The 71362-nt window shown below is 43.5% G+C and overlaps 4 protein-coding genes across 4 annotated transcripts in view; all 4 read left to right on the top strand.

The window, feature by feature from the left end:
- Window positions 1-4967: 4967 nt before the first annotated feature.
- On the top strand, window positions 4968-19836 carry LOC118080829 (serpin A12). Its single transcript, XM_035106691.3, has 5 exons — window positions 4968-5106; window positions 9330-10033; window positions 12170-12440; window positions 13771-13918; window positions 19574-19836. The coding sequence occupies exons 2-5, from the start codon at window positions 9337-9339 to the stop codon at window positions 19763-19765; spliced, it is 1308 nt and encodes a 435-aa protein (XP_034962582.1). The 5' UTR covers window positions 4968-5106; window positions 9330-9336; the 3' UTR covers window positions 19766-19836.
- Window positions 19837-28827: 8991 nt separating this feature from the next.
- On the top strand, window positions 28828-57249 carry LOC118079138 (alpha-1-antichymotrypsin-like). Its single transcript, XM_060282864.2, has 5 exons — window positions 28828-28963; window positions 52415-52998; window positions 53547-53817; window positions 54016-54166; window positions 56875-57249. Exons 2-5 carry the CDS (start codon window positions 52431-52433, stop codon window positions 57076-57078), a joined length of 1194 nt encoding a protein of 397 aa, XP_060138847.2. The 5' UTR covers window positions 28828-28963; window positions 52415-52430; the 3' UTR covers window positions 57079-57249.
- On the top strand, window positions 31515-35638 carry LOC148687725 (alpha-1-antiproteinase-like). Its single transcript, XM_088661059.1, has 3 exons — window positions 31515-31909; window positions 34120-34267; window positions 35447-35638. Exons 1-3 carry the CDS (start codon window positions 31515-31517, stop codon window positions 35636-35638), a joined length of 735 nt encoding a protein of 244 aa, XP_088517185.1.
- An 11023-nt stretch (window positions 57250-68272) lies between the features above and the next one.
- The window catches only part of LOC132593210 (plasma serine protease inhibitor-like), a 4306-nt gene continuing 1216 nt past the window's right edge, over window positions 68273-71362 (top strand). Inside the window, exons 1-3 of the mRNA XM_088669764.1 lie at window positions 68273-68969; window positions 69517-69787; window positions 69986-70136. Of these exons, the coding sequence (XP_088525890.1) occupies window positions 68318-68969; window positions 69517-69787; window positions 69986-70136 (1074 nt within the window). The 5' untranslated portion in view covers window positions 68273-68317. The remainder of the gene's footprint in view (window positions 68970-69516; window positions 69788-69985; window positions 70137-71362) is intronic.

The following is a 71362-nucleotide window of genomic DNA, read 5'->3' as shown; positions in this document are numbered from 1 at the left end:
GTGAGCTCCCGTTGCTCTGTCCCAGCTTCTGCCAACCCAGCAGTTCAAAAGCATGCCAGTGCAAGTAGACAAATAGGTACGGCTGCAGCAGGCAGGTAAACTGCATTTCTGTGTGCTCTGGCTTCCATCATGGTCTTCTGTTGCACCAGAATCAGTTTAGCCATGCTGGCCACATGAACTGGAAAAGCTGTCTGTGGACAAACACTGGGTTCCTCGGCCTGAAGCGAGGTGAGCGCCTCACCCCCATAGTTGCTTTTGACTGGACTTAACCATCCAGGGGTCCTTAACTTTTCTTTACCTGCATCTGGGGGTGATGGCAAACTGATGGAAATCACAGCTCCTCCTGTGACTGCAGAAATCAGGAACTTTTAAATGCTGCCTCCCACATTGTTTTTGCTGTGTTAGCAAACCTCTCGGGGCACAAACCAGGTCAATGTATATGGGCTGCCCAGACGACAAGAAGCTTTGTCTCGGCCTCATTGATGTGATCTAAAGAAAAGAAAAACAAACCGTTTGGCACCAGCTTGGCTGCAGGAGTTGCTGGAAAGAGGCATACAAGGCTCTATCCAACTGTCTTAGGGACTCCACTCCAGATTTGTGTAGGGTTTCCTCCTTAGCATTTTCTTCTCCCAAAGGTATTCTGCAAGGCAGCTGGTATTTTCCCTTGGGGTTTTCCCCAAAGTCTTTCTCATGATACAACTTTCTTTCTTTGGATACAACTATTAGTATTAAAAATAGAGAGCCAGTTTGGTATGGCGGTTAGAGTGTCATACTAGGGCAGTGTTTGCCAAACTTAGATCTCCGGCTGTTTTTGGATTACAACACCCACCATCCCTAGCTAGCAAGACCAATGGTCAGGGATGGTGGGAATAGTCCCAAAACAGCTGGGGATCCAAGTTTGGGAAATACTGTCCTAGGACCTGGAACAGCAGAGTTAAAATCCCCACTCAGCCATGAAGCAAACTGGGTGACCTTGGGCCAGTCATTGCCTTCTCCCAGCCTAAACCACCTCACTGGGTTGCTGTGGGAGATAAGTGAAGATGGGGAAGACAATGTACAGGTGAAACTCGGGAAATTAGAATATCGTCGAAAAGTGCATTAATTTCAGTAATGCAACTTAAAAGGTGAAACCAATATATGAGATAGATGCATGACATGCAAAGCAAGATATGTCAAGCCTTTATTTGTTGTACAGTAATTGTAATTATTTGTCTTTAGGCGGGTCAATTATAAATGGAATGGAATTAATGAAATGTAATAGCGATGTTTATTTTTGTATTATTGTAACTATTTGTTTTATTACTGTGGAATTTCCAAAAGAAAGCATTTGTAAAAATTAAAAGAAAAATAAAAAATAGTAAGTTGCAATACTGAAATAAATGCACTTTTCGACGATATTCTAATTTTCCAAGTTTCACCTGTATGCCACCTTGAGCTCCTCAGATAAGTGGGATGGAAATGCACTAAATAAATAAAGAATCCCATAGGTATTGAACATCAGATGCACTTCACTAAAAAAGAACAGCCATTTTATATTGAAAATAACACAGAGACCACTGAATGCCGTATGGGTACTGTACATCTTACATCAGACGACAAGCACTTTGCGGTGCTATCAATAGACTTGGCATCTCTTTTGGCCATCAAGCAAACACAGTTCCGGCTTAGTGCGATTCGGCTTGCCAGAGGGTGTTGCCTCCTACTTTAATTAGAGCTCTGAGGAGATGTTGTGGTTTCAGTGGGAAGGCATATGATGAGATTCCCTTTGCAAACATGTGCATACTTGGTCCATGCCTGGGTTTGGCATGCTTTAAGGAAGGGTTTCGTATTTCAGGAAACAAAACCCTATTTTCCAAGGTTCCTGCAGTTGTGTGTTGTGGTCCAGCACCACCTGTCATAGCATCTTGACTTCTGCCTTTGGCAACTTCATTTCTAGCCCTCTGTCATCTGGCAGTTTAAAACCTGCTGTTTAGAACACCATTGCTCATAGCTAACCACATTTTTTAAAAAACAAAACAAAAAAACCTTCTTTCCAAAGGCTTCTAAAACTGTGGACCCCCACCAGTTAGCAGGAATATAAGCCCCTAATGATTCCCATTGCAAAGTGTTGGCAAGGACCAACAGATATGAACTATGCGCTTAGCATCATTTGTCAAGCATATTGGGAAGCTCAGTGGTAGAGCATCTGCTTTGCATGCAAAAATTCCCAGGTTCAATCACTGGCATTTCCAGGTAGGGATGGGAAAGGCACCTTGGAGATCTGCTGCCAGTCAGTGTGGACATTACTGAGCTAGATGCACCAATGGTATAATCCATCTTCCCATGTTCCTATATTCAACCAGTCAGCATAAGTATTAAAACCCTTCAGTGCATTTTCTTCTTCTCATCCATATTATGGAGAGGGAGTCACAAACGTGCACGGTCAACTTTTCAAACGGCTTTGCTGTTTCTTGAACAACAGCCTGATCTGCAACAGTTATCAGGGAATAGCATTTCGGAAAGCACCACTTGATAGTTCCAGCAGATCAAGCTGGTATTAAAGGCACAAAGAACTCTAGAAGAGTCCTGTTGAATCAGACAAAGGCTGCCAATATAACTATGTCTACTCAGAAGTAAAGCCTATTGAATTTGATGGGATTACTCCAAAGTAAATGGGGTTAGGATTGCAGCCTAAAATATATCTAGTCCGGGGTCCTGTTTCCTGCAATGGCAAACCAGATATGAATGAGAAACCCATAAGCAGGCTATGGGATAGCTGAGTTGGTAGAGCATCTCGGGGTTGTGGGTTTGAGCCCCATGTTGGGCAAACGTTTCCTGCATTTCATAGGGTTGGACTAGATGACCCTTGTGGACCCTTCCAACTCTACAGTTCTATGATTCCATGAGAGCAATTGTGTTTCCCCAGGACCTTACTCATTCTAAAGGTAATATCAGTGGTGTAGCATGGCTTGCCAACTACCGGGGCCATGTGGAGGTTGAAAAATGGCACATTCAACAGCCTAACGGCATCTGTGTCACACAGGAGATTGCAGCCCTAGTCAGAGGTGGAAATTTTCATAGAATCAAAGAATTGTGGAATTGGAAGAGATCTTGAGGGTTGCCTTGTCCAACCCCCCTGCAACGCAGGAATCTTTTATACACTTCCATCTTGTTGCCTCTTACTCACCAAATGCTACAACATTCCCTCATAGGGAATCCCTCCTTTGGGATTTTTAGAGAAATGATGAGTAAGGAGGCAGATGGTAAGTTATGTTCATGGTGCAGAGAAAGTCAATAGAGAGAAGGATTTTTACACTAAGTACTAGAATTCAGGTGTATGTTGGGAGATTCAGGACAGACAACAGGAAGTTCTTCACCCAGCACATACTGTATGGAATTCTCTATCATGATGTACTGATGGCTTGGATGGCTCTATGACCTTCAGTATCAGAGGCAGCTTGCCTCTGAGTACCAGTTACTAAGGAACAGAAGCAGGAGAGTGCTCTAGTGTCTATGGAATCACAGAACTGTAGAGCTGGAAGGGACCATGGGGTTGTCTAATCCAACTACCTGCAATGATTCTTCTTCTTCTTCTTTGGCGATCACTTGTAGCTGAGTAAGATTGTCTTCCATAAACACGATTTTAACAATGGGTCTGTAAGTGACTGTGGAGGCCAATTCTGGATCCAAACGTCCTTCCACAGTGGGGGCATTGGTTTCAAGGCTGGAGTTGATCACGGTGTGGATTTGCCAAGCGTGCCTTCCTCTTAGCACGTTTCTCCCTTGCGTCCTGAGATTGAGTTTCTTCAAAGCCAATGACACCTTTGGTTAAGGCTGTTCTCCAACTGGAGCGCTCGCAGGCCAGTGTTTCCCAGTTGTCAAATGGAAAGCGTAATGCTGGTGGTCAACAAAAGAGGTTTAAAGACTGTCTCAAGGCAAACCTGCAATGCAGTAATGTTTTGCCCAATGTGGGGCTCAAATTCACAACTCTGGGATTAAGAGTCTCATGCTTTACCATGCCCTGCTTTGGATATGGTTGGCTACTGTGGGAACAGAATGCTACACTGCTTCCCATCCCCTTTTTAGTGGTAGTGCCCTCCTTCAAATTCAAATATGTTGGAATTCCTTGGTAATTGTCCACATACAGCAATTACATACTGCATGCCACAGTGGTGCCTGGGAGCCTCAGAAGTCATGTTGGAGGCCCCACAAGGTCTTGGGACGTGACTTTCAGGTCCTTGCAAAACACTGGAAGTTGCGTCAAAAGGCGCCATGAGACCTCTGAGGTGGCGTCCGAGGTCTCGAGGGTGCCTCCGATGTGACTTCCGGTGCTCCATGAGGCCCTGGAAGTCATGTCAGAGGCCCACCAACTTTTGTTGGTGCCAGTGACATACATATTTATTGATCTTGATAGCCCTGTGGTCACAGTTTCCAGTTTCTAGTTGGTTCAATAACATGTCTCTCACCAAGTGATGCAACTTTTTATAGCCCTGTTTACAATGCTGTGCTTTTCCTCTGTTCACACACTGAAGCTCATCCTTTTACATCAACCAAGCATGAACAGATAGTTTTGAAATCTTCATCACATGAATCGGTGTTGTGCATAGGAGTACGGTCCATTTCTCAAATGTTATACCCAAAATATTTGTTTTCCCACCAATTTTGAAGAATGTTATTCCCATTTCAAAGAATATCAAGAGCATCAAGTGCACAGGGATATAATCAGATATATGGGGCTGTTGCCTTCTAGATAGTGCTTTTCATTGCCAAATTAATCCACACTGCTTGGGCTTAATTGCCATTTTCAAAATTGTTCCTTTTGTTTATAATGAGTTGGAAGATCATGACAATTGAGGTGTGGATTTATTATTTATTTATGCATTCACAAAGGGATTCAGTTTGATGAAAACCAGTTCGCAAATATCAAGGAGACAGACAGTCCTGTATCATTATAAAGTCACATGTCAATTCGGCATCCAGTAAAACTAGTTCCCTTTGTGCCTATGAGTCAGATAAACTAGTTTGCCAGTGTCGAAGGATGCTTTGCTTTCTCCGGTGTCCAAAGGGATCAAAGAAGAAGGAGCGGTGAAGACACAGAGAGAGCGGCAGGACAATATTGATTGAACTGTAAGTAAAATTTTCTTAGTAAATTGGGATTTGTGATAAATATATTATTAGCCTCCCTGGAAAAGACCCTGATGTTGGGAAAGATGGAGGGCACAAGGAGAAGGGGACGACAGAGGATGAGATGGTTGGACAGTGTTCTCGAAGCTACGAACATGAGTCTGACCAAACTACGAGAGGCAGTGGAAGACAGGAGTGCCTGGCATGCTCTGGTCCATGGGGTCACAAAGAGTCGGACATGACTAAATGACTAAACAACAATAAATATTATTAGCCACGGTGTTGGATATCTGAAATTCATGAACCTACTTAATTGAAATGCGGGCTTGCTGGTAAATTCCATAAAGTTCTTACAAGCTAGTGTGGAAGAATATCCTTATGCGAGGATGATCCTATCATAAATTCTTTATTGGAAATATTGTGCAAGGTAAGTTACCAATAAATAATAAGAAAATAAAAAGAAAAGTGGAGAGATGAAGAATGAATTTGGTAGGCCTTCTGATACGTTGAAACAAAAAAAGAGTGATCAAACCCAGTGGTGTAGCGTGGGTTGCCAGCTCCTGGGGCCATGTGAAGGGTGCTATTAAAGGCACAAAGAAAACCAGAAAAGCCCTTTGAATCAGACAAAGGCTCCCAATCTGTATGTTTACTCAGAAGTAAAGCCTACTGAATTAGATGGAATTGTTGTTTAGTCATTTCATCCGCATATTGATGGACACCCAGCCCAAAGCCCCTGATGATCTTTCCCAGCGGTTTCATGTAGATGTTAAAAAGCATGGGGGGGGACAGAACCCTGAGGCACCCCACAAGTGAGAGCCCAGGGGTCTGAACACTCATCCCCCACCACCACTTTCTGAACACGGCCCAGGAGGAAGGAGCGGAACCACTGTATGACAGTGCCCCTAGCTCCCAAGCCCTCTAGACGGTCCAGAAGGATGTTATGGTCGATGGTGTCAAAAGCCGCTGAGAGATCCAGCAGGACTAGGAAACAGCTCTCACCTTTGTCCCTAACCCACCGAAGATCATCAACCAGCGCGACCAAGGTAGTTTCAGTCCCATGACGAGACCAGAATCCTGATTGGAAGGGATCCAAATGGTCTGCATCCTCCAGGCGTGCCTGGAGTTGTTCAGCAACCACCCACTCAGTCACCTTGCCCAAGAATGGAAGATTTGAGACTGGGCATATTGGTTGGGTCTAAAGATGCTTTTAAAAGAAGTGGTTTAATGACCGCCTCTTTCAGCGGGTCTGGGAACGCTTCCTCACAGAGGGAAGCATTCACCACCCTGCAGAGCCCACCGCCCAGCCCTTACCGGCTTGCTTTTATTAGCCAGGATGGGCAAGGATTAAGGAGACATGTGGTTGGTTTCACACGTCCAAGCAGCCTGTCCACATCCTCAGGGGTAACGGATTGAAACTGATTCCATGCAACTCGACCAGACAGAGCTCCAGCACTCTCCCGCCCCAGCCCTGCTCCCACGGTGGTGTCTACCTCCTTCTGAATCTGAGTGACTTTATCTGCAAAAAACTTATGGAGTGCGCATGCGCATTCAACTGCCTAACAGCACCCGTGTGACCCAGGAGATCAGAGATCGTAGCCACAGAGATAAGAAAAGAAGAGTCATTCCATTGTCTGGAGAGGTCACTTCCTGGTTCACATGGAGAAGACATTTTCAACAAAGCTCAGCGATGGATGTGCACAGCTGTATTGAAGCAGGACCGGGTACTGAAATTTTGCGTCCCCTAGCAATTTTGCACATGGGGTAACCACTCCTGTGGGCCCCCTCATGCTATGCCGCTGATCAAACCAACTACATCTTCACAAAACTTAAGTAAATTTAGTGGGGGTTTTTTCCTTCCATTTTTTGTAGATTCTCCCTTTCATCCAAGGAGCTCAAGATTTCCCCCTCTGCACCCATTTTATCTTCACAGTCCCCATATGAGGTAGGCTAGACTAGAAATAGCAACTGCTCAAAGATCACCCAGTGAGATTTAAACTTGGGCTTTGGCACTCCTAGTCTGGTATCCTAACTACTACACCAAACTGTCTTGGGTGGCTGCATAGAAGCAATTAACACTTCTGAAGTTTGAATGAGAGTTTAACTCTATGAGCCATTAAGCAATACAACAAGTCACCTAGTAAGCTTGTCAAAATATCTTTGTACTGGGGAGACTGCAGAATAAGGTGCACTTTATTCCACACGTGGGAACGTTTTCCAGTGAGAGCCCTTCAGCAGAAGTCCTTGTACAGACAGGACAACTTCATGGATGCCTTAGCTGAAATTCCTGCATTGCAAGGGGTTGGACCTTGGGGGTCCCTTCCAGCTCTACAATTCTATGATTTTCCTCCCCGAAACTGACCATACATATATGGTCCACTGGTCTCCTGTCACAACCCTTTCCAGTGGCTCAGCATGGCCAATACAAGCTTACCTCATTTGAGACTTACAAGAACTCATTGAGATAGTTTATGCTTAGACATAGTGGCATCCACTGGTTGCAGCTGGTATAGCATTATGATCAACAATTCTACTCTTCCCTTAGCAAGGAAAGTAGAGGTAACTACAGGGGTCAGCAACCTTTTCCAGCAGTGGGCCAGTCCTCCGTCCCTCAGACCATGTGGTGGGCCAGTATCTTTTTTGGGGGGGGGAATGAATGAATTTCTATGCCCCACAAATAGCCCAGAGATGCATTTTAAATGAAAGGACGTAACACAAACATCCTGTCTTTGTCACTTCCCACTGTGGAATGAAAAACATATACAGCCATGTGATAGACAACAATCCCATGACTGCAGACATTGGGAATGAATCTTCAACAATTCTACACATGTAAAAACACCAGGCTGGCCCCACAAATAACCCAGAGATGCATTTTAAATAAAAGGACACGTTCTACTCATGTAAAAACACGCTGATTCCTGGACCGTCCACAGGCCAGATTGAGAAGGCGATTGGGCTGCATCCGGCCCCTGGGCCTTAGGTTGCCTACCCCTGGGTAACAGCTTCTGTGAACATAGTCAGATAACTTACTCATCTATCTGAGTATTGGCTCCAGACTGTAGATATTTCCAGCAGTACCTAGAGATGCCAGGGGTGAAATCTGGAACCTTCTGCATGCCAAACAAATGCTGTACCACTGGGTTCTTATACTTTTATCTCTAACATGGAGCAAGAGCTTGATTCTTAATAATATATTATTTAATAATGTATTAAATAAAATGTTCAAAACAGGAGGAGCATCCAATTCCATTCCTTTGTTCCAGGGTTGTCTCTTTCTGAGTGTCACTCGTCCTGGATTCGGGTTTAACTAGAAAAATTTCTAAACTTAATTCCAAAACTGGAGCAAGGGCTACTTGCTGCAGCTTTCAGTTCCTTCAGTTAATTGACACCTGTCTCCCCAACCCCAGCCCCTCTCATTTATAGCTGTGCACATGAACGCTGATAATACACTGCAAAATAACAAAACAAAAACAAATGATAAATCTAAATGCCATTGCTTGCTGGTGTATACATGAGCTCCTTCACGATGCAGGTATTCGTAAAATCATACCACGGTTGATGTTTTCCAGTATTTTTATTAAGTGTAAGGGGGAAGGGGAATGCAAAGGAATTGGAAGCTCCGGCAAACTATGCACGCACAATGCTCTGTAAAAAAATGTTGCAATAATTAATAGACCATAGTAGAATTTGGTTGGCTGGAAACTGCAGCGGCAGGGAGAAGGCTCTTGTGCTTGGGTCCTGCTTGAGGATTCCCCACGGGCATCTGGTTGGCCACTGTGAGAACAGGATGCTGGACTAGATGGGTCACTGGACTGATCCAGCAGGCTCTTCTCATGCTCTAATGTTCCTGTAAGTGAACTTCAAAGTTCAATAGGAAAGAGCCTGCAAGTCTTCTATAATGGAACCCAATATTCCACTTGCTGAATTATAATTAAGGTGCGGGTGCTGCATTCATTGAAATGGGATGAGGAGGCAGCGGTGAAATTGGGGCAGCTCAGGGGAAGTTACCCTAACCTTGCCACCTCCTTTCTTCATCTCTAACCCAACAAGGGCAGTGCCACCAAAAGGATGCTACTACCTCTGCTCCTGCATGAATCAGGATAACCATGGTTTATAGCCAATGGTGCAAATAGCACACTAGGTTTTTGGGGGGCAGCTGAAAATAATGAGTTAATTGAACTAATGTATTTCTTTCTTTCTCCCTCCCCCCTCTCTTTTTTTAAAAGGGGGAAAATGGCAATTTCCCTCGTCTTCTTTTTAATTGCTGGAATCCTGGCTAACAATCTTAACCTACCAAATTCTGTGAATCCCAGCAGTTACATGAACAGGTGTGACAACTATGACAGCAACCCCCAAGATATGAACCGCCAAAACCAACCCAATGGAGGAAGAGCACAGACTCCAAACCAGGTCCTGGTCAACAGCAATTCAGACTTTGCATTCAAGTTCTTCAGGCAGGTTTCTTCTAATGGAGACAACCGGGGCAGTTCATTCAAGAAGAACATCGTCTTCTCTCCCATGTGTATCTCCACAGCTTTTGCAATGCTGGCTTTGGGCGCTAGGGCCAACACCTTAGACCAGATCCTTAGAGGACTTGGCTTCAAGCCATCAGAGATTCAGGAGAAGATGATACATGAAGGCTTCCATAACCTCATCTACTCGTTAAGCAATGGGGGTTCAGGCCTCCAAATGGAAATGGGGAATTGTCTGTTTGTGCAAAATGAGTTGCATCCACAACCTCAGTTCCTAAGGGAGCTCAGGAACATTTATGGAGGAGAGATCTATATGGAAAATTTTAAGAACACAGCAGTAACTGAGGAGCACATCAATCAATATGTCAAAATGAAAACCCATGGGAAGATTTCTAAGCTTGTCGATGGAGTCGACCCAATTACTGAAATACTACTGGTTAGCTATATATACATGAAAGGTAAGTCAAGTTAATGGGCCTGCCCTGTGATTTTATTTCCTCACCTTATGGCTAATCCTAGATTCTCATCACTTGTCACATAGTTCCAAACAGGGACGTCTTAAGCACCTTTGGCGCCCTGGCACGACTGATCCCTCCGCCGCCCCCCGCCGCTCCGTTTTCCAGCATGACGGGCGGGCGGCCGGCCGGGCTCAGCGCTCAGTGCAGTCGCCGAAGGCGCTGCTGCGCGACGGGAGGGCGGGCGCTCTTGCTGTACGGCGGAGCTGCCGGTGGGTGGGCAGGCGCGGCTGCATGGCGCCCCCCCCCCTGGTGGGCCGGCACCGTGGCGCCCTGCGCCACCCAGCCTGCCCATAGAGCCGGCCCTGGTTCCAAAGTAGAACTTCATCCTGTGTACTAATGTTTGCTTTTGTTTGTGAGGAAGAGAATTTTGGTCAAGCAACCATTTCCTGTTTCACAGCGATTCTATGTAATGGATCTCATCTGTTATTAGGTGACCTCAGTAATTACGACTGTGCAAGGCAGCCTCAATTCAGTTCAGAACCTAATTCAATGTTTTAACCCCTTTTTTCTTTCTTTCTTTCTTTCTTTCTTTCTTTCTTTCTTTCTTTCTTTCTTCTCTTGTTCTGTCTGTCTTTCTTATGTCCTGCACTTTCAAGGCCAGTAAAATGCCTGGGATTCCTTAGTGTATTCACTGAAGTTAGTAAAAGTATTTAAAGAACACTTAGTAAAAGTATTTAAATTAGGCACAATGACAGAAGGGGAAAATACAGCAACCTCTGATTTAGATGAAAAAGTGGAACAAATAATTAAATACGTTCCCATATATGAATTATTAGCCAAATACTGAAGTTGTATTCAACCATATACAACCATGAAAAGATATCAGGGTGTTACTCATTAGTGAGGTTTTAGAACTGTAAATTTAGGTTGGCCAAACAGCTAATCAATACAAAACCGAGGAGTTCAAACCATCATGACATTCATAGGGTATAATGAGTTGAAAGGTAATTTAAAGGTCATCGAGTCCAACCCCTGAGTAATACATGTGCTTTTACTATTTTTTTGTTGGGAGCCAGTGCAGGATACAACTATGTACAGTATCTCTGTCAGCTGCTTAACTCAGAGGTGTCTGTCTGTGTGCGTGTAGAGGAGCATTCATCCATAGAATGATACAGTTCCACTTGTCAACTTTGTATTTTGAGATAATGCAAGGAACAGAGGTCTCAACAGGCAGCTCAGTTTTTTAAAAATAAATAAATAACTGGGCACCATAATAATTTATTTGATAAATAGTGTTCTAAAAGGGTACACATTGGTGTTTACGTTTCCCCCCCGCCCCCGGAAGTTATGAACTGATTTTTTTTTTTCAAAAGTGAATTCAATATTCACACCTCAGTGATTAGCAGATGCCACTCACAACTATGTGGGCCCACGTGCAAACTTTTCGTTTCTTTTAACTATGTCAGCTAACATAGGAGAATCCAACTAAACATTGGGAAGAAGTTTCTGACAGTAAGAGCAGTTTGACAGTGGAATGGGCTCCCTTGGAAGGTTGTGGTCTTCACTTCCTTGGAGGTCTTTAAGCAGAGACTGGATGGCCAAGGATGCTTAAGATGAGATTCCTGCATTGCAGGGAATTGGACCACATGTCCCTTTGGTTTCCTTCCAAGTGTACAATTCTGTGATTCAATGATTCTATAATCTAGGTTGTGATGAATTACATCATGTACGATAACTATATTTCAGAGATGGTGAAAGAGAAAGTGAGAGAGGGAGAAAATCAGAAATATTTTTGAAAGCTGAAAGAAAAGCGAAAGGACAGCTCTAGAGTAAGGGTTGTAGCCAACGCCATTTTCCTTAGCCCCATTGAAATTAATGAACCAAACTAGTCATTTCTATTATTTTCAGGGACTCTACTCTGAGTAGGACTAACATTGAATACAACTTGGAGAAATGAAAGATAGAAGACAAAATCCCGTGGACTAAAGATATAGCCAAGGTCAAGAAATGTTGAGTGTCCTAAAGTACCCGCAGCTTCTTGCATGCAAACAGGTCTATGCTAGAGTAGAATTGTTCTAATGAGTAACAAGTAGCTATGCCACTTAAAAAAAATATCCCTTTCTTCTTTTCCGTAAGCCAAATGGCAGAAGCCCTTTGACCCAAAGTACACGACAGAGCAGAACTTCTACGTGGATCCTTACACGGTTGTGAAAGTGCCAATGATGTTCCAGATGGGCATGTTTGAAACCGGCTATGACAACGAGCGACTGTGCACCATTTTGAAGTTGCCTTACAAAGGACATGCCACTTCCTATTTTATCCTACCTGACAAGGGGCAGATGGAGAGGGTGGCTGCCAGCTTGTCTTGTGGAGCTTTGCGGACTTGGAAGAGAATACTCACACGGAGGTAACAGCTTTCAACTTTTGACATTGATGTCAGGCAGCTCAGATTCAGAGATATAAGAACAATTGTGGGGTGAGCTTTTGAAGGAAAGGCCTTTCTTCAGCAGTGGGGAACTTGTGGCCCTCTGGATGTTGCTGGACTCTAGATCCCATCAGTCCCAGTCATCCTGGCCAATAGCTAGGGATGAAGGGAGTTGTAGCTGAGCAACTTCTGGAGGTCTACAAGTTCCCCATCCTTGTTTTACTCCAGCAGATGCATGCAGGGGGTGGACATACAACACCCCACAAGTGTCCCAGAAAAGCTGGGACATCCTGTTTTATTGTATGAGACCATGGCAGATCTTGCCCTGGAAAAGTGTCTTTTGGGTTATGTGATCTCACACAGGTCACATGATTTTGTGCAGGTGCACCGCTAGTAAGATGTGCATCTTCCAGTGTTTTGGGAATCCAAGATGTTGGACACTCAGTATGACATACTGTATCTGATGAAATAGCTGTTGTCTAATAGCTGAATGGGAACTTGTGGTCCCATTCCTCCCCCTCCCCCAGCGTTGGACATAAAGCAAAACCAGGCAGCCTTTGGAACACTTCAGACTGAGGTGACCTTTGTGACAAAGTACAGATCAGGGTCCAAATTGGACCTTTGTTGCTGGTGCACACTCTTAGTTAAGCAGCCTTTCCTTATAGTTTGTTGCTGGCATTTGGTGTTCAGGTAGCCTGCCTATACACATGGAGATTAGGAAGCGGTCCTCTGGGAATATAGCAGAATATAGTGCAGATTTAGCACTCATTTTCATGTTACATGCTTCCAGAAGATATACATTTCCAAATACATCCAGAAATGAGCCCTAAACTTGAGCTAGATTTCTGAAAGTGGTGTTTTATATTGCATGAAAGCTGAAATCCAATGCAGACATTAACAGGCAGGGAAATGTTGGGAAAATGGAATAAACTGCCGTGTGAATGCAGCCTGGGTTTGCACATGAGAATAAGGTGGTAACGTGGATGGTTTCACTTTGGACTACAGGTGAGGGTACCACTTTTGAACACTCCCCCCCATGCAATTGCCCCTTCTTGAAAATAGAAAGCTAGCCTGGCAGGGAGAAAGTTTCTAGCTCAGTCCTTAGCCTGCTCTGCTGGATCTCTCTTTGCAAGGAATTTTACATGTAGTGGTACATGAGAGAGAGAGAGAGAGATCTACATTCTGAAGTAGGGGAAGCCCATTTTACCACTTCAGTCTGCTGTATAATATACACGGCCTAATATGCATGGTATTTTCTCATGTGATTAATAAATTCTTCTTTGTCTTCCTCCCTTGTTTCATTCTTGAATAGCTCTGTAAATGTGTATCTTCCAAGATGCTTGGCGAGTGGAGAGCTTAACCTGAAAGACATAATGTACACCATGGGTGTGGTTGATGTATTCACTGACAGAGCAGACCTGTCTGGAATTACAGGGCAGCCTCAGTACAGGCTCTCAGGAGTAAGTTGGGGCTTTTATTTTGTGTGTGTGTGTGTGTGTGTGTGTGTAGGAAAGAGAATGAATATGGTAGAAGCTGTGAATGCTTGAATTTCTGCATGTGCCATATCACCAGGCTAACTTGTTTCAGCATCATGGTGTCCTTCAAAAAAATCCAGGTGTTGTCATTTGGTGAGGGTGGTAAACATTTTCTGTTAGTTAGCCCCAGGCCAAAGAACTCAGGGCCTCTCAAAGAACTCAAAGTTTCTAGAGATTCTGAAAAGAAATGGAATGACCTTGAAATGGAATTGAGGGAATCCTGAGCAAGTTTGCAGATGACACCAAATTGGGAGGGGTGGCTAACACCCCAGAGGACAGGATCACACTTCAGAATGACCTTAACAGATTAGACAACTGGGCCAAAGCAAACAAGATGAATTTTAACAAGGAGGAATGTAAAGTACTACACTTGGGCAAAAAAAAAAAATGAAAGGCACAAATACAGGATGGGAGACACCTGGCTTGAGAGCAGTACATGTGAAAAGGATCTAGGAGTTTTGGTTGACCACAAACTTGACATGAGTCAGCAGTGTGATGCAGCAGCTAAAAAAGCCAATGCAATTCTGGGCTGCATCAATAGGAGTATAGCATCTAGATCAAGGGAAGTAATAGTACCACTGTATTCTGCTCTGGTCAGACCTCACCTGGAGTATTGTGTCCAGTTCTGGGCACCACAGTTCAAGAAGGATACTGATAAGCTGAAACGTGTCCAGAAGAGGGCAACCAAAATGGTCAAAGGCCTGGAAACGATGCCTTATGAGGAACGGCTTAGGGAGCTGGGTATGTTTAGCCTGGAGAAGAGAAGGTTAAGGGGTGATATGATAACCATGTTCAAATATATAAAAGGATGTCATATAAAGGAGGGAGAAAGGTTGTTTTCTGCTGCTCCAGAGAAGCGGACACGGAGCAATGGATTCAAACTACAAGAAAGAAAATTCCACCTAAACATTAGGAAGAACTTCCTGACAGAAAGAGCTGTTCGGCAGTGGAATTTGCTGCCAAGGAGTGTGGTGGAGTCTCCTTCTTTGGAGGTCTTTAAGCAGAGGGTTGACAGCCATCTGTCAGGAATGCTTTGATGGTGTTTCCTGCTTGGCAGGGGGTTGGACTGGATGGCCCTTGTGGTCTCTTCCAACTCTATGATTCTATGATTCTATGATTCTATGACCTGTTCCACCACTTTAAGACAACTATGGGATGTAGCTGGACAAAGTTCCAGCTACCTTGCGCAGTAAATTCCAATTCCTTGGATACCAAGGAATACTTGATATTGGTATAATAATTGGACATAATAGGCACCACTGAAACCTGGTGGGCTGAGTCTCATGATTGGAATGTAGTAATAGAGGGATACAATCTATTTCAGAGAAATAGACCAAACAGGAAAGGAGGAGGAGTAGCGTTATATGTCAGGGATGTGTATACTTGTGAAGAGATCCAGGATTTAAAACTTCAAAGCCAAATTGAGAGTATCTGGGTCAAAATTAAGGGACAGAAAAATAACAGTGATCTCAGTGTGGGAGTTTACTATAGATCCCAAGACAAACTGAGGACACAGATGATGCCTTCCTGGAACAGATGACCAAGCATTCAAAAGGAATTGAGATAGGAGTAATGGGGGATTTCAACTATCCTGATATTTGTTGGATGTCAAACTCAGCCAAGAGCATAAGGTCGAACAGATTCCTCACTGGCCTTGCAGACAATTTCATTGTCCAGAAAGTGGGAGAAGCAACAAGAGGATCAGCCATTTTAGATCTGGTCCTAACCAATAGTAATGACCTGGTTAGTGGGGTAGAAGTGGCAGGATCATTAGGTGGGAGTGATCATGCTCTTCTGGAGTTTATTATTCAGTGGAAAGGAGCAACCAAGCATACTAAGATTAAAATCCTAGACTTTAAGAAAGCCGACTTCAGAAAACTTAGGGAAATGCTGGGTGAGATCCCATGGACAGAAATACTAAAAGGGAAGGGAGTTCATGATGGTTGGGAGTTTGTTAAAAGGGAGATATTAAAAGCACAACTTCAGGCAATACCAATGAGACGGAAACATGGAAGGTGTCTAAAGAAGCCAGGGTGGCTATCTAAAGAACTTTTAACTGAGTTAAGATTTAAAAGGGATATGTACAAAAAATGGAAAAATCACCAGAGAGGAATTTAAACAAATAGCCAGCATGTGTAGAGACAAAGTCAGAAAAGCTAAAGCACATAATGAACTCAGGCATGCTAGAGAGGTTAAAAACAACAAAAAGGGCTTTTATGGGTATGTCCGTAGCAAAAGGAAGAACAAGGAAACAGTGGGGTCACTTAGAGGAGAAGATGGTGAAATGCGAACAGGGGATAGAGAAAGGGCAGAACTCCTCAATGCCTTCAGTCTTCTCCAAAAAAGAAAACAATGCCCGACCTGAAGAATATGGAGCAGATGATTCAGCAGGGAAACACAGCCCAGAATAAGTAAGGAGGTAGCACAAGAATACTTGGCTAGTTTAGATGTATTCAAGTCTCCAGGGCCAGATGAACTACATCCAAGAGTATTAAAAGAACTGGCAGAGGTGATTTCAGAACCACTGGCAATCATCTTTGATAATTCCTGGAGAACAGGCGAAGTTCCAGCAGACTGGAGGAGGGCAAATGTTGTCCCTATTTTCAAAAAGGAGGAAAGAGAGGACCCAAACAATTACCACCCAGTCAGCCTGACATCAATACCAGGAAAGATTCTAGAGCAGATCACTAAGCAAATGGTCTGTGAGCACCTAGAAAGAAATGTTGTGATCACTAAAAGTCAGCATGGGTTTCTGAAAAATAAGTCATGTCAGACTAATCTGATCTCATTTTTTGACAGAATTACAAGCCTGGTAGATGAAGGGAACGCTGTGGATGTAGCCTATCTTGATTTCAGCAAGGCCTTTGACAAGTTGCCCCATTATATTCTTGTAAAGAAGCTGGTAAAATGTTGGCTAGACAATGCTACCATTCAGTGGACTTGTAACTGGCTGACTGACCGAACCCAAAGGGTGCTCATCAATGGCTCCTCCTCATCCTGGAGAGTAGTGGCTAGTGGGGTACCACAGGGTTCTGTCTTGGGCCCAGTCTTATTCAACATCTTTATCAATGACTTGGATGATGGGCTTGAGGGCATCCTGAGCAAGTTTGCAGATGACACCAAATTGGGAGGGGTGGCTAATACCCCAGAGGGCAGGCTCACACTTCAAAATGACCTCAACAGATTAGACAACTGGGCCAAAGCAAACAAGATGAATTTTAACAAGGAGAAATGTAAAGTACTACATTTGGGCAGAAAAAAGGAAAGGCACAAATACAGGATGGGAGATACCTGGCTTGAGAGCAGCACATGTGAAAAGGATCTATGAGTCTTGGTAGACCACAAACTTGACACTGAGTCAGCAGTGTGATGCAGCAGCTAAAAAAGCCAATGCAATTCTGGGCTGCATCAATAGGAGTATAGCATCTAGATCAAGGGAAGTAATAGTACCACTGTATTCTGCTCTGGTCAGACCTCACCTGGAGTACTGTGTCCAGTTCTGGGCACCACAGTTCAAGAAGGATACTGATAAGCTGGAACGTGTCCAGAGGAGGGCAACCAAAATGGTCAAAGGCCTGGAAACGATGCCTTATGAGGAACGGCTTAGGGAGCTGGGTATGTTTAGCCTGGAGAAGAGACGGTTAAGAGGTGATATGATAACCATGTTCAAATATATAAAAGGATGTCATATAGAGGAGGGAGAAAGGTTGTTTTCTCCTGCTCCAGAGAAGCAGACACGGAGTAATTGATTCCAACTACGGTACAAGAAAGAAGATTCCACCTAAACATTAGGAAGAACTTCCTGACAGTAAGAGCTGTTTGGCAGTGGAATTTGCTACCAAGGAGTGTGGTAGAGTCTCCTTCTTTGGAGGTCTTTAAGCAGAGGCTTAACAGGCATATGTCAAGAATGCTTTGATGGTGTTTCCTGCTTGGCAGGGGGTTGGACTGGATGGCCCTTGTGGTCTCTTCCAACTCTATGATTCTATGATCTATGATTCTACCAAGGAATTTATATGTCCACCTGGCAGGACAATCTTATACATACTTAGCCCACTGTGGGCTTGATCTCTGCTAAGTCTGTTTAGGGACACAGTCTTCAGCTGGATCTACACTGGATCTACACTGACCTTTTTAACGTTATTAAAACAATATTAGATACAGTGGAACCTCGGTTTATGAACACCTCGGTTTATGAATTTTCGGTTTACGAATGCCGCAGACCCATCTGGAGCGGATTAATTCACTTTCCATTACTTTCAATGGGAAAGTTCGCTTCAGTTTATGAACGCATCAGTTTATGAACAGACTTCCGGAACCAATTACACCCATGCTTCGGGTTAAGTACGCTTCAGGTTGAGTACTCCGTGGACCCGTCTGGAACGGATTAATCCACTTTCCATTAATTTCAATGGGAAAGTTTGCTTCAGTTTATGAACTCTTCAGTTTAAGTACTCCGCGGACCGTCTGGAACAGATTAATCCACTTTCCATTACTTTCAGTGGGAAAGTTCGCTTCAGTTTATGAACGCTTCAGTTTATGAACAGACTTCCGGAACCAATTGTGTTCATAAACCGAGGTACCACTGTATATCGTTCTAAAATGTCACATGGCATACTGGTAGATTAAAAATGTTCATTACCTTGTTTTCTCCACCACAACACACTTTTCCTATTGCCAGTTCCTTGGTGCCCTCTGGTGTCACATTTTAATAACGTGACTTCCCTGGGGAGAAGTACTAAAATGCTGGTAAATTTTCACAGGAAATTGGAAAGGACTTGCATGGAGACAAGGAAACTAGTGAAAACTGGCCCATTTGCAAACAGAACCCTTTTGCAAACTCAGGATCCAACCCTGTGTCAGAAAGCATACAAAGTGCACCTGGTTTTTCTTGATAAGTTGCTTTGAGATTTGTTTTCTTTGGTCTAAAACAGCTAACAAATGTTATACAGTGGTACCTCTACTTACGAATGTAATGCGTTCCGAATGCACATTCGTAAGTAGAAAAAAATTGTAAGTCGAATCCCATAGGAATACATTGGGAGAAAAAAATTGTAAGTCGAAGCAACCCTATCTAAAAATTCGTAAGTAGAAAAAATCCTATCTAAACCGCATCCAAGATGGCAGATGGAGCTCCATTTGTAAGTAGAAACATTCGTAAGTAGAGTTATTTGTGAGTAGAGGTACCACTGTAAATAACAAAGACAACCCTAGTGCCACTCAAGTTGATTCTTTCCCCCTCCCAAAATCCCACCAATTTTGGTGGCAGTGGCAAAGAAGAAGAAAGAAAAGAAGTAGACTCATTCCTGGTGTGGACAACCTGATGGTGATGCAAATCATCCCCCCCCCCCCAAATCATCAGAAAAAATGGTGTTTGTGTGTGTCTTCTGTGTGTGCTCATAGGAGGGTGTGTGCTCGAGAGTTTGGGGCTTCTGGCTTTTGGAAGTTTGGGCATATGAGAATGCTTCCCTCAATCTCAAAAAGCTGTGAGCCACCCCTAGTCCAAGAAAATGCATTTTCATTTTATCCATCCATCAGCAGAATGACATTTTTTCTCCCCCCCCCCATTTTTCCTTTGAACAGGCCCTTCATAAGGCTATGATGATGATAGATGAGAGAGGAACAGAGGCCGCAGCAGCCTCTTCTATGGATATTGTCCCAATGGCTATGCCTATAACCATTGAATTCAAAAGCCCTTTCATAGCCATGATCGTTGATGAACGTTCTGACTCTATTCTCTTCATGTCGAAGATCTACAATCCTTCAGAGAAGTAGCTGTAGACCAAGATCATCTGACTGTTAATCAGCATGTACTCAATAAACTCATTGGTCTGATCAGCACTGAATTGACTTGGTTTTTGTTTCTCTAGTTGAGCTGCACTATTGAGTTATTTGGGGAGGAAAGGAAGGGCAAAAGGCCAACTGGTATCATCAAATCAGCATTACCTGCAAATTTGGGAACAGTACCTTGTGATGTGGTAGCTTCAGACCCATTCTATCATCCTATTCATATATATCGACTGCCCAGATAGATGAATCCCTAGTGCAGTGGAGGGGAGCATTTTTCAAACCAAGGTCAGCGTTCCCTTCTGGGCATCCTGAAGTGATGGGCAAGTGCTCGTGATGGGCAGGGCCAGAGGCAAAGATTCAGCAATGAATGCACAGCAGGCTAGCTTTTACATGCATACACCTTTCTGTTTGTTGGATCAATCCATCAATCTCTGATGGATGATTTAGAAGGATTGGGGCCAACATCACTTTCAGTGTGTGTGTGTGTGTGTGTGTGTGTGTGTGTGTGTGTGTGCGCACACACACACACGCACACGCATGCCAGTATCCATACTTCTAGTTACAGGTAGGTAGCCGTGTTGGTCTGAGTCGAAGCAAAATAAAAAGTATCCATACTTGACAGAGTTACAGCAGCTCCTTCCTTCAGCATTGAAGGTACACCAGTAGGAAATAAACACTCATGGACGCCATAAAGTTTCAGTCAAGTGTAGAGGTTTACTTGACAGGCATAAAAGCATATTGGTAGCAAATATATATAGACATTCACGACTGCCATGGTCAAGGCATGCTTAGAGTCCAACAAGAGTCCAAGACTCCATCTCTGCTTCTCTCACCACAAGCTGCAAGCAAGCAGTGTGGTGTAGTGGTTAAGAGTGGTGGCCTTGTAATCTGATGAACCGGATTCGCGTCTCCGCTCCTCCACATGCAGCTGCTGGGTGACCTTGGGCTAGTTACACTTCTTTGAAGTCTCTCAGCACCACCCACCTCACAGAGTGTTTGTTGTGGGGGAGGAAGGGAAAGGAGAATGTTAGCTACTTTGAGACTCCTTTGGGTAGTGATAAAGCGGGATATCAATTCCAAACTCCTCCTCTTCTACTACTACAAGTTACAAGTTACACAGAACCATTACCACTACTTCCTGTCACACTGCGCATGTCCAAAGAACAGTTCCCACAGAAAACATCCTTGCATAGACAAAACAGTCTCAGCTTTCTGCTGCTTCTTGAAACTTCTTCTCTGTTTCTGGAACAAATGATTCTCACACAGAGAGAATATCCAACACTGTTCTCCAATCAGGAAAGCAAGGGTCATTACCTGGGGAGAGTCCTAAAGTTAAGATTACCAGACGTCCCCGTTTCCCGGGGACACCCCCCAGATTTACAAATCAGTCTCTTGACAAAATCCCATCATTCCTACTGAAGTTGAAAAGTGTCCCTGGATTCACGGGGGGGGGGGGGAATCTGATAACCTTACCCAAAGCCCCTGCCCAAACTGGACTAGATGGGCCATTGGCCTGATTCAGCAGACTCTTCTTATGTTTTTATGAATTATGAGTTGACAAGGCCAAATTTTGATGCAATGCCCCACCCCCTTGCAGTGCTGGTAAGGAGGTGCAAGGCTCTGGCAGAGTCCTAGAGTCCCACCTCCTTCTCCAAACTGCAAGTGCTAGGTAAGCTTTGGGAAGGAGGCAGGAGAAACCTAGGACCCTGTCAGAGCCCTCACACCTCCTTCCCAAAGCCCAGCACTTACTAGGCTTTGGGAATGAGGTAGGTAGGTGCCCCCTTGGATCCCAGTGTGCTGTGCAGGAGAACTGGTTGCAAATAATGCACATGTACAATAAGTATGCATGTGTGTACAACAACTGCATGTAGGCTCAGGATTGCAACATCTCAGGACTACAATACTTTAAGGACCAGATTAACAGACCCTGCAATAATCCTCTGAAGTCCTTTCTTGTGTGTGTCCTCCACAATGGGTCCGGAGGGCGGCAACATGAGAACAGGTCTTTTCTGAAGTGGTTCCTTATTTGTGGAATGCTCTCCCCAGGGAGGCTCATTTAGCGCCTTCATTACATATCTGTAGGTGCCAGGTGAGATATTTATATGCCACCCATTCGACTGGGTCGCCCCAGCCACTCTAGGTGGCTCCCAACAAAAAGTATTATTTTATTATGTTCTCATTTTGTATTTTTCTCTTGTAAACCACCTTGTGATTTTGGGATGGAGGACAGTATACAAATAATTACCGCAGGTCTCAGGGTGGTTCTCAAGATAAGATCACAATATGATACACAAAATACATACTCAAAATAAAAACAAAAACAACCCAATAATACCCCTAATACTAGGTACATAAAATACTAGGTGCATAATTTAGTGCATTAAAATAAAAATCTTACTTTGCTCTTGCCAAACAAACAAAAACACTCTGTTTGGCTCCCAGCTAACTGTTATAGCACATTATCATTAGGTGGTGATGTTGCTTATTGTAAGCATCTCTGTTTAGAGACAAGTTTTCTTCCAGTTGAATAAGTGTGTGTAGCCTCTTCTCCATCCTCCATACACACAACCATTTAGGATGGGAAAGTGCAAGCAGTCCCATATCTCAGGTCATCAATACTGCATAGGATGGCCTGTTGAAAGCACCTTGGACAGACCTGCCCCTTGAAATACTTTTATTTTTGACCCTAAATATTAAGTTACAATAATTATTAATATCAATTGTTCAAATATTGAATTATATTATTTAGCTAAAGTGACCCCCAATTCATCAAGTGGATGAATTGATTATTTGCTTTATTTCTGCATTTCAAAATCTTATTAATTTCTATTACATTCCAGTCATAATAATAATCCCTTATACAACGATTGCAATTTTAATAACTTCTATTCGTGTTGGCACATTAAATGATTTATAAAGCTACAAGTAAGGAACTCAAACTATATACTTGTTCTGCCTATGTGTGTCAGTTATTCTGTCCATGGTGTTTCTTTCTGTCCTTGCAAGATCTTATGTCTTTCTTTCCCCCAATTGTTTCTGCTATCCGTCATACCTTGGGCAGAGCTGATATCCCAATGTATGTTCCAGAAATTTCTCCATTGCTCTGTCCCATGCTTTGTTGTTTTGCAACTTTAACGACAGCTGCAAAAGTCACTCTGTCCCAATAAATAACTTGTTTTTCACAATTTTTCCTCTCAGTCTGGGAAGAAGAGCAGTCTGACAGACCCCATATATCTATCTATATTAGACAGTGCATTCCTGTACAATGTTTGTGGAGTCCCTTATACTCTGAATATTAATTTTTGCAAAATCAACTTCATGTTCAGGGAAATATTCTGTACAGCTTGTAAACATTTTTCTGTTGTTTATGCTGTATACTATTCTCTAATTCCCTGTTCCAAATTTCTCTAACTATGTATTCAGTATTTATAAACAGTGGTTATGTTGGCATACACGCAGAAGACCTGGGCTCCAAGCCCCCCGGTAAGCATCTGCCGGGTGTCTACAAGAATGGCAAATGAAAATGATGGACTTTATGGAACTAGCAGAATTGACAGGAAGACTCCGAGACCAAGCGGATGAGAGAATGGAGGAAGATTGGAAAAAATTCAAAGTGTATTTAGGGAATTATTTCTGAATATTAAAAGACTGATCATCTAGGGGAATGCTGGAGTTAAGGCATTAGGGAAAAAAGAGAAGACTATAAAGTAGGAAAATGTTTTAAAAGTAAAAGACTGAGATAAAGATGGATTAAGAAAAAATATGACGATGAAAATTAAATGTAATGATCTAGAAACTGTTACAGATGAATTTAAAAGGAAAATCAGATAGAGGGGATCTGGGGAAGTATACGAGACAATGATTTAAAGGATGAAACAAGATGATATTTGTTTATTGTTTTTATTGTTTTGTGTTTTTTATGTTTTGTAATGTTATATTGTGAATTTGTTATGTTTTATTAGTGTTTGTATAAAAATTGAATAAATATATATATATATTTTAAAAAGCATCTGCCGGGTGTCTTCTCCCTCCGGTAGCCAACTGGAACACGATCCAGGCTCCTCAGAGTCTGGACACGTTATCTGCAGAGCTTCATCCCAGCATTAGCATGGTTTGCAGCAGCAGCAGCAACAAAGAGACTCAGAGAGAAGTCATTGCATATTTACAAGTGTTTATTCTAAAGCATCTTGGAAGACAGACCAAACGTGTCTTTCTTCATCAGCAAAGCAAAAGCAAGTGAAGACAATACAATAGCATAACAAACGGAAGTATACATCATGTGACACAGTCAACATCCTCTTCCAAGCCTGTTCCTGTTTAAGGTGGAACAGAATCTACTATGAAATCCTAACAGGTTATAGGTTGACTTTTCTGTAAGGATCCAGTAATTCTCTCCAGCAGTATAGGGGATGCTGAAGCACTCAAAGAAGATGGGCCATAAAAATATATCACTGACAGATGTTGTAATTGAAAATATTGTCATTCTGCATTCATGGTTAATTGATACCTTAGCTGCAGAATAGGAAGTGATTAAAATTGACTTCCGGTTGATTGCGGAGCCACCATCAGTCAAAGGTCGATTTGGCGGAGTGGACCTTGGCGCGTCAGGGATGGGGGAAACCGCTCCAGCTCAGTGGACCCCCTCAAGAACCCCAAATTGAGCTTTTGGGGGGCCTGGTCATCCGGCGGGTGCAAAAAGTGGGCTCCTCCCTCCTCGGTAAGGTTCTGTTTTGAGTCCCCGAGAGCGAGGGAGTCGGAGCCCCAGCGCATTGGATAAAGACGCTTCCCCTGACAGCACGAAGCTGCAAGACTGAGCAGAATCAGTGGTCAATTCTTCCAAAGCAATCTTTAAATTCAAGGATTACACCATGAGTAATCTATATTGGCTTTAAAAATTGAAGGAATTGGCTACGGTTGGAAATCTAAATACGGAAGTCGATCTCCCCCACTGAAAGAAGTGAGAAGCAGTTACCTTTCCCGAAGCCGGAAAGATTTTTAGGAAGTCTTAAATTTCCAAAGATTGGACTTAAATTCTTCTCTTGAGGCAGGGTAAAGGGGAGAAGAGCTGAACTTAAGTAAAATCCCTGTAAAGACTTATTTTGGACTGGGGAAAGTCCCCTTGTATGCTGGAGTCGGTACCCTGGAGGGATCAGCGACCCATCATTATGACATCACAAAAGAAAGGAATTTGTTTACCTCTTTTTTTCCAATTCAATTTTATTTACGGTCACAGACCAGCTCACATACAGAATCAAAAATCATAAAACTCAATGGCGTAGCATTAAAATTTACACAGCAGGGACGGTACACGTGTATATATTAGAGCATTTAGAATATGTAAATTAAAACTGGGTCACTAAGATATAACCTAAAATTGCCATTGGGGGCCTTGATCATTGTGGTGACACTGCTTGTTCCCTGAGTTTTATGGCAGTCGCACAGAATTTGGCTACTTTTATCGTAATTTCAGGGTCCTTATCTTCTACAAGGAATTTTAGGCATTGGGATTCGGATTCATTTGAGAAATTTTGTATAACAGGAGAAATGAAAACCCGGCGAATGTCATTGTAGAAATGACAGCGTAGTAAAACGTGGGAGGCAGTTTCTACCTCCGACATACCACAGGGGCAGACTCATTCCACATATGGTTTCCCTGCGAATCTTCCCTGCAGTAAAGCAGATGGCAGTACATTAAATCTAACAAGGGTAAATGCCCGTCTGTATTTAGGTATTTGTAATTTTGACAAATACTTTGCTGGGGAAAATCCTCTCCCATTATCTTTAATGGCTGGATGTTTATTCATCTCGCTCACATGGCATTGCAGTTCCTCATCCCAAACTCATTGGCGGATTATTGCTGTTTACCTCTTTGAGGCTGTGAACTGTCAGTAGTGAAGAGAACACAAATTACATGATAGTGAAGAAGAAGAAGAAGAAGAAGAAGAAGAAGAAGAAGAAGAAGAAGAAGAAGAAGAAGAGGAGGAGGAGGAGGAGGAGGAGGAGGAGGAGGAGGAGGAGGAGGAGGAGTTTGGATTTGATATCCCGCTTTATCACTACCTGAAGGAGTCTCAAAGCGGCTAACATTCTCCTTTCCCCTCTTCCCCCACAACAGACACCACAGCAGTGAACAATAAGACTGCTAAATGTTTTCTCCACAAATGGCTATAAGAGTACTAAGGTATAACAAAGAATAGAGAATGTTAATTTGCAACCAGTTTGGATATAACTTTTGTTTCTGAAGTTTGAAGATTCAAACTGCGCCATATCCTGTTTTGCAACCTTGGCTGTGCTCGTGAAATCTGAGACGTGCAAGATGCCAGTAGACAAAATAGCACCTGACTTTCCTGATTTCCAATAGGAACTTTAAAAATTGTTATGGGAAATTAGAAGCGGTGTACAACAGAATACAATACAGATTGAAAGGATAAACCAGAAATGTGTAGAAATCGAGGGGGGGGGTTGGACATATCAGAGTCCAGAGAAAGAAAAGAAAGTTGAACATTTAGTTGTGTTGGACAATACAATGCAAATGATCTTAAAGAAGAGATGGAAGGGAAAGATCAAACTGTTGGAAAAAATCATCAAGATTCAGCATGGAACATTGTTCTCTCAGTGAGGGGGGGGGGAGCAAGACCTATGCCTGGGTCAAAAGGTTTTTTTAAAAAGAATTGGGAAAAGTTCAAGTTGATGTAAAACAGCATCGAAAACAAGTATGCAACATTGTTCTCCCAGTGAGAGAGGGAGAACAGGATCCATACTGGGGTCAGAATCTAAGGGGAATAAATATTGTCAAAGCATTGAAAAATGGTAATTCTAGTGGTTGGCATCATGGTGCATTTAGAGAATTAGGGGGGCAGCAGGGGGAAAAGAAGGAAGTATGGCTGTTAAGTCATGATAGAGTGGGAGTGGGGTGAGAAGGAAAAATGGATATTATTTTCTGATTGGTAAAGATGGACCGAAACTGGATTGCTCTACGAAACTTGCTGAACCGTCTGGGAGACTCGGAGTCCAGGGGAGGGGGAGTAGAATTAGATGTAAGTGCTTAAATGTTATTAGGATAGAAGAAGTAACGTTTTAATTTATGGATATTTTGGGGAATTAGTTTTAGGCTAAGGGGTGAAATAGAAGATAGATGGTTGGGAAATCAATTATAGGTTAGAAATAATTGATGAAATGTTGAGGGATAATGAAGAGGAAAATGTTAATGAAACAGGGGAAGATGAAAATGTATAAGTTTTGGAAAATGATTTAAGACATAATATGAAAATGGCTAAAGATGGATTAAAAATGGACCCAGTGAGGGGGGAATTGAAGAAGTCCATATAACAATGTTAAGTAAGTTAGATAACAAGAAATATTGTTGTTATTGTTATTCTTTTTTTCTTTTTCGTATTTTGTATTTTTTCATTCTTATAAAATGAATAAATATTATTTGAAAAAAGGAAGAGATTAAAATTATCCATCTGAGCTTATCAACTGATCTAATGCATATATGCCACATTCCACCCATTTCTTCCAAAAAGAATGTCTCTTGGTCTTCCGATCTGGATTATCTCACAAGGTAAATTTAGCATGAGCATTTGGATCAGCTGGTAGCTGAAGAGCCAATATACATCATGTGAACTGGCTTATTTACATGAATGATGACCCCGAACCTCCCCAATTTGCTTTGTTATGCAAGGAGCTATCGTACATTAATGTATTTGCAGAGGATGTGAAACACTCCCAAAGGCAGAGGATGTGAAACACTCCCAAAACAACCCCTTTGGTTTGGTTTGTTAATCAGAAAATCAAACAACAGAAACCATTATTTAGATAATAAATAACTTGATGCCAACTTTGCTGCCATATACACCCGGACAACACCATCACTGGCCCCAACAACATCAAACATACCATCTCAGGACTATTTAATTACTCATCTTCTAACATTGTGTATGCCATCAAATGCCAACGGTGCCCTTCAGCTCTCTATATTGGACAAACAAGCCAAACCCTACGCCAAAGCATAAATGGACATAAATCTGACATCAGGAATCACAAGACGGAGAAACCAGTAGGAGAACACTTCAATCTCCCAGGACATTCTATACAAGATCTCAAAGTAGCTGTTTTATTACAGAAAAATTTCAGAAACAGACTGGAAAGTGAAGTTGCTGAATTGCAATTCATTACCAAGCTTAAAACCATGGAGAGACCTGGTCTGAATAAGGACACTGGATTCTTATCTCATTATACATGATAAAGCTTTCTTTAGCACCTCAGCCCTTGCTTTTTCCTACAAGACCAATTGCAGTCGTTAACAGTCGTTAACAGTCATCAACAGGTTTACCACTCCTATCAGCCAATCACCCATTCCCACCACCCTTCTGAGTAATACCCCTCCCCACCCTCTGACTTCACATAAGGGTCTGGTGACTTCTGTTTCAGTGTATCTGAAGAAGTGTGCATGCACACGAAAGCTCATACCTATGACAAACTTAGTTGGTCTCTAAGGTGCTACTGGAAGGATTTTTTAATTTTGTTTTGACTGCATCAGACCAACACAACTACCTACCTGTAACTTGAGGCAACCCTGTAAAAGCTGGAGAGGTGGGGAAACAGTCAAGTTCATCCTGCTGGCTCTAACTTCTCAGGATTGTCTCCCGTGTCTTTTCTGCTGATTAGAAAGAAGGCCTTCAATAACCTTCTGTGCTCAAAGCAGATGCTCTACCACTGAGCTGGAGTCCTTACCCAAAGGAAAACTGTCCAAACTGTTGCAATCTCATAAAGGTCATAGAGATGGGGAAATTGAGTTAGGCAAGCGGGCCAGACCAGTTCTAGCCTCTGATAGGCACCTCTCACATCCTACCTTTATTTAAGAAACTATTCGGAGGATGTCTGGCAATGCTGCTGCTGCTGCTGTAGCATGATGCTGCAGAATATGATTGGTTATTTGGGACACTTAAATGAGGGAGTGGCTTGTTGACCACTGGGGTTGCATTGGACTGCATTGAGGATTTTTCCTTATAAGTATCAAGTAGTCAGGGTTCAGAGCACATAGAAGCAGGAAGTCTGTGTGAGAAAAACCACCTTGCTCAAATCAACCTTGCATTCTCAATCACTGTCAAACTTCAGGCAGAACATTGAGTACTTTGCTGGAACTCCCACTGCAGGAAACGGATCATCATATGATCTATGAAGGTAACATACAATACTATGTTTTAAAATGTTTGTTTGTTTTAATCTGCGAGTTGCTTTTGCCATAACGTTTTCCTGCTTTTCTTGCAAACACCTATTGAATTTCTTAAATCTTAACCTGGTATGTGTGCTTCTGGGCCAGGGGGGTCCAAAAGCAGCCATGAATACTTTCATTAGCCCAGTGAATGTTAAGAAGTGTACTTGTGGGGTCTGAGCATACATTTGAGGTGATCCTATGCAAAGAACTAGGTAAAAAAAAAGGTTTAAAAAAAGGTAAAGGAGCCCTGGACGGTTATGTCCAGTCAAAGGTGACTATGGGGTTGTGGCACTCATCTCGCTTTGAGGCCAAGGTAGCCGGTATTTGTCCAAAGCAGCTTTCCGGGTCATGTGGCCAGCATGACGAAACCACTTCTGGTACAACAGAACACTGATGGAAGCCAGAGCACACGGAAACGCCGTGTACCTTCCCACTGCAATGGTACCTGTTTATCTACTTGCACATGTATTCCTTTGAAGTGCTGGGTTGGCAGGAGCTGGGACAGAGCAACATGAGCTCACCCTGTCTTGGGGATTCGAACTGTTGACCTTCTGATTGGCAAGCCCAAGTCTCAGTGGTTTAGACGACAGCGCCATTATACCCATTGCAACTGTGGTCATTCCTTTCAGTTATTAACCTGTTTCTCTTATGTACAAAGTGATTCAAATCAATGCTTCAAATTAGCCTTTTAATGGAACCCCACCTTGAGATTAAATTTGCCTGAATTTAAACCAATCCACTCTTGATTAAAACAATGTCCATAGACTGCCAGACCACAACTCCAATTTGTCACAGAAATATTATTTTAAATTGGGAAAGTCTGCACTATTTGCCATGTCAGCAAACCACATCACTTTCATAGGGTGAGATGAAGATAAACTTATTATTAGCATGGAATTCCGGGCTCTTGCTTGCCAGTCAGACATTTGAATCATGCAAATTGAACAAATAACTACTGACTGGTGAGCTTGGCATTGATACCAGGAAAGGTCCTAGAACAGATAATGAAACAGACTTAGAAAAGGATGCTGTGATTACTAAAACCCAACATGGGTTTCTCAAAAACAAGTCATGACAGATGGATCTCATTTCATTTAAAAATATATATATAAACTTACAAGCTTGGTGGATCAGGGGAATGCTGTGGATATAGTGTATCTTGATTTCAGTAAGGCATTCTGCATTATATTCTCCATATATACCCTGTTTCTCCTAAAATAAGACATACCCATAAAATAAGCCATAGCAGGATTTCCAAGCATTTGCGCAATATAAGCCATACCCCGAAAATAAGACATAGAGATAGGCGCAGTTCTGGAGGGCCCCAAGGAAGAGGCGAGGCTGGACGCGTAATAAAAAGTAAGACATCCCCTGAAAATAAGCCACTGTGGGGTTTTTTTTTTAAAGGAAAAATAAATATAAGATGGTGTCTTATTTTCAGGGAAACATGGTATATGCAGAGAAGCTGGTAACTTGTGGGCTGCATGAGATAACTGTTAGGTTTATTTGTAGCTGGTTGACTGACTGAACTCAAAGAGTGCTCATTAACAGCTCCTCACCATCCAGGGGAAAAGGGGGCAAGTGGGGTCTGCAGGGTTCTGTCCCCAGCTTGTTGTTGAGGGGATGCTCATTAAATTTGCAAATGACACCAAACCGGGAGGGGGAGCTAATGCTGCAGAATACAGAATCGGAATTCAAATTGACCTTAACAGGTTGAAGAACTGGGCTCAACCATAAGGAGAAACATAAGGTTCTACACTTAGATAGGAAGAACCAGCTGCACAAATATAAGATGGTGGACGCCTGTCTCATGTGTCTGTAGGTTGGCAATTGTATGGAGCCTGGGGTAGTGGCAAACAAAGCATGCTTAACCATGGCTGGGGAGTTCAGGCACAATGCCAAACAACAGTTAAAGCAAGTCCTGGTCTGTAAGGGAAGCACTCTGTGGTTTGCTGCCCAAAACAAACCATGGTTAGTCTGCACTAGGTTCAGACATTCAAACAAACCACATTCTGGCTCAACAAACCACAGATTGGCTTTATATGCAAACCAGGCAATGACTATATCGGGTCCCCAAACTACGGCCCCCGGGCCGGATGCGGCCCAATTGGCCTCCCAATCCGGCCTGCAACGACCCCCGCCGCCCACTGCCGCCGCCCGCTCTTACGACGCGCGGCGTGGCGACGATCTTTAAAATCGGCAAAAAATCGCCGAAAATCCTTTGTGTGCATGCGTATGGGCCTCTCCTGACCCAGAAGAGGTCATTTCCGATGCATTTCCGGGTCGGGGGAGGCCCATACGCATGCGCACAAGCGATTTTCGGTGATTTCCCCCCGACCGTGTGCGTGTGCGCATGCGCACGGGCGCGCACTCCCCCGCCCTCCGGCCCGCTGCGCGCGCACTCGCCTACCCTCCGGCCCGCTGCGCGGTAAGTCTGGGGACCCCTGGACTATATTATTGTCACTGGATTTAGTAATGGAAATATCATTCTTTACAGGTTACTTTCAGGGGAACACAATGCCTCATTTTAATCTGTATTTGATTTTTGCTGGACTCTTAGCTGTTGCTAACTGTCAGGCTGGTCATGCAGGCAATTTACCCTATGAGAAGATAGCTGCAGGGAATGCTGAGTTTGCCTTTAAATTCTACCGCCAGGTTGCTCCAGAGGCTCGTAAGAAGAACATTATATTTTCTCCTATAATTATTTCCATCCCCTTTGCTTTGCTGGTGCTGCCAGCCAAATCTACTACGCGGAGTCAGCTTTTGTCAGGACTTTGCTTTAACCAGACAGAGATCAGCGAGCAGGAAATTCATAGAGGTTTCCGTCATCTTATCCAGGAGCTAAAGAGTACTGAGGCCGAAATCCAGCGAAGCATTGGGAATACAATTTTCCCAAATAAGAAATTTAAGCTGTGGGAAAAGTTATTGAATGATGCCAAATATTTTTATCAGGCTGATAAAAATATCACAGAGAACAGGAAATGCAAGCTACTGGACAACACTTTCCTGTTCTTTTTTTTGGGGGGGGGGGAATACACCCAACCTTTTATTTCATAACACATTGTAACAAATTACAATAGATTTAATATTTAAAATATTAGATTTAGCAAGCATCAAAATTACTCTCGTGTGTGTGTGTGTGTGTGTGTGTGTGTGTGTGTGTGTACGTGTACTAACCTTAGCCTGGTTATATAAATATATATTCAATAGGCACAAAAGAGGTTCCAATGGAGTTTAATATTCAAAGTTCTCAGTGAGTACAGGTGTTACCATCTGCTAGTACTGCTTGAAAACAAACACAAATATGTCATGTACAGCGGACACAAATAGTGTGCATGCCTGGTGTATGTAGGAGGACACACTAGGCCCACAACTTTATTAACATTTAAGAGAGGAGACCTGCCATGAACACTGAATTACAATGGGGCGGGATGAGGCCACCTAGTGACCTCCTCCCTCCCTCTTGTGGCGGATCAGCTTAAGCTTCAGTTCAGAGACTGAACAGTAGGAACTTGGCCAATTATTAATCTTCCCAACCATGCTTAAAGTTCTCTGGTCCCCAAGTCTCATTCCCCCTGAAGTGTCTACAATAGTCCTTTTCACCTTCTTGGCACCTCTTCATTACCCAGACTGCCCCGTTAGCTGCGATCAGTTATTCATGGGAAGGACCATAGCTGAGTCATAGAACACATGCCTTGCATGGAGAAAGCCTCAGGCCACATCTCAAGGCCGGACTGGATTTCAAGGCCTTTGCCTGAAATCCATGTGAGCAGCAACCAGTCATGGTAGACCAGGGATGGCCCATCCTGCTTCACTGCCTGAGGCGAAATGGGAAGGTGCTTCCCCACAGCTGTCTTGACACCAAAGCCCACCCCCACCCCCTGCGAAACCTTCCTTATCTGGGTTCTAGTTAGCTCTCAAAAGATATTTGCGAAAGCTGCTGACACTGCTTCCATCACTTCTCCGTTGGTGGCAGGGTGGGTACAGCGCCCACAAGGGCACCACCTCTTGGGTTCCACTGCCCAATGAAGATGCTTCAGCCCATTGCATGGGCAGGCTGGCCCTGTTGTCAACAATACTAGGCTAGGAGGGTCAATGGTCTAAATCAAAAGAAGACTCCTATATTTTTATCCCTGATTTGTCCCTTAGAAAACACTGCAAAGTAAATAAATTCCCTCATGGATTGGCAGTAAAACCAAAATAAAACCTGACCTGAAAAAAACTCAGGGGAGTGGTATACATTTCTATGCAGCCTGTTTGTGATGATCTAAGTCTGTACAGTCATACCTCAGGTTAAGTACGCTTCAGGTTGAGTACTTTCAGGTTAAGTACTCCGCGAACCCGGAAGTGTTTACTTCCGGGTTCCGCCGCTGCGCATGCGCAGAAGTGTTCTGCGTGCTTCGCGCGTGCACAGAAACCAGTGTGGTGTAGTGGTTAAGAACGGTAGACTCATATTCTGGGGAACTGGGTTCGTGTCTCCGCTCCTCCACATGCAGCTGCTGGGTGGACCTTGGGCTAGTCACACTTCTTTGAAGTCTCTCAGCACCACCCACCTCACAGAGTGCTTGTTGTGGGGGAGGAAGGGAAAGGAGAATGTTAGCCGCTTTGAGACTCCTTCGGGTAGTGATAAAGCAGGATATCAAATCCAAACTCTTCTATCGGCACTTTGCGCGTGCGCGGAAGCGCCACTCAGGTTAAGTACTTTTTGGGGTGCGAATGGCACCCCGGAACCAATTAAGTACTTAACCCAAGGTACCACTGTACTGTAAATGTTAATTTTTTTCACCTAAAATACTGTTTGATTTATTTTATAATACAGAACATTGATTATTGCCTTCATTTTATGGATCAATGGTCTCGTTAGACAGTAAAATTAGTGTTAAATTGCTTTTTTAGGGGGTGTCTGGAATGGATTAATCCACTTTCCATTACTTACTTACTTTCTTTTTTTTAATAATTTTTATTGGATTTTATCAAGAGATTACAAAAAGAAAAAAGAAAAAATACAAAACCAATTTAACCAATCTTATTCTCCCCAAATTCTTCACATCTCAATAACAATTAAGGTAGATAAGAAAGAAGAAAGTGAAATCTTAACAACCTCTGATTCTACTTTCAATAGGAGAATAGTACTTCACTTTCCAAAGTTAATGATTTGTGGACACTATGATCTTAAAGAGACACTAAGTAGAATGGGTATGACTGAATTATTCACAGACCAAGCAGACCTCTCTGGAATTACTGGGAAGCCTGAGGTGAAGGTTTCTAAGGTAGGAGAATTGTAAGAATTGAACATAAGACTCCACATTGATATGTTGCTTTCTGGGTCAGATATATATATCTGAAGGTTCAAATAAAGTTGAGGTTTAGAGTACTTATATCTCTCTTTGAATGTGGCACCACAAATGAAGATTGTTCCCTTGTAAGCAAAATCCATGTGCACAGTGTCTTCTACATGAAAACAAATACAACTTAAAATAAACTTGTGTGATTTTTCACATGTGGAAGAGTGCACATTTCCTTCTATCCATAATTCATCTCAATAGATGAAAAAATCATGTATGAAGCAATTCTAAGATACGATCTCTAATGTGGCAAGGCTGCCCAGGCACCCTGCTCCTCAAGCTTCTATACCAGGCATCTCCAAACTTCGGCCCTCCAGATGTTTTGGACTACAATTCCCATCTTCCCCAACCACTGGATCTGTTAGCTAGGGATCATGGGAATTGTAGGCCAAAACATCTGGAGGGCCGAAGTTTGGGGATGCCTGCTCTATACAATACCCACAACTCTTTAAAATGCTACACTGACTCTGTGTTGGGAGCAGCATGGGGCTCATTGGTGTCATGGGACACAGAACATTGGAATCACGCATCATTAAGGGTCATTTTGGAGAGGAGAGATCATAAGGAAACCTTCCCAGTTTCTTCCTCCAGGCTAACTGGTGCAAGATGGCACTTTACACACACACATGATTGGTTGGGAGGGTGAGATCAAGAGATCATGAGTGTAAGAAGTGACAAGAGGATGAAGTCTACAAAGACTTTCAATGAATTCCTCTGAAGGAGCAGGAGTCTCTCATATACAGTCATAAGTACGCTTCGGTTTGAGTACTTTCAGTTTAAGTACTCCGCGGACTCATCTGGAACGGATTAATCCACTTTCCATTACTTTCAATGGGAAACTTCACTTCAGGTTAAGTACGCTTCAGGTTAAGTACAGACTTCCAGAACCAATTACACTCATACTTCGGGTTAAGTACGCTTCAGGTTGAGTACTCCGCGGACCCATCTGGAACGGATTAATCCACTTTCCATTACTTTCAATGGGAAAGTTAGCTTCAGGTTAAGAACAGACTTCCGGAACCAATTGCGTACTTAAAACGAGGTACCACTGTACTTAACTCTGGGTCACTGTCTGGTACTAATGGTTGCTTTCTTTCTTTACAGGCTATTCACCAAGCTTATTTAAATGTCCATGAGAATGGCACTGAAGCTGCAGCCGTCACTTTCATTGAAATTACACTTACGTCCATCCCGCCTGAAGTTAAACTAAATCACACTTTCATGTTCTTAATTATGGACATGCTTACTGAGGCCATCTTATTCTTGGAGAAAGTTGCAGACCCCACTAAGAACTAAGAAATCTTCCTGCAGCGCTGGCAGTCGAGTGCTGCTTAAATATATAGCTTGAGTGAAAAGATGCTTAGATTTCATTTACTATGCTTGGGCTGTCACTGTCACTCCTTCTAAAACAAATTAAATGCTGATGTGATACACGGAAATCTATTAAAGCACTTTGTGTTTCTTTCTGCAGCAGAAAACACATAGGTAATCCAAAAGACGCATGCCAACCAGTATGTTCCCCAAGATCACAATCTTGAAAAACATGTCATCAATTGGATGAAAGGATAGTATGATCTTGACAGCAGCATCTCAGTCACCGCATGACAAGTTTGTAGATCAGAGGAAGGACAGCAGTGCCATCAAATATTCCCTGTTCCTTTATGCCAGGGAAGATGAACCTTAGGCTATGGGGCTGAATGTAAGCCTCTGAGACCCTTTATATCTGGTTCTTGGGAGTCTCCCAAGGTCACACCCTCTCCCCAGGCACACCCCCTACCAGATCTCCTTTGTGCCCTCCTTTAATGGTTTGGGCTGGCTGGAATGTGCCCTTATATGTCTTATAGGGTCTCTTTTTTCCATTGATAGAGGATAAAGAGAGGACCGCTCACCTTTTCCAGTGGGTAGCATTGCGGCTGGGCATTCAGGAACCAATAGTGCTCCAGCGTGGGGGTGGAGATCAGCACTGCCTTTGCGTGTATCCGTGGCCGCGTTGTCAGAGTTGGGCGGGGCCATGCTCAGCTGGTCCTGTTGGGCAATCAGCGCTGGTGATGGGCAGGAGATTTAACTGGGGTGCATCTGGGGTGCAGGTGAAAGTGTGTGTACAAACTAGCCTACTGTACAAAGGCAAACGTTGCATTCATTGCTCCCACTTTCATCTCTGGTGCTGTGCCCTCCACCACTGAGAGAGCCCCAAAGGGGATTCATGTCTCTCCTCCGCAAACCTACATAACGTCATTTTAGCTCTGCATTGCATTCCTATTTCCAACACACACATCCCGTACCCATAGGGAAAAACAGTGATTGGGGAAGTACTGGGAGACCATCCTTTGAATGAGGATAGGGGATGTGTCTCCCTTTTCATCTGTGATTTGTTGGAGGCTGTGATGGTTTCCAGTAAAATACCTATTTTCCCTTCTGTGCAGGCTTCTCAGAAGGCTCTTCTCGGTATAAATGAAAGTGGCACCGAGGCAGCAGCTGCTGTCGTTATGAGCTCTGGGGTTGGAGCTGCTCCTGGCCCCTCTCCCATTCCTCTGGTCTTTAACAGGCCATACCTTTTTGTCTTAAGGGCATCAGATGGGCCCATACTTTTCATGGGGAGAATAGTAAACCCAGCTCATCCATGAACATAAGGGGACCATTCCGAGGCTTCCAATTGTCAGCTTTCTTAGTCACAAAAGAGGGCCCCCCACTTTGTTCTACAGATGCATTGCAATCAGCCCAATATCAAAACTAGCAGTTGATTTTAAGGATGACTATGCCACTGACTGCAAATTAAATGTAAAAGAAAGTTGATTGTAAAACACTGGTTATTGTAAGTATGTGAAATTCATGTGCCTCATTTCAAATGTGTAGCATGTTTCCTGCCCTGAAAAAGACCTTAGTAGAGTGCTAAATCCTATGCAAATGCCAACATATTAAAAATGAAGGCTTTTAGATGAAGAGGGGAGCCTCAGTTGCCACAGCAAACATATAAAGTCAAACCTCGGTTCCTGAATGGCTCTGCTTTGGAACATTTCGGGTCCTGATCACCAAAAACCTGGAAGTAAATGCTCTGGTTTTCAAATGTTTTTCAGAAGCTGCAGGTCTGGCATGGCTTCTGCTCTTGCAACCAATCCGAAGCCGTGCTTTGGTTGTTGAACGTTTCGGAAGCTGAATAGGCTTCCAGAACAGATTACATTTGACAACCAAGGTTTGACTGTAATGACATTCAAAGTACTGGCCGTGGTACTGACATAAAACATCTTGGCCAGCAGCTGGAAACTGTAACAAAAACTTTATTCCAGCTGTTCGCCTTTATACTCTTGAAATTTCTGCATACTGTAAAGACTTCACTGTGCCTGTTTTAACACTTCACTATCTCCCTTACTGGAAGGGAGACACTCAGAATCTTTTCTTAGAACCAACATGTCTGCTTTTGTCAATTGGGCATTGAAACAGTTGAGCCCATCCTATATAATAAAGTCCTTGTGTCTCTGCGTCCAGTTTTCCGTGTGTCCCTGGGTTACTGCGCATGTGCCCCAGGGACACAGGGATTGGAGGCAGAGACAACCACCAACCGCCGCTCCGCCAACCGCCGCACGGCGCTTCCTCGGCTAACGCAAGCAGGCAGACAGCCCGCCTGCTTGCCTTCCCCAAGGAAGCCGAAGCGGCAGCGGGTGCCTAGGGAAGGCGGCTTTGGCTTGGCGGCGGCGGGAAGAAGGGGAGGAATTCCTCCCCTTTTTCCCACCGCCGCCAAGCCAGTCCCCGAGCTGAAGTGCGGCGCGGCAGGGGCTTTTCGCCATTTGCCTTCCCCAAGCTAAGGGGGAGGCAAACGGCGAAAAGCCCCCGCCACGCCGCAATTCGGCTCCGGGACTGGCTTGGCGGTGGCGGGAAGAAGGGGAGGAATTCCTCCCCTTCTTCCCGCCACCGTCAAGCCAGTCCCCAAGCCGAAGTATGGCGCTGCAGGGGTTTTCGCTGTTTGCCTCCCCCTGGGGGGAAGGCAAATGGCGAAAAGCCCCCGCTGCGGAATGACTTGGCGGTGGCGGGAAGAAGGGGAGGAATTCCTCCCCTTCTTCCCGCCACCGCCAAGCCAGTCCCGGAGCCGAATTGCGGCATGGCGGGGGCTTTTCGCTGTTTGCCTCCCCCTTAGCTCGGGGAAGGCAAACAGCGAAAAGCCCCCCCCCGTGCCGCAATTCGGCTCCGTCCCCCGCGCGCTTTGGCTTGGGGAAGCAGGCAGGGAGACGGCAACAGCCAGGGAAGCTGTGGGCTGTTGCCGTCTCCCTGCCTGCTTCCCCGAGCCGTAGCGCATCGGAGTACAGAGCCGAAGATCGGCGGGCGCTGTTTGCCGGGGTTGACAAGCCCCGGGATGCAGCGCCCGCCGATCTTTGTGTGACAGGCGGTGGGGAATGCAGGCAGGCAAGAGAACAAGCGCCTGCCTGCCTGCCTTCCCCGCCGCCAGTCCCCCAGTGCTCCGTGCAGTGCTGCTGGATGCCAACATGGCAGGCCGCTTCCTTGATCTGGCGGCCTGCCGGATCGGCGCTGATCAGCGCTGCGTGGAGCACCGGATCGAGGAGCCGGTCTGCAGAGTCAGCGCCCAGCAACGCCGCACGGAGCATCGCCTCCTCAATCCAGCACGGCGTTGCTGGGCGCTGACTGTGCAGACCGGCTCCTCGATCCGGTGCTCTGCGCAGCGCTCACATGTGTTCTAGCGCCCGTTTATTTAACGGGCTGAAGACACTAGTAGTACTATACAGCTCATATTACAAACCTCAGGCATTACCTGTACATAGGCCAACATTCCCTGGAGATGTGGAGCCTGGATAACAGGGGTGGAGGCAGAGTTACACTCCTCCCAGTAGGTTCTCATGGGGTGCCACCTTTCATAGGGATCCCGTGAGATCCATCAAGGGCCTGGGCTTTAAAAGGTTCACCATGAGGGCTCAAATACCAGGAACAAAACTTTGAGGTCGTAGTGGATTGCTTCATGAAGATGTCAACCTATTGTGTGGCTGCTGTGGAAAAGGCAAATTCCATGCATGCTTTGGGATCCCTAAACAGCTTGTGACAGAAAATGCTTCTCAGTTTATAGCTGCAGATTTTGAGCAGTTCCAGAGTATGACTTTGAACACATTACTTCCACATTGCTTCCAGCCCACAATATCCACATTATCCTAAACTAGGGACTACAGGCTATAGTCCTGCACAACTCTGGATGAGCACACAACTTAGGACAACTGTTTCTGGCTTGAAATTAAATTCACATCAACATGGCCTAATATAAGGAAAGTTGCAGAGTGGGACACAAAGACTAAAGAATCCAACATATACTTTTACAATAATCACTATTCTGCTAGTGGACTATCTAACTTCAATCCAGGAGACCCTGTTCTGGCTAAATTGGACAATGAAAAAAGATGGAAGACTCCAACCAATGTGAAGAAGCACTTGTCACTCAGTTCCTATGCCATCAAGACCAATGGAGAATTCATTAGAAATCATGGCTATCTATAGTTAATGCCAAAGACTGCACAAATAGAAGAAGAGATCCCCTGTGAACCCTTAGACCAGGGTTTCCCATACTTAGGTCTCCAGCTGTTGTTCGACTACAACTCCCATCGTTCCTAGCTAGCAGGACCAGTGTTCAGAGATTATGGAAGTTGTAGTCCAACAACAGCTGGAGACACAAGTTTGGGAAACCCTGCATTAGGCTTAGCATCAGGAGATCTATCTGTTGAAATGCAGAGGGATAGATTAAAAAACTGTTCGGCACTAGACAAGGATGTTCATTATCACCATTATTGTTCATCACGGTTCTGGAGGTATTATTGAATAGATTAAGAGAAGTCTCAGCTATTAAAGGAGTGAAAGTAGGCGCAAAAGAATTTAAATTGAAGGCCTTTGCGGATGATTTAGTTTTAACTTTGGAAAACCCCAGTGAAAGTGTTGCAGAAGCTATAGAGGAAATCGAGAGATTTGGACAGTTGGCAGGATTCAAATTAAATAGACACAAAACAAAAATGGTGGTTAAGAATATGAAGATGGAAGAAAAAGAGAAATTACAACAGGAATATGGAATCGTAGTGGCGAAAAAAGTACAATATTTAGGAATATGGATGACAGCAAAAAATATCAATCTATTTATTTATTTTTATAATAATATTTATTGAATTTTCCAACAATACAAATCAGAATACCTTCAAATCAATTTTATATCTTCAACAAAGAAAAAAAACAACAAAAATGAGAAAAAGAAGAAAAAAAGAAAATACAAAAAAGAAAAAAAGAAGCACACTGAAAAAAAAAAGAATTAAACATTCAATATGTAAACCACTGTAATAAACTTAGACTTCCCCGTTCCGTCCTTCCCGAGTCTTGTTAATATCCCATTTTGGCAATTTTCCTGATTCTTTACATTTATCCACATATCTCAATTAAATCTTTATAATATCCACTTACATACAATCCCTTCAATTGCATTCCCCACACTTTAATTCTATAATAATTCCCTTCAGCCTCATGTTTTCCCTAAAAATCTCCTCAAATCTCTATTTTTAACAGTTTCTAACCAAAAAAAAAACATTATTTTACAAAAGATCACCCTCCTTCATCCGGGTGCCCTTCTCTGGATGACCCGACCAGCATCTTTAAACAGTCCGATTTTAAACCGTATTATCCGTCTCTTATTTGTAATGTCCTCTGGCAATCAACCTATTCCGTCTCTCATCCACTCCAACCCCCTCTCTTCTTCCCAGCAACCCTTCTGTCGCCCCCATTGTTCATGTCCTTCTTCCGGACCTACCCTACCCTCTCTCACTGAGGAGGTTCGAATCCGGGCCATCGCTTGCTTCTTTTTTCCTGGAGCCAACTCTCCTCCTCTCACTAGGAGAGACAGCTCCTGGATTTTTTTAGGCATTGGAGCTCCTTGGTAGCAATCTAGGTCCTGTGCAAGCTCTCTCACCGCTTGCACTTCGATCTCAAACTTTTCCTCTTCTTGTTCTGTCAACTTTGTATCAGTATTCTTATCATCCTCTAGTTCGTCCTCTTGTTTTTCTTCCTTGTCAATGGAGAGAAGTCGTTGCTGTGTCTCAAGACATGACTGTGTAATCCTTTTGTATTCTTTTACTCCTTTTTTTTAAAAAAAATATATTTTATTAATTTTCCAATTAAAACCAATTATATCACATTCATTATTTCAAATTATACACATATATATATCAATCAAACCGAATGTTATGCCAAATCATCTAAAGAATTTTTTATTTGGGTTCCCATGCTTCAAGAAATTGGGGATTCCTCGCAACCGTCCACTGCCGTCTTTTTTCTAAAGTTCAAATCGTCCTCCAAGTTCATAATAATCCAGATCTTCCCCTTACAGTCACATAGATGTTTTCCACTTTCAACCGATTGTTTCCCAGCTGCTGAGATAAATATCAAACGAGGTTTCACAAATGTTCTTTCTCCTGTGTGGGTTAATCAGTCCAGCCTCCCCATAAATCTTCTTAGTCTGGAGCTCCCTGTTGCGTCGAAGCAGCGCCATCTTAAAAAGCTCAAATCACTTTCGTTTTCTCTCATAGCCATGAAGATTAACGATCTTTATAAAATTTACAGCTTTTCCAGGCAGAAGACCCAAACATCAAACCATAAACTCTTGGTAAATTAATGGATCTCCTTGCCCTATAGCTGAACTTAGCTTCAGGTCGCTGCTCCAATTCAAAGTGCGTCACAGCTCATAAATCCTCCGAACGCGTCCAGGACTCCTTCCGTCCGACTAGGGGGGGGGGGCTTTTCTCATCGGCAACTCCACATCTTTAAAAAATATGCTCAGTAACAACAGTTTATAAAGTTCAACTCACACAGTCTTTTGCTTCTCTTTCACTCCAAACAAGCCAGGACATCGCGTCTGGGAAGGTACGAAGTAACTCATATGAAGAAAAATAAAACTCCATTCCCTTATCGCTCCGTCCCCATCAATCCTTCTTCCAGATGATATACAGCCTTTTACTCCTCTCCCTCAGCAGCATAGATTTCTCAGCAGTAAACAGCGCTTCTTCCCCTCCTTCTGAAGTATGTCCATAGATTTAAGCCTAATTATCTTCTTTAACCATGGAAATCCCCGCCATGCAGATTAGCGTCCGGGAGTCCTGGCCCTCGTAAGTGCTTTTCAGCCCAAGCTCCCCCCACTCCATAAACAGTCGGAGTGGGTCTGGGGGCATCGCGGGCCAGCGACCCCTCTCCGTAACCCCCGGAGAGGGTAGGGGGTTGCCATTTACTCCCCTAGCAACCGCCAAATTCCTTACGAAGGTCAGAGGGATGGAAAACAGGTCCGCCATTCCTGCCGGCGGAAACCGGAACCCCTTCTTTTACTCCTTCAAAGATTTCATAGATTTTTTCCCAGACTCTTTGTATCCCATTCTCTCCCATCTTGTGATGTTGTTTTGTCTAGGGATTTCCTTTGTCCTCTCCAATTTCAATATGGCGATCAGGCAGAAGTGTCGGAGACGTATCTTAAACTTCGCCAGCCGGGGCTCCAGATTCCTGCCCCCGGTTTCCAAAGGGGTCGTCAATTAGCAAAATAAACCCAATTTTGCAGAAATCCAGTCTTATATCCTAAAATCGTCTCCCCTTGGCTCTGCTAACCACAGGGGAGAGCTCCTGCTTGCTATTTTTAGGTAGATTCCAAGTCCTGTTCCAGCTTAGTAGCTGCAGGCTCTGTAATTGCATCTAGAGAATCTCAATGAAGGGGGGGAACGACCTCCGTCATCTTTAAATTCCTCCCCCAAGTCCGAATTATTTTCAATTTAAATGTAAAATCTTACTTGCACGTCCAATTTTGATTCTGGAGGCATCTGGTGCGCAGTTGGTGTCGGCTCGGAGCTTTGCGCCGCAGAGTGAGTGTATTGTCCCGAGGCTCCGTCGCGCGCCGCCTGCTGACTTCGCCCCCTAAAAAAGAGGGGTTACTCGCAGCGGCTGCGACTTCAAGGAGCTCTGCCGGGTGCCATGTCCCTGGACAGCCCAGTCCAGGGGTTCTCTGGGGGGCCACCTCGCTCGGATGACCTTCCCCCCCCCTCTGCAACACTCGGGGATCTCGGAGATTGAGAATCCCCCGCCGATCCCAATGGCTACCAGACCGGAAGTCAAAATATCAATCTATTTAATGACAATGATGAACTAGTGTGGAAGGAGATAAAGAAAGATCTAGAAACATGGAATAGAATGAAGTTGTCGTTCCTTGGAAGAATAGCAGCAATTAAGATGAATGTATTACCCAAGATGCTATTTCTATTTCAAACGGTACCTATAATTAAAGGAACAGGACAATTCAGAGAATGGCAAAAAGTTTTATCGAGATTTGTCTGGCCGGGGAAGAAACAAAGAATAAAATATAAAATTTTGGTGGACAGGAAAGAAAGAGGTGAATTCGCCATGCCAGACTTGAGGATATATTATGAGGCGTCCTGTCTCTGTTGGCTAAGAGAATGGATAACATTAGGAAACACAGATTTATTAGATTTGGAAGGTTACGACAACAGATTCAGATGGCATGCTTACCTTTGGTATGATAAAAAAAGAGTTCATAAAGTTTTACAAATCATGTGATAAGAAGGGCTTTATATGAGGTGTGGGAAAGAAACAAGTTGCTGTTAGAAACAAAGACCCCATGGTGGATTTCACCAGTGGAGGTGTTGACGGTTAAAAAAATAAATATGGAGGGGAGGAGGGCCACTTACGAGGAGATACTGATGAAATCAGAAAAGGGATGGAGGTTGAAACCTTATGAGGAAATTAAAGAAACGTTGACTGGATGGTTGCAATACCACCAAGTAAATGATGTTTTAACAAGTGATAAAAAATAGGCTTTGAGGATACTGTCACGGTCCGGTCGGCGGGCATCAGGACCAGAGGCAAGATGGTGGTGAAGAAGCAGGGTCGAAGGCAGAGGCGAAGGTCCACGGGGCACGAAGCAAGGCGAAGGCAAAGCGAGGGTCCAGGAACAAGAAGCAAGGCGAAGGTCCACGGGGCAAGAGCAAGGCGAAGGCGAAGCAAGGGTCCAAGGAGCAAGGAGCAAGGAGAAGGATCCAGGAACAAGAAGCAAGGCGAAGGTCCACGGGGCAGGAGCAAGGCGAAGGCGAGGCAGGGGTCCAAGAAGCACGGCAGCAACAAGGCAAGGGTCCAAGGAACAGGAGGCCAGATGCAACCAGGCAGGGATAGGGTTGCTGTGGCAAAGAGCTGAAGGGAAATGCTGGGCTTTTATCCCTCCCAGCTCCTGCCACCAGGTGCAGTGAGATCTCAAGTGGCCTCACCTGGGTGATTACTCCTTGCCTCTCCAGCACAAGCTGAGGACTTCACCTGTGTGGCCACGCCTTGCTTCTCCAGCACAAGTTGAGGCATGCCCCAGTCCTGCAAAGCACTACAGGCCCCAGAGCCTGACTCCTGCCCATACTCCTGACAGATACAAGGTCCAAATTTCAAATAGAATTGTTGGAAGGCAGAGTAAAATTGTTGTCAAAAATGTATGATTTGTTGTTAGAATGGTATACGAAAGATGAATTGACAAAAGATGTGATGATAAAATGGGCAAAAGACTTTGGGCATAATATTGAATATGACGCGTGGTTGAAATTGTGGAATCAAACATTGAAGTTTACTACATGTACTGCCCTGAAAGAGAATGTTTTGAAGATAATGTATAGATGGTATTTAACACCAGTGAAATTGGCTAAGATGTACAGAATGAGTAGTAAATTATGCTGGAAATGTAAGGATAAGGATGGTGAATTTTATCATATGTGGTGGACATGTGAAAAAGTTAAAAGATTTTGGGAAATGATATATAACGAACTGAAAAAGATTTTAAAATACACTTTCCCCAAAAAACCGGAGGCCTTTCTATTAGGTCTTATAGGAGAGGAGATTGCAAAAGGAGACCAAATATTATTCATGTATGCGACAACCGCGGCTAGGACTTTATTAGCCCAAAAAATGGAAAACTCAGGAGTTACCGAAGATTGAGGAGTGGCAGACAAAAATGATAGACTATGCGGAATTAGCAAGACTGACTTGCAGGATCCGAAACCAGGGAGAGTCAAGGTTCCAAAAGGATTGGAGTAAATTTGTGGACTATATGGAAAGGAACTGTAGAAGTTTAAAGACACTTGCAGGACTGAAATAAATCCTACGAATTGACTTTAAGTAGATGGGACAAAGGAACTGTGAGATAAGAGTGGGTACAAAAGCCGAATGAGGGGAAGGAGGGAAGTCAAAGCTCGGCAGAGCAAAGTGAAGTAAAATAGTTGAATACATGTTAAAAAAGAGGAAATTTTATGTTTATTGTGTGCTGTTGTATTTGTTTGTTTAATGTTTTGTTATTGTTTAATGTGGTTTATTTGAAATTTTAATAAATTGTCTTTTAAAAAAAGATTTAAAAACTGTTCAACAGCCAAATGTTTTACGCATTAATTCATTCTGAGGTCTATCAATAACCAGCCGTATGTTTTATTTCTAATGTAGAATTTATATAGCGCAGCCTGCAAGTAACTGGAGGGAGGAGATGTAATGTAGTATTAACTGTTATACTGCTAAATAAAAAAAATTCCTTCAGTAGCACCTTAAAGACCAACTAAGTTTATATTTTGGTATGAGCTTTCGTGTGCATGCACACTTCTTTCGTGTGCATGCACATGAAAGCTCATACCAAAATATAAACTTAGTTGGTCTTTAAGGTGCTACTGAAGGAATTTTTTTTATTTTGCTTCGACTCAGACCAACACGGCTACCTACCTGTTATACTGCTACTTCAACTACAGGTGGCACTGTGTGCAACTGAAGCAGTGAGTCATGCTACTGTTGTAGTTTGTTCTAGTGCAATAATGCTGTTTCTCTATTAAGTAAAAAAAATGGCAGAGCTGTGGAAGAAGCAAGAAGGGGCATTGGAAATTTAATATGTCTGTTTTTCACCTTTTGTATTGTACTCAAACAGCTCCCCTTTCCATTCCTCAGGTACTATGTGTAATCTTGGTGCTACAGGTATGTGTTGCATTCAACCTTAAGTGTCATGTTCTACGTAGTAAATTAAAACATATATTTCATATAAGAACTTCCATCATATATGTATGTAGATTGAGACCCTAGTATACATCAGTTTACATCTCTTTTCCTCTCGATGTAGCTCTTCATGTGACCCTCAGCTTCTGCACAATTCTCAATGTTACCAAGGAAAATGTCGGCTTGATAGAAGAGCTTCTTCATCTGTGAATAAGGCTCTCCTGGGTTTCAGGAGGAAATTATGGGAATCTTAATGTACTTCTTGCTTACTGATTTCAGTTTGGTTAAAGCCACGTCTTGACAAATGCTGGCTCAGAGTGGTGCTTTTATCCTCCAGTAAGCAGCACAGGAAAGATAAAAACAAAACTTTATTGCTGCCAGTCACTGAGAGAACCTGAAAGTAGAATGTTCTGCTCAAATCAATTCACTTTGTGTTATTTTCATGTAGGGCGACGGTTGTCATTACTTTTAGACAGAGAGTGGCCATTGTTAATGGCAGGAGTGGTATGTGTTCCTCTTACTCAATTTTTTCCCCTCTTCCATTCCCCAGGAGTCTCATATGAGAGAAAGAAAAGCTGTGGAACCCTAAAATATCATCATAGCACCTCCACACCATGTTTATCCACTTGTGGCCCCATGAGTTTCCACATGGAAGCTTTAGAAATCAAACTACTTTACAATTGGTTTTACACAATGGAGTGAAATCACACTTTAGTTCACAGTTTTTGCAATCTGCAAAGTGATGAAACGAAGCACTTTGTTGTTTAGTCATTTAGTCGTGTCCGACTCTTCGTGACCCCATGGACCATAGCACGCCAGGCACTCCTGTCTTGCACTGCCTCCCGCAGTTTGGTCAAACTCATGTTCATAGCTTCGAGAACACTGTCCAACCATCTTGTCCTCTGTCGTCCCCTTCTCCTAGTGCCCTCAATCTTTCCCAACATCAGGGTCTTTTCCAAGGATTCTTCTCTTCTCATGAGGTGGCCAAAGTATTGGAGCCTCAGCTTCACGATCTGTCCTTCCAGGGAGCACTCAGGGCTGATTTCCTTAAGAATGGATAGGTTTGATCTTCTTGCAGTCCATGGGACTCTCAAGAGTCTCCTCCAGCACCATAATTCAAAAGCATCAATTCTTCGGCGGTCAGCCTTCTTTATGGTCCAGCTCTCACTTCCATACATCACTACTGGGAAAACCATAGCTTTAACTATACGGACCTTTGTAGGCAAGGTGATGTCTCTGCTTTTTAAGATGCTGTCTAGGTTTGTCATTGCTTTTCTCCCAAGAAGCAGGCGTCTTTTAATTTCGTGACTGCTGTCACCATCTGCAGTGATCAAGGGGGCCCAAGAAAGTAAAATCTCTCACTGCCTCCATTTCTTCCCCTTCTATTTGCCAGGAGGTGATGGGACCAGTGGCCATGATCTTGGTTTTTTTGATGTTGAGCTTCAGACCATATTTTGTGCTCTCCTCTTTCACCCTCATTAAAAGGTTCTTTAATTCCTCCTCGCTCCTCGAAACGAAGCACATCCTCCCTTTAATCCCTACTCAATGACAATTCACTTTGAACTTCACTGGCAAAACTCCCCATACTCTGGGGGCTAGGTTTTCCTAAATCCCACTGTTTAACTACAGCTCACAGGAAGTGGATGCAGTTGAGTTGCTTAATGACCACATATTCTGGTTTTTCAAACCATGAAGTCATGATCTTATCAGCTGGCACAGCATCGGATAGAAACCAGATATGTGTCCTTACCCAGTTGGCTGCAGCAGCAGCAGGTAGAAGCAAGCAAGGGCCATAAATAGAAGGTAACCTAGGGAGAAGAGAGCTTACTCTACAAGCCAGAGGAAAGAGCAAACATCTCAGCCCAAAGGAACAAGTGTCAAAGTAAAAAAGCAGGACGTTTTGGGGAAAACCCAGGTATGTATACAAACGATCTGAGAAATGTTGGTTGATGCCGTGTTTCCCCCTTTTTAAGACACCGTCTTATTACTTTTTTTCTCAAAAAACCACAGGGTGACTTATTTTTGGTGGGATGTCTTACTGGTATTTTTATTACGAGTCTGAGGGAAGGGAGGTGTGTGCATCCCTGGCGCAGCCCTCTCTCCCCGGCCCTGGGATGTTCGTGAAGGGCTGCTCTCTCTCTCGCCTCCAAGGTGGGGACTCACTTAATAGCAATCTGCTACACTGAAGCTTCTTAAATCTAAACCAGCATAATGGAATCTATCTGTGTGATACAGTCCTAACAGTACCCTATACGTAAAGCAAGTACGTAAAGCCAGCTGCCCAAGACTTAAGTTCCAATAGTCTGAAGTTCCAACAATGTAGCACTTTGTAGTGCTATCACTGATAGCAAAGAAGCTACCTGCTGAGAACAAAGAAGCCAGCTAAGCAGCAATTAAGATTGCTGACTTGGTAAATGGTAGCAATTGAGAAGCAATTGAGCCAGCGAGGTGAGTTAAAATTTTGTAGGTAAAGGAAGCACGTGTTGTTAGGACCGGCAGTTTAACTTTTGTGTAGGGCAGCATTTAGCAGCTCCGTTTAGCAGCTCGCAAACAGCGAGAAGGCAAAGGTCCTTAATAAATAAATAAAAGTCCCCAAGGCAAGGACTGCGATCCAGACTACTTACAAATCCTTAAAGGGGAAGCTCCACAGACAACCAAGCAGCATAAGGTAGAAAGAAAACTGCAGCAGGCTTTTTAAAAGGCTGCTTTATGCCTTCGTTAAAAGCAAGGAGACAACAATCAGACACGGGAGATTCCTGTTAAGAGGAAATCAACGTGCAACTCATGTGTGGGCGCATTGAATGGAAGGGAATTTAGGGAAAGGTGGGGGGAAGCGAGAGATGGGCTGTGTGTGTGTGTGTGTGTGAGAGAGAGAGAGAGAGAGAGAGAGAGAGTGTGAGAGAGAGAGAGAGAGAAAGAGGGGGGGAGAGACAGACGCACGCACGGAGGTCTCTCCCTATAAGGGAAAACAGCCTTTGAATTCTTCAATCGCCCCTCTTTTCTTCCTCGTGCCTTCATCTCCTCCCCACCCCACTTTTCTCCTCTTCACCAAGTAGAGCTTACACAGCTTGCCTAAAAAAATATTTTTGAATCCTTTTATTTAAAAAAATGCTCTCAGAAACAGGGAAGGGAAATCACGAGGCTTCGGCAGCCAGCAGCTACGGCTGTTCGGTGCATTTTTACAAGCTTTTAAAGGAAATACGTGTCTGTGGAGCGAAAGCAAAATGGGGAGAGATTTTTAAGGGGGCGGAGTTGGCTGGCGGGAGGGGGGTTATTGCTAGTGGGTGAAGGGTCTATCAGTATGTCTTATTTTCGGGGTATGGCTTGTATCGCGCAATTGCTTAGAAATCCTGCTATGGCTTATATTATGCCTACGTCTTAAAAAGGGGGAAACAAAGGCTACTGTTCTAGGAGCACCAGGCCCTGGTGAGGCTGTATACCCTCTGCCTGAGTGGGTGAAGCAGCTCAGGACACTCCCCAAACTAAGAAACCTTTCAATAGTGCTGTGGAAGGGAGAATGCAAGGCAAGCCTGCTGAGGATGTTGGGCAGCATCACTGGCAAGGATGATGAGCGAAAGGAAGCCCCAGGCAGTCAAAGCAAGTTATGCAGATGTGTGAAGGGACAGTAAGGAATACCCATTTATTGAATCACTAGCTGACCCGGCCACGCGTTGCTGCGGTTCTTTCCTGTGATCCCCCACCCCACCCTGTCCCGATCCATGACGTATCCTGCCCCTCCTCCCTCCACCCCGGCTCATCCCTGTGTTTCGGTAGGATACCCTTCCCTCTGCTGTCCCTGGGGAGTGTTGACCCCTCCCCCTGTATCTCCATACCTTGGCCCCCACCCTTCAAAAAGGAAGTGTTAGGTTCTGGGTTCTATTTCCCAGCATGCACTTTTGTCTGAACCCTCTGTTGTCCCTGGGGAGTGTTGGCCCCTACCCCTGGTATCTTCCTACATTGGCCCCCAGCCTTGGAGAAGGAGCTGTCAGTTTCTGGGCTCCATTTCCCAGTATTTACTTTTGTCTGAGCCCTCTGTTGTCCCCTCCCCCTGTTTCTCCATACATTGGCCCCTGCGCATGCATCGTGAACATTTCTATCGGGGGTGATGATGTGCCCTGGGACCCAGAGAACCACTTAAATAATCCCCACCGGGGGGGGGGGTCAAATAGTGAAGCCCCAAAGCCCCGTAGTGACAGACAGGCCCAGACAGAAGGAGGGGGGTCATATGGGCCACTTGGCGCGGGCCTCCAAATCTAAAGGGGGCCTCGGTCAGTGTATTCACAAAGTAACAAAAGGGTTAAAAACAGGGCCACATTATCTACTTGGCCCGGACCCTGTAAGGGCCTGGCAACAGAAGGCGTGTTCTGAAGCACCCGAGTTGTTCAGTTCCATAAAAAAACCCAGGAAGTGGCAAGGGGAAGGTAGGGAATTGTAAATGGGGTGGGGGGTGGCCACTGCAAATATCTGTGGAGAGAAAGTGCATGGTTGTTGTTTTTTTTTAAAAAAAAGACACAGAGGCTTACAATCAGTTGTTTCTCCTAAAATAAGACATACCCATAAAATAAGCCATAGCAGGAATCTTAAGCATTTGCGCAATATAAGCCATACCCCGAAAATAAAACAGTGATAGGCGCAGTTCTGGAGGGCCCCAAGGAAGAGGCAAGGCTGGACGCGTAATAAAAAATAAGACATCCCCTGAAAATAAGCCAACGTGTCCCGATCCATGATCTATTCTGTTTGTCCTCCCCCTCTCCGTGACCGGCGTATCTCATGACGTTTTGAAGGATGGTATTTATTTTTGTTTTGTGGATTTTTTGGGGGGTAGTGGTGCTAAATTGTAAAGTAAAAACCCCTTGCCGTGCCCCGAAGTGTGTTGCTGTTGGCTATCTACCCCCCCACCCTACGTCAGCCCATGACCTATTTGGGCTCCTCCTCCCCCCACCTCCCACCCAGGGCTCCGTTCGGGATAGTATTTAAAGGGCTGTAGAGCTGAGGCCTAGTCTGTAAAATGGAGCGAATGGTGGAGGTGGGATTTGTGGGTGTGGTGCGTTGTTGTGGCTAATCCCTGTGACTGCCCCCACGTGTCCCAATCCAGGATCTATTCAGTTTGTCCCCCCCCCTCCATGACTGGCATATCTCATGACGTTTTGAGGGATGGTATTTATTTTGGTCTTGTGGATTTTTTTGGGGGGGGTAGTGGTGCTAAATTGAAAAGTAAAAACCCCTTGCCGTGCAGGGGCCTACATTAATCAAAGGCCGTGCTGCGGTCTGTGCCAACCCCCCCCCCCCCAGGCAGGCCCCGACCTCCACTTGGCAATGTTGGTTTTTTGGTGGGTTTTTTTGGTGGGGTAGTGGTGCTAAATGGTGAAGTAAAAACCCCTTGCCATACCCCCAAGTGCGTTGCTGTGGGTTACTCCCCCCTGGCCTGTCAGGGGCCTACATAAAACAGAGACCGTGCTGCGTCCTGTGATAATGGCCGACATGGTGGTTTTAGTTGCTTGGTTAATGATGTCATTTGGTTTGTGGGTGTGGCATAGATTTCACAGGAAGGGAGGGGGTGGAGGAGGGTATAACGCCATTTGAGGGCACTGTTTGACATGGTGGAAATCCAGGTCTGTACCTGCCCAGGTGTGTGATTTGAGGGATTTTTGCCCCCAACAACACTCGGGGAGTGGCCTGGATAGTTGTGTCAAAATTTCAGGACGATCGGTCAAGAGGTTACGGAGAAAAGTAGAACGCAGTTTATATATATATAGATTTGATCAAAGTAATTCTGACCAATAAGGGCACACTAAGCTCCCCATGTCGCTGGGATCCAAATCCTGGCAGAACGTACAACTCAGGAGATTAATTCCTAGAGTAGGAAGCCTATGGAAAAGAGCTAGTGTTGTGTAAAACTAGGACACCGTCAACAAATGAGAATGGCACATTCCAAATAAATGTTACTCTAGAACAAAAATAATTCTTTTGAGTAGGTTTCCATAGAAGAGTGCTAATATATGCTGTTGTTTGTTTGTTTGTTTGGTTGTGTGTTTGTGTGTGTGTGTTTAGGAAATCTCAAAGTGCAATGAAACCCGCCATCCTGTTCTCCTTGTTACTAATTGTACTTCAAGTCCACAATGGCCATGGAGATAAAGATCCACTTCAAGAAAAGCTAGCTTCCAGCATTGCTGACTTTGCATTTAAATTCTCCAGGCAAGTAGCTTCACTCCAGAGTGGCAAAAATATCTTCTTCTCTCCTCTGAGTATCTCCATGGCGTTTTCAATGATTGGCATGGGTGCTAAATCCAACACCCAAAATCAAATTTACAAAGGACTTGGATTGACTTCAATTGACACAAGCAAGATCCATAAAGAATTTAAACAGCTCATTCAGATGCTGAAGAGTCCTGGAGCTAAGATGGACATAGGAAACGCCTTGTGGATAAAAAAGTCACACAGAATTCTTCCTAAGTTTTCAAAGGGTGTCAAAAGTTTGTACGAAGCAGAGAGCTTTAACTTTGAACAACCCTCCGTGGCTGAAAAGAAGATAAATGATTATGTGAAAAAGAAAACCCATGGAAAAATTACGGAAGCAGTTGCAGGCTTAGATTCAACAGCCATCATGGTTCTTGTGAACTATATCTACTTCAAAGGTATGTTAAAGAAAGATAAGTTACAAATATTTAATGCTTTCTATTGTTCAATCGGCTAAAACTGGCAGGAATAACTTATACCTTCAAAACAAAAGTGATTCTACATTGGAACCAACAATTTGGTTGAAAGTTCTAAAAGATGTAGCATTTAATGCAGAATTAGAGAAAGAGGGGGTTGAGGCTGAAGGAGCTAACCTGAAGGCTTCCAGATGTTCTTGGGCTGCATCTCCCACCATCCCTGACGATTGGCCATGCTGGCTGATACTGATGGTGGTGACGTTCAGCAACATCAAGATCCCTGCCCCTGGATGCTTATAAACCACACAGGAAGCAGTTCCACTTGACTCAGTCCACGTTTTGACTGGTGGGACCCCACTATCCCCATTTCTTCTCTCCCTTGCTATCTTCTGAAACATCAACAGCATGTTGACTTTCCCTTGGCAATCTTTCTCCTTTGTCTGCACTCTCCTGATACAACATACTGCTTTCATACACATGGCTGAAGGTTAATTTTCCAGTAGGCAGTTGACATTCCTTTTTCTTCCTAGATGACTGGGAATATCCCTTTGACCCTAAATTGACCCATAAAGAAGATTTTTTTATTGATGAAGGAAAAACTGTGAAAGTTGACATGATGAGAAATACTAAGCATTACAGATATTTCCACGATAAAGCTCTGTCCTGCTGGGTAGTTGAACTTCCTCACAAAGGAGGTGCTGTTGCCTGGTTAATTCTGCCTGATAAAGGCAAACTGAAGGAAGTGGAGGATGCTATGGGGGAGGAAACTTTGTCCAAATGGAGAAAATCTTTAAAAAAGGGGTAAGGCTTTTCTCTGCTGTTTCTAAATGCCTCTGTAGTAGTTAGTATTTATTAGAGTATGGAATGATGGCATCTGTTTTAATACTGTAAAATGCCTCTCTTTAAGTGTATGAAGATCTGACCCTGAAAATGCAGGATATTGCTGAGTGTTATAAATCTCTTCATTGCTGATGATTTAATGTTCTGATTCTCGTTTAGGAAAGAAATTAGTCTGTTCCTTCCAAAATTCTCGATGTCTGCATCCTATAATCTCAACAATGTGCTTTCTGGGCTGGGCATTACTGATGTGTTTAGCAGCAATGCTGATCTATCTGGAATTACTGGAAGTAGCGGCCTGAAGATTAACAAAGTACGTGTGTAGATATCATGCCTTGGTTATTTTATGGTATGAGATCAGGCTTTTAAAAGCGTTAAGTTACTGACAAATTTACTTCTAAGCATTGAGAATCAGCCCCTGGACATTTCCACACTCCATAGGGTTGTATGCAGTGTTAGTCCCACTCAGAGCTGACACGTTGACATTAATAAAATGTATTTGTGTGTGTGTGTGTGTGTGTGTGTGTATATATATATATATATATATATATATATATATATATATATATATATATTACCCACCTATTATTGTAAGGTTCCAGGGTGTGTTACAACACTGAAACAGAACATTAAAAATAGTTTGAAAAATACATGCAATCACAAAAAGGAGGGTCATAGAATTGTAGAGCTGGAAGGGATGCCCAAGGGTCATCTAATCCAACCCCCTGCAATGCAGGAATCTCAGCTAAATCATCAATGACTGATGGCCATCCAATCTCTCTTTAAAAGTCTCCAAGGAAGGAGAGTCCACCACGTTCCTTGATCTGGAAATAAATAATGATGATAATAATAATCGTAATCATAATTTATTATTGGCACCCCGCTCTAGGTGGCTTCCCACAAAAGATTAAAAATAAATTCAAATTATAATTAAAAATTATACTGGAATGGACTTCCTTGGGAGGTTGTGGACTAGCCTTTTACAGAATTTCATATGATTGGGAGTAATTGGTTGGACTGCAGTGGTATTTTATTTCATTTAATTGTCTTAGTCTGGTCAGGAAAGAAAACTCAAGAGACGGTGGGGTAGATAACCTAGGCAGTACTGGGTGAAGGGAACTCTTGGTCCACCTTATGCCATCTTTCATTGAGTCATTGTATGTGCACTTGAGGATTGGCATGCATGTGAGGTGAGCACCAAACCCACCGGGCCACTGTGTGCTTCTCAAATCCCATGCCCAAGGTTCTCAGAACAAGGAGGAATAATTCCTTCCAAACATTTGTTCTGAGGCCACAAGAATTGCCTGTAAATATGCACAGGAGAAAGGGACGCAGGTGGCACTGTGGGCTGCTCTGGTTCGCCAGAAGCGGCTTAGTCATGCTGGCCACATGACCTGGAAGCTGCACACAGGCTCCCTTGGCCTATAAAGTGAGATGAGTGCTGCAACCCAAGAGTCGCCTGCGACTGGACCTAATGGTCAGGGGTCCCTTTAACTTTATGCACAGGAGAATGGAGTGACTTGGTTCTGCCTGTCTTAAAGAACTTCCAGTCTGGACTATCTTTTGATTGGCTGCTTTGCTTTGCTTTTCTCCACAACACTGGATCCTGAGTCGCCTTTCAGATGTGTTGGAACTTAGTGCCACATTTGCCTAACCAAAGCAAAATTCTCAAAGGCAATGCAATTGGGTTTGTGTGCAAGCAGTTGCCCCACCAGTAAAGCTCCCAGAATAATTCATAGACTCATAGATTGGTAGAGTTGGAAGGGACACAAAGGGTCCTCCAGCCCAACCCCCTGCAATGCAGGAATCGTGGCTCATCCCTACCAACCCCCCAAATTAGCCCCCCCTCTCTTTTGCCATTACACACATACAGTATGGGCAAATGCATGCATTTGTGTGAGAGCAAACCAGGTGACGAGGGTGTCTCTAATTAGGGGGCTTGTCTTGCTGCAAAACTGTGAGCAGAAAAGGAAGTGGCATGGAATGCTTTGAGAGCATTCTCTGGGCAAGGTGTCCTGGGACAGCCTAAAGGAAGTGGTAGCTTTTTTAAATGCACCTGCTGCCTTTATTCCATGGAGCTATCTATGTCAGTTATGCCACTATGCCACAAACCTACATGAGATCATTTTGCCTGTGTTGTGTTGCCATACACAACACCCCCACACCACTCATGGGGAAGAGAAGATCGGTAGCTGTTATTTATGAAATTAGATTTGTATACTGCCTTTCATCCAAAGATCTCAAACAAAATATATAACACAAAATACTCAAAATAAATAGGAAAAAATACATGAATGAAAACAAACCCATATACATATATATTATTTGTCAACTGTTTTAACGTTTACAATCAAGTGGTGTATAATTTTTTTTATAAAATAAATAAAAATAAATATGTATGAGACTTCTGCACTTGTAATGGATACTGCCTGCATATTCGTCCTGGGGCAGTTCGAATCTTATATTTTGAAATGCAGACCTACTTAAACGCAATTATTTAGAAACAGCAAACAAAAAAAGATGATCCATCAACAGCAACATTGACTGCAGGGAGTTTGGAGTTAGTCGTGTGGCACAGTTGCAAGCTTAGCAAAACAAATGAACATAATATCCAATTTTAGAAAAACTGCAATAAACATACAACAGTGGCTCACTCATTCATTAGTTTAATAAAGTACTGCCCTTCGTCTGAGGATCATGGGGTGGCTTACAACACGAAAGTACGTAACATAACACAACACAACGGCGGCTGACTGGAAGCCATTTAACCCTTAGACCCAATGGATATGTGTTTGTGTGCATTTTTGTTTGTGGGTTTTTTTCCTTGTGTGTGTGTTTTTGTGAGCTTGTGTAGCTGTGGTTTTTTCTTTGTGTGTGTTTGTGATGGTGGGGGAAGCATTGAGAAATGATTCTTGGAATGAGGATAGGGGGATTATAAATGTGTTTCCCTTTTCAGCTGTGATATGTTGGAGGCTGTCATGGTTTCAAAAAATGACTATATCTTCCTTCCTTCCTGTGCAGGCTATCCATCAGGCTGTCCTGGATATACATGAAGAAGGTAGTGAGGCAGCTGCAGTGACCACTTTTGAGTTTCGAACCCTATCTGTTAATGCCTCTCCTCCTGTTGTACTCAAATTTAACAGGCCATTCTTTCTCAACATATTGGCACCAAATGATGGACCCGTGCTTTTCATGGGGAAAGTAATGAATCCTGTTCAAAAATGAACATCAGGGGGACCATTCAGAAGCTTCCAATTGCTTCTGAATCTTAGTGATGAAAGAGGACGTCCCCCCTTTGTTCTACAGAAGAAAGCGCCATAACCAGTAGTTGTTTTTAAGGATGACTGTGACACCAACAGCAAACTGCATGTACAATAAAAATAATTTTAAAATGTGTCTCTATTTCATTTTTTATGAAACTTTTATGAAATTTTCTGTTTTACAATGTATAATATTCATTTAAACAACCTTAAAATATCAATGACTTCCCTTCTTCTCTTTCCATGGTTCTTTCTCTTTCCATGGTTCTCCCTGCATATTTTACATCTTATCATAATGCTGCCAATGTTTTCAAGTGTACACAATTGCCCCCATATATTCAACAAACATTTTCCAAACTTCTTTAAACATATGTTCTTGTTCTCTTATCAAACATGTCTCTATTTCCAATCTGTACTTCCTTTTACCGAACACTGTGAATTACCGAACAATCACTTAGTTAACTCTCCAGCTTAATCTCTTGACTGCAAAATAAATCTAATCAGATAGTAGATTACTTTTAGTTTAACAGACGAAAGGGCATAAGAGCAGCATTACTCTGTCCATCTGCGATTCCCAGCCTCTGGTATTCATCCACCTTAGAGAAGGAGGTTTTACAGCACAACAAAAAGTCTCTCTCAAAAATGTACAAGCTGTTACAGGATGCTCAAATAGAAAAAGAGGGAACGGGAAAGGCCATAATAAGATAGGAGGAGGACTTAGGTTATGTAATTGAATATAAAGAGTTGGGGGAAACTGAACAAAAATATAAATTTTACAGCATTTTATTTAATAAGAGAAAACTACCTCAAAATGCACCATAGGCGGTATTTAACACAGGAGAGATTGGCTAAAATGAACAAATCGCTTAGTAATAAGTGTTGGAAATGCACAAAGCAGATTGGAACCTTCTACCATATCTGGTGGACATGTCCAGAGATCAGAATGTTCTGGGACATGATCCATGAAGAAATAAAAAAGTTACTAAGAACTTCACACAGCAAAAGACCAGAAACATATCTTTTGGGAATATTGAATAGTGATATTCCTAGAGAAAACACTAAAATCTTTCTGTACGCGACATCCCCGGCGAGAATCCTGGTGGCTAAGTACTGGAATGGTAACCAGGTACCAACCAAAGAAGAATGGTTATGTAGATTATGTGAATATTTGGAACTGGCCAAATTGACGGATATAATAAGACTAAAGCCAATGAATACAGTCAAGAAGGAATGGAAGTGCTTGAATGATCATTTAGAAAGACAAGGTTCTAATGTAAAAATTTGGCTGTGTCTAGAATGACCTTGCGAATGGAAAAGGGGAAACATACATATATATACATACATACATATACAGTCTCAAATCTCCCATTCCTGGGCAAGGTGATTGAGCGGGTGGTTGCTGAACAACTCCAGGCACGCCTGGAAGAAGCGGACCATTTGGATCCCTTCCAGTCAGGATTCAGGCCTCATCATGGAACTGAAACTGCCTTGGTCGCACTGGTCGATGATCTCCGGCGAGCTAGGGACAAAGGTAAGAGCTGTTTCCTAGTTCTGCTGGATCTCTCAGCAGCATTTGACACGATCGACCATAACATCCTTCTGGACCGTCTAGAAGGGTTGGGAGCTGGCGGCACTGTCATATAGTGGTTCCGCTCCTTCCTCCTGGGTCGTGTCCAGAAAGTGGTGGGGGATCAGTGTTCAGACCCCTGTGCTCTCACTTGTGGGGTGCCTCAGGATTCTGTCCTCTCCCCCATGCTTTTTAACACCTACATGCAGCCGCTGGGAGAGATCATCAGGGGATTAGGGCTGGGTGTTCATCAGTATGCGGATGATACCCAGCTCTACCTCTCTTTCAAATCATAACCAGTGAAGGTGGTGACGGTCCTCTGTGAGTGCCTGGAGGCGGTTGGAGGATGGATGGCGGTTATCGGATTGAGGTTGAATCCTGACAAGACAGAAGTACTGTTTGTGGGGGACAGGAGGCGGGCAGGTGTGGAGGACTCCCTGGTCCTGAATGGGGTAACTGTGCCACTGAAGGACCAGGTGCGCAGCCTGGGAGTCATCTTGGACTCACAGCTGTCCATGGAGGCGCAGGTCAATTCTGTGTCCAGGGCAGCTGTCTATCAGCTCCATCTGGTTCGCAGGCTGAGACCGTACCTGCCAGTCGCACTGCCTCACCAGAGTGGTGCATGCTCTGGTTATCTCCCGCTTGGATTACTGCAATGCATTATACGTGGGGCTACCTTTGAAGGTGACTCAGAAACTGCAACTAATCCAGAATGCGGCAGCTAGACTGGTGACTGGGAGTGGCCACCAGGACCACATAACAACAGTCCTGAGAGATCTACACTGGCTCCCAGTACGTTTCCGAGCACAATTCAAAGTGTTGATGTTGACCTTTAAAGCCCTAAACGGCCTCGGTCCTGTACACCTGAAAGAGTGTTTCCACCCCCACCATTCAGCCCGTACACTGAGATCCAACGCCGAGGGCCTTCGGGCGGTTCCCTCGCTACGAGAAGCCAAGTTACAGGGGACCAGGCAGAGGGCCTTCTCGGTAGTGGCACCCACCCTGTGGAATGCCCTCCCACCAGAGGTCAAAGAGAACAACAATTACCAGACCTTTAGTGTTAGCATAAATCCTCTACATGGCACAGATGCTGCATGTGGCTGATTGTTTACATTATAAGACTGCTGTAACTTTCCCAGACACAGGAGACAGTGTAACTTGATCTCCTGTCATGTGATGTTTCTTTGTTCTGTTTCTACTTTCACTTCTGACTGGAGAGTGATGTCGAATACACTTAAACCACACTCTCTTAATAAACGTAGATTAACACCTACGATTGTTTGCTGTCTTCTTAATTGAAGCCAGTGGCAGTAGTAAGAATATTGGGATTTACACCCCGATATTCTAACAGTGGTAGCAGAGTTCTGGCTGATGATCCATCGACTTCTGAAAAGCGTGAACAGGCACCTGACGGAGGCCTCAATCTGCAGCAGCTGATCCAGAGGGAATTTCGCCTGCTTGGGAGTCACCGGGTTCCTGCGTTCCAGGGGAGGAAGAGCACGGAAGTCTGCGTTCCTTATCACCGGAGCAGTGAGTAACCGGGACTGATTTATAGCAGCAATAAAACCTCAAAAGTGCCAGCGTAATTGCAGGTGCCTGCTGAAAGCCTACTTTGCAGCTTCTTTGTACTTTGAAGTCAGAAGCTAGCGGCACGCTTAAAGAAGCAAGATGGCTAAGGCCGGGGATTCAGAACAAATTTCCAGGAGTTTGTGTCCTCTGGTAAATGACACAAATTACGCAACGTGGAGTGTAAAAATGGAATGTGTTCTTATCTGGCAAGGACTTGTTGAGTTGATTCAGAACGCACCGCCCGTTTTGCCAGGCCAGAGGCAAACCGCAACGCACAGGCAAGGGCAACAATAGTTCTGCATTTGGACCCATCACAGCTGGTTCATATTTGGAATCTTGATTATGCTTATGATGTCTGGAATCATCTTAGAGATGAGCATTTGAGATTAAGAGCCGGATCAACAACATTGTACTTTCAGAGATTAATTAATTTGCGTCTGAAAGAGGGAGGAGACTTTAGAGCCCATTTGCATCAGATGCGTCAGCTACGCCAGGAGCTAGTTGACAGAAACGTCAATTTGGATGACGACATTTATTGCTTTACAGTGCTAAATAGCCTTCCCAAGTCCTATAATGCTATTGCAGCCCAGCTGGGGGCACAAGACCCCCAGCAAATGACTGCAGCAGGAATTTATGCTTCATTGCTTAATGAGGAGAACAGGACCCGTGCACAGGCGGAGGCCAATGGGAAGCGCGAATCACCATTACCTGGTGCATCTGCAGAGACTGCACAAGCCCTTGAAACTGTAGTCAGATGCCAGTTATGCAATATTCTTGGGCACACAGCCAAGACATGCAGACGACCCCAGAAGGACTCAGGAAGTCAACAACAGGCTTCTGGGCCTAAGGGGAGAGGCAGAGGCAGCAGCGGCAGCAGCGGTGGAAGCAGCACCAGCACCAGCACCAAGGGTCCTACAGCACGCAAAATGCTTGTAATGCTTACTCAGCTTGATGACCAAGACGACGACGGGTCTTATCTGATCATCGATTCTGGGTCATCCCACTATCTTGTGAACGACAAGAGACTGTTCCAGACTTTTGAGAAGCTGGACTCCATCGTGTCACAGGCAGATGGCAATTCTTTGAAATCTGTTGGAAAAGGAACTATTTTTCTGAAATCTCTAAATTTGAGTATCAGTAATGTGTATCTTGTTCCAGAGCTGCAGCAAAACCTTCTCAGTGTTTCTCAAATTGATGAGAAGGGGTTTGAGCTGTGTTTTTACAGGGGCACCTGTGTGATTTCTAAAAATGGAGAAGTTCTTTTAGAGGGACACAGAGACAAAGATAACCTTTTCAGATTATCTTATGATAAAAGTGATGCATGTTTTAACGTTGTTGATAATTGTTTAACAGGTCCAGAGGAGCCTAAGGACGCGACCAAGCAAGCAAGGTCTAACACGTTGTTTTCATATTTTTTCTGCTCATGTGTTTGGTCCTATGCCAAAGTCCCTTGGCAAGGCCAAATATTATCTTTTGATAACTGACCACTTATCTAAATATACGTAGTTTTATCCCCTGCAAAAGCCTCAGCAGGCTCTTGTGAAATTTTCTGAATTTTCTGCTAGGGTTGAACTGAAACATGGTTGTAAAATTGAATGTTTGTTAACCAATGACATTCCTCTTTTTACTTCACAGGAGTTTCAAGCTTTCTTTAATGACAAAGGCATTCACCACAAGTTTGCCAAGACCCAGGCAGCTTGGGACAAAAACTTGTGTGTTAAGGTTAACACTGAGTTAAAAGCAGGCATGCAAGCGTAACTGCTGAGTTCAGGATTGTCTGAACAACTGTGGGCTGAAAGCATCTCAGCTTTTCTTTTTAAGTGGGTCAGACAGGTTCCTAAAGGACAGAAGCGTTCTCCTTTTGAGATTCTGTTCAAACAAAAGCCTGATGTGAGCAACCTTAAGGTTTTTGGAACCAAAATGTGGGTGGCTTCGCTTGAGGGCAAGCCAGTCCAAGGCATTCTGTTGGGTTTTGAGGAAGGTCAATACAGAGTTATGTTGCCTTCTTCCACTGAGGTGATTCTTACTCAAGAGGTAGAACACACTCCTACGCCACAAGAAACATATGTTCTTGATAGCTTTCCCATAGGTGCCAATGATTTTGATGCTTCCTACACTGACACAAGTGGTAGTGAAGATGATTCCTTTGCTGATGGCTCCACCCCGAGTAGCTCTGACACAGGGGAGACAGTCATACAAAAAGGAACTCATGCTGTTTTTAACAGACCATCATCGGATGATGAAAAAGTGCTAGAAGCACTTGAACCACTGTTTACCATTGGTAAGAGTTCTCCCAAAAGTCCTGAAGGGGAGAATCTCAGTAAACAGGATTTGCACCTCTTACGAAGATCTGAAAGGATCACTAGAGGACCCAAAAGGTATTCTCCGGAGTTTGCCAACACAGCAATTGCAAATTTAGCTGTGCTTAAAACTCCAAAACAGGCAGCAGTCACACAGGCTAAGCCACAACAACAGGTTGTCAAACGCAACACTGTTTCTGTCAACAGAGCAACTGCTCTGGTCCCCTGGAAGCCAAAACTGGTAAATCCAGTCTCAGAGAGTTCCACAGCAGGAAAGTCCTACTTTGTTTATGACAACTGTTTGTTCACTTCTCTTAATGATGCTCTCATATTTGCATCTTTTTCCATTTCAGGATTCAGGGGAGATGTTAGCATAAATCCTCTACATGGCACAGATGCTGCATGTGGCTGATAGTTTACATTATAAGACTGCTGTAACTTTCCCACACACAGGAGACAGTGTAACTTGATCTCCTGTCATGTGATGTTTCTTTGTTCTGTTTCTACTTTCACTTCTGACTGGAGAGTGATGGCGAATACACTTAAACCCCACTCTCTTAATAAACTTAGATTAACACCTACGATTGTTTGCTGTCTTCTTAATTGAAGCCAGTGGCAGTAGTAAGAATATTGGGATTTACACCCCGATATTCTAACATTTAGAAGGCATCTCAAGGCAGCCCTGTTTAGGGAAGCTTTTAATGTTTGATGGATTTCTGTATTTTAGTATTTTGTTGGAAGCCGCCCAGAGTGGCTGGAGGAACCCGGCCAGATGGGCGGGATATAAATAATAAATTATTATCTATTATTATTATTATTATTATTATTATTATTATTATTATTATATATTAAGATGAAAATAATACTGAAATACAGATAAAATATGAAATGTGAAAGGAAGTGTTGTAAGAGTGATAGAAGTCTATTATTGCTATTATTTTGTAAAATAGTGTTTATTATATTGAAATATTATACTTTTCTTTATTCTTTTACTGGTAGTGTGCCCTCACTCACTGAGAGAGACCCAAAGGGGATTCATGTCTCTCCTCTGCAAACCTACATACGGTCATTTTAGCTCTGCATTGTATTCCTATCTCCAACACACACACATCCCGTACCCATGGGGAAGAACAGTGATTGGGGAAGTACTGGGAGACCATCCTTTGAATGAGGATAGGGCGTGTGTCTCCCTTTTCATCTGTGATTTGTTGGAGGCTGTGATGGTTTCCAGTAAAATACCTATTTTCCCTTCTGTGCAGGCTTCTCCCAAGGCTCTTCTCGGTATAAATGAAAATGGCACCAAGGCAGCAGCTGCTGTTGTTATGAGCTCTGGGGTTGGAGCTGCTCCTGGCCCCTCTCCCACTCCTCTGGTCTTTGACAGGCCATACCTTTTTGTCTTAAGGGCATCAGATGATGGGCCCATACTTTTCATGGGGAGAATAGTAAACCCAGCCCATCCATGAACATAAGGGGACCATTCCGAGGCTTCCAATTGTCAGCTTTCTTAGTCATGAAAGAGCCCCCCCCCCATTCTACAGATGCGTTGGAATCAGCCCAATATCAAAACTAGCAGTTGATTTTAAGGATGATTTTAATGTAAAATAAAGTTGACTGTAAAACACTGGTTATTGTAAGTATGTGAAATTCATGTGCCTCATTTCAAATGTGTAACATGTTTCCTGCCCTCAAAGAGAACTTAGTAGAGTGCTAAATTCTACGCCAGGGGTCAGGAAACTTTTTCAGCAGGAGGCCGGTCCACTGTCCCTCAGACATTGTAGGGGGCAGGACTATATTTTGTAAAAAAATATATGAACGAATTCCTATGCCCCACAAATAACCCAGAGATGTATTTTAAATAAAAGGACACATTCTACTCATGTAAAAACATGCTGATTCCCGGATTGTCCGTGGGCTGGATTTAGAAGGCGATTGGGCCGCATCTGGCCCCCGGGCCTTAGTTTGGGGGCTGCTGTCCTATGCAACTGTCAACATGTTAAAAATGAAGCCTTTTCGATAAAGAGGGGAGCCCCAGTTGCCACAGCAAACATGTACAGTCAAACCTCAGTTCCCGAATGGCTCTGCTTTGGAACGTTTCGGCTCCCAAACACCGAAAATCTAGAAGTAAATGCTCTGATTTTCGAACGTTTTTCAGAAGCCGAATGTCTGACGTGGCTTCCGCTTGAATGAAGGACGCTCTTGCAACCAATCCGAAGCCACGCTTTGGTTGTCGAACGTTAAAGTACTGGTCGTGGTACTGACATAAAACATCCTGGCCAGCAGCTGGAAACTGTAACAAAAACTTTATTTCAGCTGTTCACCTTTTTACTCTTGAAATTTCTGCATACTGTAGAGACTTCACTGTGCCTGTTTTAACACTTCACCATCTCCCTTACTGGAAGGGAGACACTCAAAATCTTTTCTTAGAATCAACATGTCTGCTTTTGTCAATTGGGCATTGAAACAGTTGAGCCCATAATACTATACAGCTCATATTACAAACCTCAGGCATTACCTGTACATAGGCCAACATTCCCTGGAGATGTGGAGCCTGGATAACAGGGGTGGAGGCAAAGTTACACTCCTCCCAGTAGGTTCTCATGGGGTGCCACCTTTCATAGGGATCCCGTGAGATCCTTAAAGGGTTGGGCTTTAAATGGGCTTTAAATGATGAGCACACAACTTAGGACAACTGTTTCTGGCTTGAAATTAAATTCACATCAACATGGCCTAATATAAGGAAAGTTGCAGAGTGGGACACAAAGACTAAAGAATCCAACATATATTTTTACAATAATCACTATTCTGCTAGTGGACTATCTGACTTCAAACCAGGGGAGCCTGCTCTGGCTAAAATGGACAATGAAAAAAGATGGAGGACTCCAACCAATGAGAAAAAGCACTTGTCACTCAGTTCCTATGCCATCAAGACCAATGGAGAATTCATTAGAAATCATGGATACCTACAGTTAATGCAAAAGACTACACAAATAGAAGAAGAGATTCCCTGTAACCCCTTAGACCAGGGTTTCCCAAACTTCGTACTCCAGCAGTTGTTGGACTACAACTCCCATCATTCCTAGCTAGCAGGACCAGTGGTCAGAGATTATGGAAGTTTCGTCCAACAACAGCTGGAGACACAAGTTTGGGAAATCCTGCGGTGGCTCAGCATCAGGAGATCTACCTGTTGAAATGCAGAGGGATAGATTTTAAAAAAAAACCCTGTTCAACAGCCAAATGTTTTATGCATTCATTCATTCTGAGGTCTATCAATAACCAGCCGTATGTTTTATTTCTAATGTAGAATTTATATAGTGCAGCCTGCAAGTAACTGGAGGGAGGAGATGTAATGTAGTATTAGGTGTTATACTGCTACTTCAACTATAGGTGGCACTGTGTGCAACTGTTGCAGTGAGTCATGCTGCTGTTGTAGTTTGTTCTAGTGCAATAATACTGTCTCTCTATTAAGTAAAAAAAATGGCAGAGCTGAGGAAGAAGCAAGAAGGGGCATTGGAAATTTAATATGTCTGTTTTTCTCCTTTTTTATTGTACTCAAACAGCTCCCCTTTCCATTCCTCAGGTACTATGTGTACTCTTGGTGCTACAGGTATGTGTTGCATTCAACCTTAAGTGTCATGTTCTACATAGTAAATTAAAACATATATTTCATATAAAAACTTCCATCATATATGTATGTAGATTGAGACCCTAGTATATATCAGTTTACATCTGTTTTCCTCTCGATGTAGCTCTTCATGTGACCCTCAGCTTCTGCACAATTCTCAATGTTACCAAGGAAAATGTCGGCTTGATGTTTAAAAACATTTGGCAGAATTCATGAATTTCTTAGAATCATAGAATCATAGAGTTGGAAGAGACCACAAGGGCCATCCAGTCGAACCCCCTGCCAAGCAGGAAACACCATCAAAGCATTCCTGACAGATGGCTGTCAAGCCTCTGCTTAAAGACCTCCAAAGAAGGAGACTCCACCACACTCCTTGGTAGCAAATTCCACTGCCGAACAGCTCTTACTGTCAGGAAGTTCGTCCTAATGTTTAGGTGGAATCTTCTTTCTTGAAGTTTGAATCCATTGCTCCATGTCCGCTTCTCTGGAGCAGCAGAAAACAATCTTTCTCCCTCCTCGTGATCTTATCAGCTGGTGCAGCATTGGATAGAAACCAGATACGTGTCCTTACCCATATGTGAATAAGGCTCTCCTGGGTTTCAGGAGGAAATGATGGGAATCTTAATGTACTTCCTGCTTACTGATTTCAGTTTGGTTAAAGCCACGTCTTGACAAATGCTGGCTCAGAGTGGTGCTTTTATCCTCCAGTAAGCAGCACAGGGAAGATAAAAACAGAACATTATTGCTGCCAGTCACTGAGAGAACCTGAAAGTAGAATGTTCTACTCAAATCAATTCACTTTGTGTCATTTTCATATAGGGCGGCGGTTGTCATCACTTTTAGACAGAAAGTGGCCATTGTTAATGGCAGGAGTGGTCTGTGTTCCTCTTACACATAATTTCCGCTCTTCCATTCCTCAGGAGTCTCATATGAGAGAAAGAAAAGCTGTGGAACCCTAAAATATCATCATAGCACCTCCACACCATGTTTATCCACTTGTGGCCCCATGAGTTTCCACATGGAAGCTTTAGAAATCAAACTACTTTACAATTGGTTTTACACAATGGAGTGAAATCACACTTTAGTTCACGGTTTTTGCAATCTGCAAAGTGATGAAACGAAGCACATCCTCCCTTTAATCCCTACTCAATGACAATTCACTTTGAACTTCACTGGCAAAACTCCCAATACTATGAGGGCTAGGTTTTCCTAAATCCCACTGTTTAACTACAGCTCACAGGAAGTGGATGCAGTTGAGTTGCTGAATGACCACATATTCTTGTTTTTCATACCATGAAGTCGTGATCTTATCAGCTGCTGCAGCATTGGATAGAAACCAGTTATGTGTCCTTACCCAGTTGGCTGCAGCAGCAGCAGGTAGAAGCAAGCGAGGGCCATAAATAGAATGTAACCTAGGGAGAAGAGAGCTTACTCTACAAGCAAGAGGGAAGAGCAAACATCTCAGCCCAAAGGAACAAGTGTCAAAGTAAAAAGCAGGACCTTTTGGGGAAAACCCAGGTATGTATACAAACGATCTGAGAAATGTTGGTTGATAATTCACCATCCATAAGGGACAGTGAGTGTGAATGGGGAGACATACAGGTTAACATCAGGCCACCTGACACCTTGCAGATATGGCTGACTCTAAAAGGCTGCTGTTCTAGGAGCACCAGGCCCTGGTGAGGTTGTATACCCTCTGCCTGAGTGGGTGAAGCAGCTCAGGACACTCCCCAAACTAAGACACCTTTCAATAGTGCTGTGGAAGGGAGAATGCAAGGCAATCCTGCTGAGGATGTTGGGCAGCATCACTGGCAAGGATGATTAGCGAGAGGAAGCCCCAGGCAGTCAAAGCAAGTTATGCAGATGTGTGAAGGGACAGTAAGTAATACCCATTTATTGAATCATTTGATCAAAGTAATTCTGACCAATAAGGGCACAGTAAGCTCCCCATGTCTGCTGGGATCCAAATCCTGGCAGAACATACAACTCAGGAGATAAATTCCTAGAGTAGGAAGCCTATGGAAAAGAGCTAGTGTCGTGTAAAACTAGGACACAGTCACCAAATGAGAATGACACATTCCCAATAAATTTTACTACATAAAAAAACAATTCTTTTGAGTAGGTTTCCATAGAAGAGTGCTAATATATGCTGTTGTTTGTTTGTTTGTTTGTTTGTGTGTGTGTGTGTGTGTGTGTGTGTGTGTGTGTGTGTAGGAAATCTCAAAGTGCAATGAAACCCGCCATCCAGTTCTCCTTGTTACTGATTGTCCTTCAAGTCCACAATGGCCATGGAGATAAAGATCCACTTCAAGAAAAGCTAGCTTCCAGCATTGCTGACTTTGCATTTAAATTCTCCAGACAAGTAGCTTCACTCCAGAGTGGCCAAAATATCTTCTTCTCTCCTCTGAGTATCTCCATGGCGTTTTCAATGATTGGCATGGGTGCTAAATCCAACACCCAAAATCAAATTTACAAAGGACTTGGATTAACTTCAATTGACACAAGTAAGATCCATAAAGAATTTAAACAGCTCATTCAGATGCTGAAGAGTCCTGGAGCTAAGATGGACATAGGAAACGCCTTGTGGATAAAAAAGCCACACCAAATTCTTCCTAAGTTTTCAAAGGGTGTCAAAAGTTTGTACAAAGCAGAGAGCTTTAACTTTGAACAACCCTCTGTGGCTGAAAAGCAGATAAATGATTATGTGAACAAGAAAACCCATGGGAAAATTACGAAAGCAGTTCAAGACTTAGATCCAGCAGCCATCATGGTTCTTGTGAACTATATCTACTTCAAAGGTATGTTAAAGAAAGATAAGTTACAAATATTTAATGCTTTGTATTGTTCAATTAGCTAAAACTGGCAGTAATAACTTATACCTTCAAAACAAAAGTGTTTCTGCAGTGGAACCAACAATTTAGTTGAAAGTTCTAAAAGATGAAGCATTTAATGCAGAATTAGCAAAAGACGGGTTTGAGGCTGAAGTAGTTCCCTGAAGGCTTCCAGATGTTCTTGGGCTGCATCTCCCACCATCCCTGACGATTGGACATGCTGGTTGATACTGATGGTGGTGAAGTCCAGCAACATCAAGATCCCTGCCCCTGGATGCTTATAAACCACACAGGAAGCTGTTCCACTTGACTCAGTCCACGTTTTGGCCTGTGGGACCCCACTATCCCCATTTCCTCTCTCCCTTGCTATCTTCTGAAACATGAATAGCATGTTGACCTACCCTTGGCAATCTTTGTCCTTTGTCTGCACTCTCCTGATTCAACATAGTGCTATCATACACATGGCTGAAGGTGAATTTTCCAGCAGGCAGTTGACACTCCTTTTTCTTCTTAGATGACTGGAAATATCCCTTTGACCCTCAATTAACCCATAAAGAAGATTTTTTTATTGATGAAGGAAAAACTGTGAAAGTTGACATGATGGAAAACACTAAGCGTTACAGATATTTCCACGATGAAGCTCTGTCCTGCTGGGTAGTTGAACTTCCCCACAAAGGAGGTGCTGTTGCCTGGTTCATTCTGCCTGATGAAGGCAAACTGAAGAAAGTGGAGGATGCTATGGGGGAGGAAACTTTGTCCAAATGGAGAAAATCTTTAACAGAGGGGTAAGGCTTTTCTCTGCTGTTTCTAAATGCCTCTGTAGTAGTTAGTATTTATTAGAGTATGGAATGATGGCATCTGTTTTAAAACTTTAAAATGCCTCTCTTTAATTGTATGAAGATCTGACCCTGCAAACGCAGTAAATTGCTGAGTGTTATAAAACTCTTCATTGCTGATGATTTAATGTTCTGATTCTCGTTTAGGGACAAAATTAGTCTGTTCCTTCCAAAATTCTCGATGTCTGCATCCTATGATCTCAACAATGTGCTTTCTGGGCTGGGCATTACTGATGTGTTTAGCAGCAATGCTGATCTATCTGGAATTACTGGAAGTAGCGGCCTGAAGATTAACAAAGTACGTGTGTAGATATCATGCCTTGGTTATTTTATGGTATGAGATCAGGCTTTTAAAAGCGTTAAGTTACTGACAAATTTACTTCTAAGCATTGAGAATCAGCCCCTGGACCTTTCCACATTCTCTTGCTGTCTCAGGGGACTCTCTGCCTCTTTGCCATAGGAACCAATTGCATAGGGTTGTATGCAGTGTTAGTACCACTCAGAGCTGACACATTGACATTAATATAATGTATTTGTTTATTTTTTATATATTCATTTATTTATTTTACCCACCCATTACTGTAAGGTTCCAGGGTGTGTTACAGCACTGAAACACAACATTAAAAATAGTTTGAAAACTACATGCACTCATAAAAACAAGGAGGGTCATAGAATTGTAGAGCTGGAAGGGGGCCCAAGGGTCAACTAATCCAACCCCCTGCAATGCAGGAATCTCAGCTAAACCATCAATGGCTGATGGCCATCCAATCTCTCTTTAAAAGTCTCCAAGGAAGGAGCGTCCACCACGTCCCTAGATCTGGAAATAAATCATAATCATAATCATAATTTATTATTTGCAACCCGCTCTAGGTGGCTTCCCACAAAAGATTAAAAATACATTAAAATTATAATTAAAAATTATACTGGAATGGACTTCCTTGGGAGGTTGTGGACTAGCCTTTTAGAGAACTTCATATGATTGGGAGTAATTGGTTGGACTGCAGTGGTATTTTATTTCTTTTAATTGTCTTAGTCTGGGCAGGAAAGACAACTCAAGAGACAGTGGGGTAGATAACCTAGGCAGTACTGGGTGAAGGGAACTCTTGGTCCACCTTATGCTGTCTTTCATTGAGTCATTGTATGTGCACTTGAGGATTGGCATGCATGTGAGGTGAGCACCAAACCCACAGGGCCACTGTGTGCTTCTCAAATGGAAGAATTCCTTCCAAACCTTTGTTCTGAGGCCACAAGAATTGCCTGTAAATATGCACAGGAGAAAGGGACGCAGGTGGCACTGTGGGCTGCTCTGGTTCGCCAGAAGCGGCTTAGTCATGCTGGCCACATGACCTGGAAGCTGTATGCCGGTTCCTTCGGCAGGTAAAGTCAGATGAATGCCGCATCCCCAGAGTCGTCCACTATGCCACAAACCTACATGAGATCATTTTGCCTGTGTTGTGTTGCCATACACAACACCCCCACACCACTCATGGGGAAGAGAAGATCGGTAGCTCTTATTTATTAAAT

The sequence above is a fragment of the Zootoca vivipara genome, chromosome 1 (genome assembly GCF_965207765.1).
Source record: "Zootoca vivipara chromosome 1, rZooViv2.hap1.1, whole genome shotgun sequence".
NCBI classification, from domain to species: Eukaryota; Metazoa; Chordata; class Lepidosauria; order Squamata; family Lacertidae; genus Zootoca; species Zootoca vivipara.
Note: the sequence above shows the minus strand (reverse complement) of the source record. Positions and strands in the feature narration are given on the sequence as shown.

Coding starts and splice junctions, on each gene's coding strand:
- LOC118080829 (XM_035106691.3), top strand. CDS start 9,337: ATGGCAATTTCCCTCGTCTTCTTTTTAATTGCTGGAATCCTGGCTAAC. Junction 12,441..13,770: donor AAGAGAATACTCACACGGAG/GTAACAGCTTTC, acceptor ATTCTTGAATAG/CTCTGTAAATGTGTATCTTC. Junction 13,919..19,573: donor CTCAGTACAGGCTCTCAGGA/GTAAGTTGGGGC, acceptor TCCTTTGAACAG/GCCCTTCATAAGGCTATGAT.
- LOC118079138 (XM_060282864.2), top strand. CDS start 52,431: ATGAAACCCGCCATCCTGTTCTCCTTGTTACTAATTGTACTTCAAGTC. Junction 53,818..54,015: donor AGAAAATCTTTAAAAAAGGG/GTAAGGCTTTTC, acceptor ATTCTCGTTTAG/GAAAGAAATTAGTCTGTTCC. Junction 54,167..56,874: donor GCGGCCTGAAGATTAACAAA/GTACGTGTGTAG, acceptor CTTCCTGTGCAG/GCTATCCATCAGGCTGTCCT.
- LOC148687725 (XM_088661059.1), top strand. CDS start 31,515: ATGCCTCATTTTAATCTGTATTTGATTTTTGCTGGACTCTTAGCTGTT. Junction 31,910..34,119: donor CCAAATAAGAAATTTAAGCT/GTGGGAAAAGTT, acceptor TACTTTCAATAG/GAGAATAGTACTTCACTTTC. Junction 34,268..35,446: donor CTGAGGTGAAGGTTTCTAAG/GTAGGAGAATTG, acceptor CTTTCTTTACAG/GCTATTCACCAAGCTTATTT.